Here is a 64404-nt window from a genome sequence, read left to right as displayed (position 1 = left end):
GACGTCATCAATGTATCCATCACAGCCTTCCAGGTCTGATATCACGCTGTTAAGAAGACGTTGAAATGTTGCCGGGGCATTCTTCATACCAAATGGCATAACTTTGTACTGGTACAAACCTTGCGAGGTTACAAATGCCGACACTTCTTTAGCTCTTTCTGTTAATGGCACCTGCCAATATCCTTTCAACAGGTCAAACTTGCTTACGTACTTGGCTTTGCCAACTTTGTCAATACATGAGTCAATCCTTGGAATTGGATAAGAGTCTGTTTTACTGACAGAGTTTACTTTTCTGAAGTCAGTACAGAACCGGTACGTCTTGTCTGGCTTTGGCACCAGAACACATGGAGAGCTCCATTCACTTTTGCTTGGTTCAATAATATCATTGTCCAACATGTATTGAATTTCTTTCTTTAAGTGTTCTTCTTTCAAAGGATTGACACGGTAAGGATGTTGCTTGACAGGTGGCGCATCGCCTACATCCACGTCGTGATAGATAGCATCTGTTTTGCCTGGTGTATCCGGAAACAAATGTTTAAACTCAAGTATCAAATCTTTCAGTTCATTGCGTTCCTTTTCTGATAGATGACACAGTTTCTTGTCCAAGTTCGCGAGCACATCTGAATTCCGTAACTTAACACCACAGTCTAAACCTACATCTTGTACACCACCATCTAAGTCTAATTTACAAATATCAGCTGTACTTTCACTTTGTGATGGTACAGAGGCCAAAGTAGCAATAGGTTGAGAGGTCTTGCTCTCTTCTCTATCTACATATTTCTTAAGCATATTAACATGACATAATTGAGTTTTCTTGCGCCTCCCTTGAGTTTGTACAATGTAGTTAACATCATCGACCTTTTTCTCAACAACATAAGGTCCAAAATATCTAGCTTGCAAAGGCTGACCCGGTATTGGTAATAGAGCCAAAATTTTGTCACCTGGATCAAAACTTCTTGCACGGGCATCTTTATCATACCATGTTTTCATTTTGGTTTGAGTAACGGCCAAATTTTCTTTTGCCAGTTCACATGCCCTTGTCAACCTTTGCTTAAAGTTACACACATACTCTAAGAGATTCACTTTAGAATCTTCGTCCAAAATTTTGTCTTTCAAAATTTTCAAAGGACCACGTACAGTGTGTCCAAACACAAGTTCAAAGGGACTGAAGCCAAGAGATTCTTGTACAGATTCTCTAACGCCAAACAACAACATGTGTATACCTTCGTCCCAATCTCTTTTGTTTTCAAAACAATAAGATCTCATCATATTCTTCAATGTCTGATGAAAACGTTCTAAAGCACCCTGAGACTCTGGATGATAAGCACTAGACTTATACTGCTTGATCTGGAGCTGGTACATGACTTGTTGAAAAATACCAGACATGAAATTCGAACCTTGGTCCGATTGGACAGCTTTTGGAAGACCAACCAATGTAAAGAATTTAACCAAAGCCTTGACTATGTTAGGGGCTTTAATATTCCTGAGTGGAATGGCTTCAGGAAAGCGTGTGGAAGCACACATAATAGTTAAAAGATACTCATTCCCAGACTTAGTTTTGGGTAGAGGACCTACACAGTCTATAATGACTCTACTAAATGGTTCCTCAAATGCTGGAATGGGGTGCAAAGGTGCAACAGGGATTTTCTGATTAGGTTTCCCTACCACCTGACAAGTATGACAAGACCTACAAAAATCAGCCACATCCCGTTTCAACTTGGGCCAAAAGAAGTGATCTAAGATCCTGTTATAAGTCTTGGTCACACCTAGATGCCCTGCCATAGGTACATCATGAGACAAACTCAGAATATCTTGCCTATACCTCGGTGGGACAACTATTTGATTGACAACCTTCCAGTCTTCCTCGGGAGACACATCAGGGGGGCGCCACTTGCGCATCAACACACCTGACCTACGGAAGTAACAAACCGGGACTTTCTCCGCCTCTTCCTCACTCAAAGCCCGATCACACAGTAAGGAGATTTCAGGATCTTTTTCCTGTTCTACTATAAGCTCCTCTCTAGACAAAGATGATTTGCTCATCATGTCAGACAAAGAAGTACCCTTGTTAGGAACAACTCTATCACTATCAAAGTCTACAGGATTGCTCAAAAGATCACACTTGCTCCCGACATCCTCTATATCATGAGCCAAGAAAGTGTCACCTAACCCTGGACTATAATGATCCTCAACTACTGCAACATCAGAAACCTTCTTACTCATTGAACGAGTTACAGCACAAGAAGGGAAAATACCAGGAAATTCCTGTTGAATAGACTCAGCATCATCTGTTTTATCTGGAATACTGGACACTAAGGGATCTACCCTAACTTTCTCTCCAGCCAAGTCATTGCCTAAAATGAGCGACACGCCCTCTATGGGAAGTTCCGGTCTAACACCAATGGTGACAGGCCCAGTAACCAAGTCTGACTTTAAATAAACAGAATGGAGAGGCACATTAACAAAACCTAACTCTACACCTTGAAGCAAAACACTACTACCACATGAGGTCTCCTCAGACAAAGGCACTACGCCATCTAACATCAAAGAATGAGAAGCCCCAGTATCTCGCAAAATCTTCACAGGTTTCAAGTTGGTAATATCACTAGTAAGTGAAACAAAACCTTCAGAAATGAAGGGAGAGTACTTCTCCAAGACACTATCAGACTCTGAGCTCTTAATCTCAACAGACACTTTAGAATCTTCCACAATATCACTAAGTTTTCTGACTAGGCTTTGACATAGCTAACACAGAAGGAACTGACTGTTTACGCCTTTGCTCCTTACGCTGGAGAGAATAACATTCAGACATAGTATGCCCTACTTTCTTGCAGTAATTACAAACAGGACCAGAAGGAGACCCCACACCTGCCCTATGATCTGTTTTAGAATCAGACTTAGTTTTATCACCTAATTTAGGTTTGTCGTTAGAAGGGCCACTAAAGGTTGGGTTCCTAGGCTGACCAAATTTACTAGTACCTGTGGTACTGTTTTTGTCTTGAGAACTGTTTTTAACAAATGAGCCTTTGTGGGTGAGAGCGTAATCATCAGCCATTGTAGCTGCTTCACTAAGGGTTTCAACTTTTCTCTCACCTAAATGAGTTTTTATGTTTGTGTGGACACAACGTTTAAAACTCCTCTATCAACAATAATTGCCTCAATTTACCGAAATCCTCATCAATTTCTTTAGAATCACACCACCTATTAAATAATTGTTCTTTTTCTCTGGCAAATTCTACATGAGTTTGTTCATCTCTCTTTCTCGAGTTTCGAAATTTCTGGCGGTAAGCCTCAGGAACTAACTCATAAGCTTTCAAAATAGCTTTCTTGACTACTTGGTAATTTGAAATCTCATCTACAGATAAAGAAGAATAAATGTCTCTAGCTTTACCAATCAAGACACTTTGAAGAAGCATTGTAAGCTTATCTTCAGGCCATTTCATACTATCAGCTATTTTCTCAAAATGCAGAAAATACTTGTCAACTTCTTTCTCTTGAAAAGGAGGAACTAACCTAATGTTTCTACTGACATCAAAACCTCTGTTTCCTTGTAAACCCCTAAAAGTTAGATTACTTGAACTGTCTTGAGAAGCTAGCTCTAATTCTTTCATTCTAAGTTCTGTTTCAGCTTGAATTTTCTGCTTCTCTAGCTCTAACATCTGATCTCTCTCAATCTCTTTTTCTTATAATTCTCTTTCAATTTCTTTTTCTCTTAACTCTTTTTCTATTTCCATTTGTCTTAGTCTCATTTCATGTTCAAGTTCCATTTGTCTAATTTGAATTTCTGAGCTGACTGTTTCCTCTATACTATCTAATGCACTAGAGTCAAATTTGTCATTGTCAACAAAATATCTTATAATTACATTCCTAATTTCAGCTTTCCTCAAATTAGTTTTGATAGTAAGGCCTAAATGTTTACCCAATAACAGTAAATCCTTCTTACTAACTTGCAAAAGAACTTCCAGGGATGGCGCTTTAACAAACTGTTCTACCTGCATAGTAGTCATGTTTATCTAGCTGTTGGTTTCAAATGTAAACTCCAAGTTTGTACACAAATTTTGAAAATTTCTTAATTAATTTTTCAAAGTTAGATTTCACAAATTAAAATATCGATCCCGGACGAGCCCCCAATTTCTGTTACATGAACGAATAACAGAAAGGAGAAACCAGCAGCTAAATTCAAAACACAATTTAATTATATATACAATATTATACAGAGATGGTTTACAATATCTAAAGTAATTGGTGGTGGTACAAGACTAGTACGATGATTTAAAGTGTTACTTATCTGTATGCGAATGTCCTGGTATAATCCTTGATCCTTCCAGGTTTCAAATTAACAATAATCACAAATCCACAAGGAAATTGAATGTCCACCGATGATTTGTAAAGTTCCAGGCAATATGAAAAAATCCACACAAAGTGTTGTAATAATCCACAGATAAAGTCACAATAGCTCTCCCAATAGAATCTTATATGGCGCTGTACAATTCTTGATATGTCTTATTACAGGTCTCATTACAGTTCTGATTAGCCTTGGACAGCTGGAGTATATATAGCTAAACCGTAATTCAAGAATATTGGAGAACCTTCTACTTCTAGAAATATCTAACTAAAAACAGTAAACAAGTAAACACACATAACTTTCTGGAAATAGATCATTCTAGATATCTACTTAAAACCAACATGTTTACAAACATATTTGTTTATACATGATTATATTCTAGAAAGTTCTATGACCTAAATCAATGATATGACCTTCATAGGATGTATTGATAAAAAAAGCTATAGGAGTTATCTCCCTTATCTCATAACTACATGTATTTAGTGTCATACATAACACTATTAAAACAACTATACATCAAACAAATTCAGAAATATAACGTATAAAAACATAAGGCAATACTAGTTCTTTTTTGCATGTCACGTGACATTATTATGGCTTATTGTGGGTTACACATTAGGCTATCGTTCATGCTCCAATAAACACTATACAATTTGGCGGGAAATTGATGTAGGTCTATTGTGACGCCACTATTACTGTGGACGATAACATTCGCTTAAAGAACTTGAACCAGTCAAAATTCTTAAAATAAGTAAAAGAATAAAAAGGTAAATACTCAGTAAATCACTGGTAAGCAGCTAAACCTTAAGTCTGTTTTAGTTTCTTAATCTCGAAGCCTGGTGGTAAACAATTCAACTTGTTACTAAACAAAAAAAAATGCTAAATGGTGTAGTGGTAAACCCACTCGCCTTTCACCGAGCCGGCCGTAGTTCGATCCGCGGCACGGATGTAAACAAGTCCGGGGTCACTTTCCTAATCATGGGAGCCCCAGTTGACCCTCTATGACCCTCGCGCGTTTACTTTCGGACCAGCGAAAGTTATTTGCATTTATCAAATAAAAATTGTTTGGCAAATGAATATAAATATATTGGTATTTTCATAGTGTGAGGGTAACGTTGTGATGAAGCCGAGGCAGACCCACAGGTTCGTTGTAATGACGTCATCAAAACGAGCCATCATTCTTCACACAATGTACGGCGATGTCATGATATGACGCTGAAATGAAGAGTAACATACGTTAGAACATTAGCTAAAAAAAACGGAGGGTGTACAAGTAAAGAAAAATACCGCCTGTGAATACAAAATAAGGTTATCTACTTAAAAAACATCAATGTTAACTGTTAAAAAAGACGAATGACCTAGTTTAATGTTGAAGAAAGATATGCTTGAGTGCATACTATTTTTCCGTTTGAATGGGTGTCTTATCGTAGTTGATATTTTGACAAACTCTACAATGATGCAACTATTCTGTTTATAAAATGATTCAACACCTTAAAACCATCAGTTAAATAATGAAATGACGATATGGTTTTAAGGTGTTACTGAAACATTTTATACACAGAATAGTTGTATCATTGTAGATAATTCAAATATGATTCGCAAAAAAGGTTACCATCCATTTTTTCCGACGACTGTTCTTTTATCACCGAGCATGCGCAACAGAAAGCTTCCTTCGTGACCTGGTGATTTGCAGTATGGTACTATGACATAATTTCCTTCTTCTAGATCCAAACGTCCAGTTACCTCCCTTTGGTCACGAGATGACTCGAACAATCCAACAGGCTGTAGTTTGGAAAGGGGGCGCTTTTCATCTTTGTCTGAACTCTTTGTCTGCAAAAACAGCAGCATTAAAAGCATCATATAAAAGTGAGTTTTAGCTTTAATCTTCATCCTTGACACTAAGACCCCACTAGATCAAAGCTGTTATTTTACAAAATTGAAGACTTATTTTGAATTATTAGAGAATTACCAATGCTAATTGTCATCTAATGTTTATGAATGCACTTAAAATTTCTTAACATTCCTTTTCATCATATTCTATTTAAAAAATCCTTAACTTGAAACTTTCTATCAGAATGTAAGCTTTACTGGACAGACATGAAATATATTTTTCATCTTAATGGAGCTTGAACATAAGAACACATAGTTTTGAATACTTCCCTTTTGATTTTCTGAATAATCAATGAATATATATTTACCCATCATCGATACTCCAGCGGTTTCGATCACTTACAATCTCTATACCTCTGGACTATCTCATAATAAAATTTCAGGCAGCTCAGCGGAAAACATTTGACCAATCACAGGCCAGCAAAGAACTTCAAAGTCACATAGACTTAATTACCTGTTCTTTTCTGTTGCCTCCAGTTTAACAATGAGATAGCCCCGGGGTTTAGAGATCGTAAGTGATCAGAACCCCTGGAATATTGAGGATGGTATTTACCCTATAGACACCGAACCCAATGGGCACCAGCAGACTGTTTTCTGTCGTTGGTCCGTGACGACAGTCCTGTAACAGTGAAATTAGCACGTGCGATTTCCCACGGAATGGCGGCGGTGAGATAATGTCGTCTACTCCCTCGCCGCTGTTAATGGCAAAACTGATTCTAGGGTTGTAAGAGTTGGTTTTCATTTCGTTCGTCCCGACCGTCATTTGCTCTGAAAATCATTCACATATTGAATGCTTGATACATTGTACCTACACGTGTATATAATTGTGTATTTAATAAATATCTCCATTGTTTGTTGTATTGGTAAAGGGTATAATGCATGTTAAACCATTATGAGTGCACTTTTTATTTCAATTCTGTTATCGGGGCTGCAAGTGACTGCTTTCAACATTAAACTGAAAAACAGTTTGGCAGGAAGGACGTCATTCTATACCAACCGATTCCAATATGGCAACAAGGTAACTTTTTACAACAAGAGGCCCATGGGCCTTAACGGTCACCTGAGTTCTAATGAAAGAAAGACATATAAATTCTATATGCTGGCCAATCACGGATGAGTATTTCTCCTGGCATAATTCCATATATATATTGAAACACAACACACAACCTGCCGGAATATTCCATTTTTTAAAAAATCCAAATTACGAAAAAATCCTACACAATGAATATGAAGAGAATTTAATCCTCTATTGATGCGGAATTAAACACATCCACAGAATTTCTGTATATATCCACGATAGAGGTTTTCTCCACAGAATTAAAGTGAATAGTCGGACAAAGAAAACCAGTCTAAATGCGTTCATTGGCCTTCCAAAAGTTCTCACATATTAATGCGACGGTCAAGTTCTGCTTAGTTTCCCAGTTCTGACAATTAAAGTAAAGAAAAGATGAAAGCACTGAAAGCGAGGCTGCGTTGAAATGTAACCACGGACATAGTGAGCCGGGAGGACGTTTTAGAATTCCCAAACTTTAAATCAATTTCTTCGTACGCAGACAGATTTTGACGAGAGATTTTATTTTTCCATTTTATAAGAAATTATACTGGATACATTCACACCATTTTTACCGACTTTAGCCATCCTTGCCCGACTGTTCACTTTACCTATTTAACACTTATCTACAGTATTAACTCCAATTTTCGCTTATTAAAACCTTGTTGGTTTAGTACACCACTTTTGATTTAAAATTTCCAAATCATATACACTGTAGTTTTACACTTATTTTGGTGTGGGTTCAACAATATTTCAGAATTCCACCTAAATCCCATTGGCTTGTTGAATGATATTGCACATGGTGTAAATAAATCCAAAAATGTCCCTAGAGAAGTCGAAATTTTAAATCCCCTGAGCTCAACGAAAGAGTTCTGGGGGCACCGACTGTTTTGAACTGGCGTGAAAATTACTTTTGTATGCGATAATTTTAATGAGAAACTTTCAAACAAACACCTAAATTGCGAGTCTAGTTTCATATGTCATTTCTTTACGACATCAGACATTGGAAAGAAATGTCCTTTTAGCAATAAAAGTTGCTAAAGCCACCTTAATATATCGCTTAAATTGAGAAATTAATATCCCTCCATCACTGATGGCGGAAATGGTGAAAACTAATTTACTGATAGTTGTCCAACCCAAAAGCATGCTTCATGCATTCCGTTCATGAATACTATTCATCATATATAACACAGGCAAAGGTAATTCTGTGTTGCCATTGTCTATATCGGATTTGTCATGGTTGAATGCACTTTGATAGAGTTACCTGAGCTCATAAAAGTGCACTATATTAACACAAAGACTTGCTATGTTTTAAGTTAGAGATAAGCCTCAAACTGTACAATATTTGGGAGAGAGAACAGATCTCGGCCTGACGTGCCTCGATACAGTTCTCTCTCCCACATATTGTACAGCTTTCGGCTTATCTCCATAACTGATACAACCATTATCTTCGAATGTACCACTATAAATCGATCTTCTTATAATTTTAGCACCAGATTATACGATAGTTTTTTTTTTCAAAATGGACATAATTTCAACAATGATTCACAAATATTAAAATTTCTACATTTTAAAGTAATATTTTTCCAAGAAGAATTTATTTTTACGGCCACACTGTAATAAGCAAAATATTTTGCATGAAGATACCTTAGGGTCAGCACATAATGTGTGCTAAACATCCGATTTTTTCTGGGCTCAGTCGTCAAATGATGAAAATTGATTTTTACATTAGTTATTGCCTAATTTGTGAATTTCAGTTCAGAAAACAGATGAAAAAGGTAGGTCATGGTGAATTTGCTACACATTTGCTCTATTTTACTTTAATAATTTTACAATGATTTGAATCTTCAAACTCCAAATTTGTGTATTTTCCTCCATGTGTTCTACAATGCACACAATCTAAGTCTCATATTTAGTTGTTACCGTATGTGTGTGTGTGTGTGTGTGTGGATGTATGTGCATGTGTTAAATATTGGATGATTTTAGCCATATGCGTGTATGTGTTCGAGAGTCTATTGAGTGTATTTCTATATTGTATTGAATGAAAATCCTGAATAAAAAGATAATTATAAAAAAATATTATCAATCACAATTGATTTAGAGTAAAACAAATGATTTGATAGCTTGAGATAGATATTTAGCAGTTAACATGAATCTTGGTAAATGTGGTTAATATATTTATACACTAGATTTACATGTAGGATGTTACAGTTGTGCCTAATGAATCACTGCATGTTCATAAATTTGGAAACTTAATACTGTGGTTACCTAGATCCAAATACTTAAGTTTTCAGCCATTTGAAATAATCACTTTGATGTTTAACACTGTATGTGGACATGATCTGGTTAAGATGGTTACACCTAAGGTCACATGGGCTTGGTTATTGGGATAATTTATGTCATATTCCACGAATGGTATCGTCTGTCAACTAAATATTTTCCATAAATATATTATTATATTATTCCAAAAATATTGTTTTTACATTTTTCATGCTGAATACTGAAACATATAGGTTATTTAATATTTATCCTTTATTTACTCTACGACCAGGCATGTTCTATCCAGGTGTGTATGGGGAGGAAGGAGGACTTTGTAATAGTCAGCAACAAAACCATGTGAAACACCAATTACTACACATACAGAATCTCACATGAGTGGCTATGTGATATGATATTTATCAAACGAGTTCAATTAATTGATATGTCACGAGCCTTTAGGCCGATGACATATCACATTATTTAATGAGTTTGATCAATTTCATATCACACAGTCACGAGTGTAAGATTCTATTAACAAAACTTTTATTAATAGAAATATAAGCAAAACTTTAAATTTCGTCTCTTTACAAAACAGAAGAATTCCGGCTCGCATATGACGTTTCCGTCTACTGGAACAATTATGCAACATATATATTATGACGTAAAACTACATTTGACGTCATAATAGTGTTATAACACATGTGTCTTACGATATTTATGACATAACCATATGGCATGGCTGGATGGGCCAGTTATGTGATAAAAACTGATTCCATGATGGTTTCAGACGTTCCGTTCCGTTTCACGTGGGTCACGTCTAATTATAGATATGTTATGTACGTTATGTCACAGCTTTGTATAAGGAGTTTATCTTTCATTTGTATCTTATTTTTCTTGTCTATTGGTTTTTTCCCATAAAGTAAGCATGGTAAAATGAAAAACAACATGTGTAATCGTTAAAAAAATAATTAACCCGAAATGCTTCTGTACAAAATATGTCAAAACACTGATATATAAAATACTGGTTATACTGGTTATTTCTTTAAAAAAAACCTGATTCAATACTGTACACCAACTGATTTAGCGATGACGTCATTTTCCGTTTTCAACAGTTTCGTAACGATCACATTTCTGTTTATATTCCAAATGTATTGTATTGTACTTCATATTGTAGTTGGTGGATTCGAGTTCTGATAGTCTACGAATTACGCGAAAATTTACCGCACCCAAAAATATGTTGGTTTTCAGTATTTATGTCATTTAGTTGGGTTTAAAATACGAGGAGAAAATTCAGTGAATGTAAAATAAGTTAGCTTAAATTTGAAAATAGTTTACTTACTTGTCCATTTGTCGTAATGTTCCATGATAGGTTTCCACTCATTATGAGACCGAAACGTATCCGTTTTCATGGCGAGGAAGTTACTTTGAGTTAAATGTGACACAGAACCAGAGGAATGCTTCCTGCTATACAGTAATGGGTACGAGGAGTTGCGACGTCCTTTTGATAGCGAATTCTCCCTGGATCTACCTTCCGGAATGTTCACGGAAATATCGGAAGCAGAATAGGTGCTCTCTAGTTCGGACGAACACGAATGCACAGATAAACTGCTATTTAAGGGCTGTATTCTGTCAAATTTGTGAAAGTCTGTCCTAGTGAACGTATGTGATGCACTGCGCAAATATGGATCACTTTTTCTTTGATTATATCGGTTTTCGGAACCTCGTCTTCGATTTAGAAGAATCGTCATTATATTATCCTCGTCCATTCCGTCCAAGACAGGGGGGATAATTCCGACTTTATTTCGGGAACATTGTTCTTTCTTTGTAATGTTGTCCATCTTGACCGTCTGCTTACTTTCCTTCACTAAAATCTCATTGCTAGAGTCATTATTACGACATGGTAGTTTATTATTCTCCATTCCAGTTGCATATTTCTCAACACGATTGTTTTTCAACACCTTAGAACAAGTCTTTCTAACAAGCCTTTCACTGCTCGTGTGGTTGTTATTGACGACCATTTCCGATTCTTTCGGACATGAATAACACCTTTCTAAGTTAAAACCCTCTAACCGGAAAGGCTCTTTTCCACTACATATAATTAATCCTCCAAAATTACACCGGAAGTCTTCCATAGACATCCAGTACTCGTCCGAGTCTTTGCATAAAAGGGGTCGGTACCGTTCCAAAAATCCGGAATTCAAAGACAACCATGACAAGCGATCCCTGCGGAGATAGGAAGTGAAATTTTAATGACCTGTAAACATGTATAATGTGCAATAATCCAGAATGTTGTTTCACAACCTAGCTTGACAGTAATTTGCGTCTATAGCTTTATATTTCAATGTTTCTTAAATACAGTTATGCTGCGATTCAACATCCATTTTTGTATTTAAATTAGAGTGACCATTTTCATATGTCATAGTCTTATAATTTTGTTTTTCTTTCAATTAAAATATAGTTAAATGAAATACAATATACAAAAGACGCATGTATATTTTTGTTCCCTCAATATTGCAAACTTCGTAAAGATTTCTATGAAAAACAGACCAATTCAATTCATTTAGTACCAGTTTGAATTTTGAAATTCCAAAAACATATCTAGATGTGCAGGTCTGGTTCACATTCTGTTATTTTCGCGTATTAAGAAGTATAGAAAACTATATTTAGGGTTATGGCTGTCAATTTGTACACTTAATACCTTGCTAACAGCTTACAGATTATAACCAGTGGCCTACAAACCTGTCGGAGTACTTCCCCTTCCACTGAGGCTCCGCGGTGTAAGGACACTTTAGCCGAACTACTTCCACCATCCGGGCATCCATCGAAGGGAACTGTAAGCACACAGAATAGGATTGTATGATTATCATGATTATAATCTCAATCAATACCGTAAAGGGAACTGAAGAACTGGAGAGGTAGATCATTACACATTTTGGTGACAGCGATGGGGTATGTTTTGTGTGTATTTTATGATGGGGCTAGATACCACATTTTTGTGACAGCAGCGGTGGGATATGTTATGTGTATTTTATGGTTCAATTAGATACCCACATTATGATAACAGGAGTGGCATATGTTATGTGTATTTTAAGGCGCAGTTAGATCCTCATATTTTGGTGACAGCGGTGGTATATGTTGTCTGTATTGTATGAAGGTACTGTAGTAATGCAAAACTACACAAAAGTATTCTAATCCACACGAAGGACACAATTGAGGAACTTTGCAGTCAAATGTACAGTAAATATTTTCGAAGAGCAGCAAGTTCAAAATGCTTTTTATATATTAAACAAATATAAAGAAAGACATTTCATTTTTTTATGTATGTGATTTATCGTAATGAACTGTGATTTAAAAATGCATGGTTACCTTGGTAACAGCCGTGATGATGTGGAGGTACCGCTCCTCGTCCCCAGCCTCGACCTCGTCACCACCCTGTCATTAACACATAGATTTACGATGGCATAAGGTTTCATCTGTATGTCCTTGATAATGGGCAAAAACGTACGGAACTCTCTACTTCCATTCTCAAATAATTCCATAAGCATTATGTAACCTTATTGTTCATTGGTTGATACTGAGTATTGTTAGCTTTGGGTATAAATAGACGGACGTACACAATAAATTATGTTAGCGCTTTGCGAGCCAGATATTTTACGTTAAAGCATAATTGCACTAATATCATTATAATTTCATTATAAAAGTCATTACATCAAATGCGCGAATCCATCACTGCATTAACCTGTTCCAAATTAATATTGTGCAAAAAATGATTGCGCCGAAAAAAGAACGCTAATACTATTGTATATGCAAGTTGATAAGATGAAATCAGTTTGGCGAAGTGATATTACTACTATAAAAGAAGTTTGACCAAATATTTTCATTGAATCATTTTTATATATAATATACTTACTTCCATAGATAATTGATTTAAAAAGATAGTTCATGTAATAGAACTATAGAGGTCAGTGTATATATCGGACATGTTATCTGTATATAAAAAAAAAAAAAAAATTAAAAAAATTACGAGACCGCTGTAACTAACACATACCTCGTCGCTATCATACTGGAAGCGATTGAATCCTGTCGGCGTTAGACGCTTGCTATTCCTCCAACACACCATGTACGACCGATTTTCCCAGGACTTATAGATAATATGAAAAAAGTGTTCCGGGGGGTTAATATCCGGGGTGTAAAATTCACATATAGCGCCGGTAATATCCGTCAAGGCGTCGAGAGTATTCCCGCACTCAATGGCTTCATAGGTTTGCATAATTCTTAAAAGAGATTATAAATAAACAACATTATGTATGACACTTGTAATTTTTAAATTATTTCAGTGAATGAAATGTTTAATTATCAAATGATGTAATAAAAAATATCATTAAACAATAAGTTTATATATTTACAGTTTTCACTGACATGGACTCAATAACCATGCTTTCTGGTATTATCATTACCAGTGTATAATGATTGTAGAACACGTGCGGCGACTCTAATTTTACGGGAATAGTTGCTGGCGAAACAACGTGGGGTCATGACCCAACTTTTGGTGTGAACATATGGATGACTCAATTCCGGCTGTTCAATCGAATTCGTTGACGATGACGGGAGAGCAAAAAATGGGTATTTTAGTGAAAAATTTGCAACTGTCCTGAGAATAAATAAAATAAATTTTCGTGAAAAACTATAAATATAAGGAATATATTTTGATTTTGTTCAGGTTATGAGGATATAATGATAATGGAGCCCTTGTAAATTATGTAACCCCGCCGGGTTACATAATTTATACGGACTCCATTATCATTATACCCTCATAACCTCAACAAAATCAAAATATATTTAAGGAATATATTTTGATTTTGTTGAGGTTATGAGGGTATAATGATAATAGAGCACGTGTAAATTATGTAACCCAGGCCGGGTAGCATACAATTTACACGGGATATTAAGGCTCAGAGTCAAGAAAATATGAGGTGTCAGAGTGAGCCTTGGGATAAATGGATGCATGAAAACAAAATAACAGCTGAACATCAACGCCAGCAATCAGTGCCCAGTTTCGGTGAGGAACTAAGGGTTATCGAGGATAGAGAGAGGCGATACCCACCTTCATTTGGTGGAAGCACAATTTCACCGAGTACTGGTTAAATGACTTCAATATCAGTAGAGTAAATTGGCAACTAACGACAAATCATGTTTCCAGTGTGGAGGAAAGAAACACTTCAAAAGGGAATTCAGATCAAGATCTCCAAGCCCAATATCACGTTCTTTCTTATATACGCAGCCCATCTCCCGGTCGAGAACAAGTACAGATTGTTCGTATCAACAACAAAGAAAAGAGTATTGTCGTACCGGTGTTGGTAAATTGAAGCTTGGTTGATGGAGTGATAGATACAGGTGCAGATGCCACTGTCATTTGCGAAAACTTAGCGACAACACTTGGCATTCTACCAAAGGATCCTCAACAAGTTCACTTGATGAATGCAGAAGATGATGCGGAAATGACAGCCTTTGGAGGTGTCACTGCGACACTCCAAATTGGGCAGAAATCAAAGAAATGGTCATTCTACGTGGCACCAATCAGGGACAACCTCCTTCTTGGCATTGACATTCTTCAAGAGTTGGAGGCGATTATTCACACAGAGGAAAGAAATATCGAGGTTAATGGAGATCTTATCTATGGAAGGACTCTCATTAATGCAATGGATATTGCGCGTAGTGTTGTCAGGGTAGCAAATCATCCCTGGAGAATGTGAAAATATAGTTATCGGCCGATTGGAAACGCCAGCTGCAAACTTTGCTGGCGTGCTAGACACTACTTGCCATCCGAGTGGAATAAGTGTTGGATCCTGCTTTGTATAGCTAACTCCGATAGTGTCTGTTCGAGTGCTTAATCTAAAGGATTGTGACATCACACTGAAACAGGGCACCTATCTTGGAAAGATCGAGGAAGCTGACATCGAGAATAAATGCAAGACTGCAAACAGCGAAGAGCCCATTAAGAAGACTGAAAATACTGCATTAGCAAAGACCACTTATAACTCCAATGTGCATCTACATTTACAGGCATTGTTTGAAGAAGCTTCTAAAAAACTGGGATCATTAGAAATGTTAAGAACTGCAAGATCGTCTATGAGAGTTCCAGGACATTTTTACCAAAGATGATTATGACTTGGGGAACTTTAGTGGTGTAAAGCATAGGATCTTAATTGAGGATTCCCCACCTATCAGACAACCAGCAAGACGGACTGCTATAGAGTTCCAGGGGGAGGAGGATGAGCATCTAGAATTAAAAGCTGGAATTGTCATTTCATCCAGTTCTGGATGGGCATCGCCAGTAGTTTTGGTCTGGAAGAAGGATGGCACTGTCAGATGGTGCATAGACTACAGAAAAGAAATGTTGTGAGTGTTAAGGACGCATATCCATTGCCAAAGATAGAAGAGTGTCTCGACACTTTAAGTTGGACAACGGTCTTTTCAACGATGGACCTAATGAGTGGATACCACCAGGTTGAAGTGGATGAGCGAGATAGGTCAAAGACGTCTTTTGTCACCAAGAAAGGCCTTTATGAGTACACGAGGATGTCATTTGGACTCTGTAATGCCCCGTCCACTTTCCAAAGAGCCATGGAGTAAGTTCTTCGAGGCCTGCAGTGGTCTATTCTTCTGATTTACCTGGACGATGTCATCGTTGCTTCTAAATCCTTCTCGGAACACCTTTACCATCTTCGACAGGTGTTTGCTCGTTTTCGTTCCCACGGGTTGAAGCTGAAGGCTAAGAAGTGTAGCTTGCTGAAAATTGAAGTCCTTTTCCTTGGTCATGTGATAAGTGGAGAGGCAATACTGGTATCGGATGTGATAGACTGGCCAACTCCAACGATAGTGCGCGAACTTCAATCCTTCCTGGGGCCGACAAACTACTACCGACGTTTTGTTAATGGTTATAGCACTCCCACTTTCCAAACACTGAAACGCGCTATCACCAGTGCACCTCTCCTTTCATATCCCGCAGAGGATGATGTTTTTATACTTAACACGGTTGCGTCTAATCAGAGTATTGGTGCCGTTTTGTCCCAAGTTCGAAATGGAAATGAAGTGGTGGTTTCCTACGCATGTAGGCGGCTGACACTGGCCCAGGAGAAGTACTGCGTGAAGAGAGCTCATAGCTGTGGTAGCTTTCTGTCACATTTTAAGCATTATCTGCTAGGAATGGCATTCCTTCTACGGACGGATCACAGCAGCTTGTCCTGGCTCTTCCGATTCAAGTCCCCACAGGGACAACTAGCTAAGTGGCTGGAAAAACTGAGTCAGTTTTCCTTTTGCCAGCCAACATCGGGCAGGAAAACAACACAGTAATGCTGACGCCCTTTCAAGGCGCCCTAAAGAGGAATCCTGTGACTGTTACTTTGCTGGAGCATCGGTAGCTTCTTTGGCGTGTGGAGGGTGCTTACATTGTTCTAAACTACAAGAGTCGTGGGAAAGGTTTGATAACTATGTACATGTAGATGGCATTCTTCCGATCGCAATAGGGCAATGTGAAGCTGATGAACCAAAGAACATAAAAAGCATTCGAAAACACTCGGAAGAAACGGTTGAGTGTAATTGAATGGATACGATGAGCCTTCAGGAAATGCAAAATGCTCAGAAGGAGGATGAGGACATTGCTTTACTGCTTGAAGTTATCCAGGGAAACATTACATACAGTCTCCTGTTATTTTTTTTTAGAATTAAAGGACTTAACATATATGTATGGATCCCTTTTTTTACTTCTTTCACAAAACGGACGATCTATTTTCTACAATTGATGACTCGATATGAACGAATAAGAAAAAATAAATCTGAAGGAATTATTATGGCGTCATTAGTCCTCCACCTCCTGGAGAAGAGAATGTGGCATAAAGAAATCACTAACTTGTTGTGATGATGTTTTTTTTGTTTTGTTATCTACCCTTCTGGTTTGTGACGCCATACGTTTCAGAGAAAACGACGTGAGTTTCACTCACAAAAATGACGTAACATAGGATGCCAACATGGAAGGGAGGTAACACTGTTATATGGAAATAAGATGAAACATTTATTAAATGCTGTAAAACTTACTTTGCGTACGACTTCTCTAACAGAGCTCCCCAGTACTCTGGCGGGTTCCCGAAGGAGCGACTGTAGTTGAGTTTGTTGTCATACAGAGGTAGATTATCGTCCACCACGACGTCGATCCATTCACCAAACCGCCAGATGTTGAAGTGAAAGGCACCTGTAAGTAAGTAGCAATTCATTTTCGTTTGAGATATGTTTGTTTTGATAATTGGGGATCATCGATACCAATGTGAGCAACCTGTTTTTGGCCACCTAAACCGCTTAATATATACAATTTTCTCTCATTACTTAAATTCATAAAGACAACTTTGAGATGTTGGATAATCAGACCATAATATTGCTATTTTCAGTTTTTATTATAGGTAAACGTTGACTTCCTGTCATATTAATAATTTGCGTCATTTTTGTGTCTTTTCTCTGATTTTAAGGAATGATTCTTATTTGTAAACTATTTAGTATTTTTCATTTCAAAACATTAATGGCAGATCCATCCTAAAAAGATGTTTTCTACTTCTCCAAACCCTCCGTCTAGATAAGGTTTTTTTTCTAGAAAGGAAAACCAATGTTTGAACATTTCTCTCCCAACACAACAATGTCTTGTACTCGTTAAAGCAAATGTGATGGCGGACAAATTCAATCATCTTAAAAGATGTTCTCTTTGCGTTTATAAGACATTGCTAATAATAAAAGCATTAAAACAGGAAACAACCTGTCACAAATACGGGAAAATCGAGAAGATAGGCATTTATTGGCAAATGAAAACAAATAATATACATTTGTACTCTGACACCACTCTATGCATCTGTTAGACTTTTATCTACACATAAATAACGTGAACTCGTATGTTGACATAACCTGTATATTCTCCTGTAAAGCTTTGTTCACACATGCGGTAACCAGGAATCAATCTCTCTATATAGCGGACACACAGGGAGGCAATCACAATAGCCGCTTCAAACCACTTCCGTTTCCGGAACTGTTTCCATGGAAATGATACTTCCGGTACTCCGCCAACTCCAATAAACACTGCGTTAGAAGACGTTGTCTGCAATAAAGATATAAACTGGTTATTGATTTAGTAATGCATATTAGGCTTTGTCCTGAATCTCCAACTGAACACAACAAACCCATCGCAAATACCATAAACATATTCATATACCTGTATGAATTAATTGTAATTTCACGCTGAAAATTATTACTCGAAAGGCGGAAAGACTTATGTTATGTTTCTATTGATAATTTTTGAACACCATTTTAGAGTTGCAAGAGGCCTTTTTTGATATTTTTTGCTTGACTTACCAGAGGCCTTTTGAATACCATTTTCTCGTACCGATCGTCTCCACTATACACGTAGGTAAGGGAAGACAGATCTGGCGGGAAAATCGTGTCGACAAACAGGTCTTCTTCCGTCGTGAACAGATATTCTTTCCGTTTGTCTAAAATGTCCTTTTTGATACGAGCGTAATTTTGGCAAGTCACTTCCTTATTAGGCGATTTGACTTTTACTGTTGTCATGGTAACTAATAATCATCAACACGCCGAATGGCCTATTAGTTGATCATACTATGACCAGATCTGAAATAAACAAACGAAATATTTAATCTATATAAAACAACCTCTGTCTCGCCATTGGTTTATCTACTTTGATAAATGGCGATATGCATGTATGCAGCTCTTTAGGCAATTTAATAAAGATGTCTATTTAAGTATTATTTGAATAATTTTTTTATGTTATGGAGATATAACACAAAAATCTGAGTGTCTATAAAATTATTATGCCGTCATCGCAGCCAATCAGAAGCAACGTTGCAAACGGCGACGCCATTTTTGCCTTTTTGGGCTGATAAAGGAAATTTTTAAGCCAATGAAAATGATCGTAACAAGTAAAATTGAATTATATAGATGAAACCCAAACTATTGTGATGGTACTAATCATATACTGACAGAAAATGTCGTGCTACATGCACATTTTGTATATTTCCATTAGATCTCCGAACATATATATCCATATATGAATATGTAAAACCGGCTCTTGTCTAATCCGAATCCTTGTCTATTCTGGCTTAATTTGATGGTATTTCCCTAATCCGGAAACCTGACTATACCGGCCAAATATACTGATCCAGATGACATCCATTTTAGACAGGTTGTATTGTATAAACATGTGCAAATAGTGACATGAATATACTTTCAGTATAGATACACAGTACGTAAATTGTCACACCGCAAACAATTTGAAAGTAGCTGACCAAGCGAAATAAAATCCATATTCGAAATTATCGACATTAACAGTAACGGCTTAGGTCGAGACATCGTAGAACACGCTGATCAACCTTATAGAAAGACAGCACAGGTGTATGATGATGTTCTTATGACGACACGTGACATTAGTCACCACATCAGGACAGAGATCATAGATCCACGTGAGATACGTGATTAATATCGTAGCTGTTCACCAGTGGTCGATTGTGTTATAAAGACATATTCTTCTGGTGGCAATGATAGAAACCATCGTTACACAAACAATAGTGCATTGGCTTGTGATAATGACTGCTATCCTCAGTGATACATGATCAGACGTTCTTACAGATACTGTGACGTATTGCATTCATGTGGCGGCTATTGGATATTAGTCCGCTAAAACTGACCATAATCACAGGCTCAAAATTCTGACTGATCGCCTGTTTATGGTCAGCTACTTACTGCTCTTGAAAAGCCGGGGATTGTAGTACAAATCTGTCGACAGCGATTGTAGGAATTCTGTAGGTTTAATTGGGGCAAAAGAGGTCTTGACAATTAAAGAAAACATTTGGCACTCACTTTAACACGTGTCACATCCGAACTCTTCACATTAACGATGCTATGTCCCAAGTTATATTCGAGACGTCCAAGAATCAATGTTTGGGTAGCAGTCATTGAAGACTGAAAGTTAATTTTAATTATGATGTTCCAGTACCTTATTCTTATCGGTATAGAGATCAGACATGTTTTGATTTCTCTCTAAAGCTAACGTCAAAGGTAAATCTCTGCAGATGTTCACAAATAGACAACAGATTGCATACATTGGAAACAGAGGTGGCTATTTTTCAACGACATTAGCTGCTTTAATACTAAAAGAGCTATATTAAATTATTAGTAACTATAAGATATAATTAGATGACAACGGATAAAACATATGTCCCAGTTTCTTGCTTTTGATATACGATCCATCGACTCCTCGAACCCATGCACCAGGTATGAAATTTCAGTTCAATATTAAAAATGAATTATAGTCCAAACAAGATTTATTTTTGTTAAATTGAGGTCAAAATAGGCTACGGTGATTTGGTTTTGGTACGTTACAAACAACCTTACCAAGATGAAACCATTCATCACATTATAAGTACTATTGCTTCATAGTAGTTGGGATAAAACCCAGATAGACCATGTTCGCAAGGATGAAAGATGGAGCGTACTGACAGAAGGAAAGTCAGACTGACGGAACAACACGACACAAAACTATCCCTTTGCCCCTGCACTATAAAAGCAACAACTGTAAATAGTTTTTATTCATGAATGATTCAAGATGTTAGAAGTTATTTATTTATCAATCCATTTAATAAATGGTAACCATATTGAAAAACAAGGTGTCCGAAAGCCTTTTTTTTTCATTCAATAACTCTCATAAAAATATTGACACAAAATATAATGATTCTACGTCAATTGAATTTCAAAATATTACACTTTTACTTTTCTGCTGCGGCATTTAAAAAGACGAAAGTATAGCTGATAGTTTTACAATTTACTATTAAAATTATTAACATTCACTTTTGCATTCGGTAACTTTAAAAATAAAATTTTGTTTTAATTAATTTTTAAGATTTTTGAATAGTATATACGACGACCATTTTAAAAAAACCATATGGCTGACAACAGCTTGTACCAATTTCTAACGTTAATATTTGTAAATATTTATTAAGATACCCATATTATTTTCTCTCTCGTCATTGTCAACAAATTCGATTGAACAGATGATTGCAATCGAGTCATTCATATGTTCCCACCAAAAATGGGGTCATGACCAAAAATTGCTGCGCCAGCGACTATTCCCATAACAATAGAATCGCCGCACGTGTTGTACTATCATTATACACTGATAATAGTAATACATGTACTAGAAAGCATGGTTATTGAGTCCATGTCATTACAAACTGTAAATATTAAAATATAAAGATTTCTATGTCGGCCATTTTAAAAAAACAAGATGGCCGACGGCTTTTACCAATTACTTTTGCTTATATTTGCATACAGTAATCCTGAAAATACACGTATAGAAAAACATAACGACTTTGAAGTCATCATTTAGTTTTCAAGATATTAAGATATTTTTATGGTGGCCATTTTGAAAAATAGCCGACATAGCCGTCAGCAGCAAGATCCGCTTGGAGTCCCGTTCAAAAATTTCTTGTGTTTGGTCTTGGTATTGGTATACCAAATTTCATACTTGTATCACAAAGTGCACGATTTTATGCTTAGGACTCCGGTCTTAAAAAATTGTGTTGTAATAAACAAAAGTACAAAATAGTAGTTTCTATGGTAAAATGTGCTCAACATAACATATTTACTAGTCTATATAATTAGCTCTTAGTGGTGAAATTGAATGCGTTTCGATGTTTTAGCTTCACACCTATTACTGATTTATTACATGCTGGGAGTGTATTTATAGCGAGTCACGATTATCAGAAATTATGATTAAATGCTTTTGGAGTTAAATATAGTGTTGGATAGAAACACTATCTACTCAATTTTAGTGAATAGATAGTAAATATATATACCAGCGATACTAAAAAAGGTAACAAATACAAATTCTGAACGATCGATATTCTATTTATCTGCCATCTACGCTGTAGCAATACGGGCTATTGCATACTTCACCACGATAACAGTTCAATGCATATAATTACATGTCACCTATGTTTATGTTACATTCATCAAAATATCCGACATAATTTTACAAAACAATAAGTCATCACTGCACGCATGACCTTCATCTTTGAAATACCAACTCATAATTACAGATATAGATTTTTCTGATACCATATAGAGTCTAATTGGAAAAATAGGGGGGGATACGTCTTTCCTTGTTGTTTTCATCTGTTTTTATCTGAGTATTCAAGACAATATCTTCTTTTGTAGCAAAATGTGCAGACATACCTATTACAGGTGCTTAAATTTCATTATTTACACAATTAAATGATATTTCAAAACACCCTCCTACTAAAGAAAACACAAACCAGAACATCTATACATTTACAAATAAAGGTTTCATATTGTCAAAATATGTTAGTGTGAATCCGGTTAATACTGGGTCAAACAATTCTGGATCAAGAATTTGTCTAGAAATTTATCTAGAATTGGCTTGAAAATCACCTGAATTTTACTAAGAATTCACATAAAATGTTTTCCAGATGAATTTTACCTAAACTTGACATGGTATCTTCTTCATGTGAAATTGACCTCATTTTTATGTCATTTTCGCCTGAATGTTAAGCTCGTTTCAAGTCAGATTTGTCTGAAGACATGACCCTATGTAAATACATAATAGATCGGTACTGAAAAAAACCCAATACCTATAAAACGTTAAAAGGTTAAAGGGGCGGGGGTATGCTAAGTGAAACAAGAAAAAAATATTTACATTAACTAAATGCTATTGGCAAAGGAAAAGCAAAAAATAGCACTTACACCATATAACGGTGACGCAGAAACTATACTCATCAAAATAACAAAATGCTCATGGCAAATCGAAAAGCGCTGCTTTGACTAATTCCATACATTTTGGAAAGAAATTCGTAAGTCGATACCAGTAAACGACTGCAATTTATGATACACATGATTGTACTATATATAGCTAATATTGAAATCCTTAAACAATTAAATTTACACAGCTTTAGTAGGAGTGTTTAATGGCATATATTGAGATTCTTACACAATTTAGTTAACACAGTCGTCAAGAGTGTTGTACCTAATTATAGAATATATATAGCCTTTATTGAGATATTTACACAATTTAGTAAACACAGTTTTCAAGGAGTGTTGTACCTAATTATAGACTATATAGAGCCTTTACTGAGATACTTACACAATTTAGTTACAGTAGTCAAGGAGTGTTGTACCTAATTATAGACTATATATAGCCTGTATTGAGATCCTTACACAATTTAGTTACAGTAGTCAAGGAGTGTTGTACCTAATTATAGACTATATATAGCCTGAATTGAGATCCTTACACAATTTAGTTAACACAGTTTTCAAGGAGTGTTGTACCTAATTATAGACTATATATAGCCTGTATTGAGATCCTTACACAATTTAGTTAACACAGTTTTCAAGGAGTGTTGTACCTAATTATAGACTATATATAGCCTTTACTGAGATCCTTACACAATTTAGTAAACACAGTTTTCAAGGAGTGTTGTACCTAATTATAGACTATATATAGCCTATATTGAGATCCTTACACAATTTAGTTACAGTAGTCAAGGAGTGTTGTACCTAATTATAGATTATATACGGCCTATATTGAGATCCTTACACAATTTAGTTTACACAGCAGTCGAGGAGTGTTGTACCTAATTATAGACTATATATAGCCTGAATTGAGATCCTTACACAATTTAGTTAACACAGTTTTCAAGGAGTGTTGTACCTAATTATAGACTATATATAGCCTATATTGAGATCCTTACACAATTTAGTTAACACCGTTTTCAAGGAGTGTTGTTTCTTAATATACAGCTGCTATAAACAATATAACTACTTATACAGGAATATCTTTCGAAACCTAAGGCTTACATATTATTTCCATTTTTTTCGTTTTTTAGGAATATAATCAGTCATTAACCACAACGCACATTGAGCATGATAAACTGTGATTCTGTTTAGGTTTGTGTGAGAACACATTGAGCATGATAAACTGTGATTCTGTTTAGGTTTGTGTGAGAACACATTGAGTATGATAAACTGTGATTCTGTTTAGGTTTGTGTGAGAACACATTGAGTATGATAAATTGTGATTCTGTTTAGGTTTGTGTGAGAACACATTGAGTATGATAAACTGTGATTCTGTTTAGGTTTGTGTGAGAACACATTGAGCATGATAAACTGTGATTCTGTTTAGATTTGTGTGAGAACACATTGAGCATGATAAATTGTGATTCTGTTTAGGTTTGTGTGAGAACACATTGAGTATGATAAATTGTGATTCTGTTTAGGTTTGTGTGAGGATTTATCTTTCAATTTAGTGAATTGCAATTTTCAATTCATTTTGATCGAAATTTATTGAAATTGGCAATTTTATTTCGACATTATTATTTCGTCGTGTTTTTCTCTCAAAAACGTATGATATTCCTTTTGTGCGTCATAATTACTATTAAACCTTTCATAACGACCATAACATTTGCCCTATGTATAAATACCACTTTGCTACAAAAATCATTTACATTGTCCTCTGGATGGTCTTTAAGGACAGGTTTGATAGTAACTGAAATAAATTGATGAAAATGGTTTAAAGCTTTAAAACCATTAGTAATGGGTTCACATGTTATATAGTTTATGATTCCGTGAAAACTCTACAATTCTTCTTTCTGTTAACATATACGGCGCAGTTTTGTTTTAATCTAATCAATCAATTACAGCATGGGTATCTCTTTAAATGTGTTGTTATTTCATAAAATAGTTGTTCCCTTAAAAATAATTTCAATCGAGATTTGTTTAGCAGCAGTAGTTCATAAAAGACTTTATTTACGCCTAAAAGTTCGTTTAATGACGTTATTGCGAATATTTGTGATAAACAGTGAATTTGTTAAGTCAGGTTCACGTAGGTATCATTTTTAATCACATATCGGGACTTCATTGCTCACGGCAGTGACAAACATCTGCCAAGTGTTTCGCTTTGATTTATTAGAGTCAGAATCCCGCTGATCTGATTCTTTGTATGGAAGATCGGTTCTGCTTGTTCTCAGTTTCTTCGCTGTCGTGTTATAAATATATCCATCCCATAATAATTTAAAATTGCGTTGCATTAACCTTATAACGTGTAGTTGCTTATTTTAAGTATTAAACAACAGAATATTGGCCCTGTGTGTAGGCACAATATGTTATAACGGAAATGTGTTATGGGGCAGAGTAGGACGGTAAGTTTCATTGAAGAAATAATCACCATGGTATGACTATAAGAGTTAATGATATGTTAATGATATAAACATGTTTCCCAACGTGCGACTGTTACTCATTATGGTTATCTAAAATCTCATTAGTTAATTTTCAAATGTTGAAATGACACTCGCTTTTCAAAAATTTGGAAATTAACTCAATTTTGATAAACATGATAATTAAAACAACAGTCACTTGTTGGTAAACCTTTATTTCCTCAGGGTTTAAGTCCATTGATGGACTGATAATTAGATACATGTTAATTAAATGTCATAGATATAGACATTGTGAGGTACTCTGGGTAGATGATTAGCACGCGACGCTATACAGTTAATAGACAATATTTATAGTAATGCATAGTGCCAACACAGTTTAGCGTTAGATTAATTTTCAATTATTTATTTGCCGTCATCTGTAATACTTTATATAATCAGTGGTAATTCAAACTTATTATACTTGCTAACATGAAATCCATTGGTCTTGTAAAGAAATCAGCACCACTTCCTTTATTAACAAAATCAGCTTAATAAAAGTGTAATACGAATTTTAAAAAAACCAGTTTAGAAACAATAGTGTCCCCCAAAAAACGACAAAGTTATTTATTTGTAATCCAAATAAACACGCATTCCACTTAAGTTCCTTCCTTGTGTAACGCTTTTGTGTTGTTTCAAGTAGTTAATGTGCCATTTGTACATTTATCAACCAATCAATAGTGACATCACAAGCGGAGACGTCCAATGGTTTACGATATAAGATTATAACCTTAAGTTCTAATCCAATGAAAAAACCTGTTACAAGGAAGATTGCATTATCTGTAAAAAGTTGGATTTGACAGCCAATTAATTCGAGTTTTTACGAGTGGCAAGTGCTATCAGTTGGTGAACGTTCTTAATTGATGGAATGTTTGTCTTAGACAAGAAATGTGGTCCACTTGGATGATTTTCTTTATTGACAAGATGATAAGGAAAATTATAGACGTAATTTTATTAATAACATTAGATACAGATGGATGCTATCCCTTGTATTGGCATTTTATCATCCTTGATTTAAACTGCCTACTGATTACCCTTGATCTTAATAAAATTCTTATGTTGATATTGACAAATGAATTTCAAAACACATAACTTTTCATTTCAAGTAGACGATCGTACATCATCATCTCTTGGTACTGGTGATATTAATTAATCTTATATTCTTCTCATATCTTATTTTTATATTTGATTGCCACTTTGGAAAACTATGCTTTGTAAGTTATCACGATTTCTATCAAGTTAAACTGATTTCTTGTGCGTCTGTGCGTTGTTATTACTCAATCTTAATGTATAAACAATCAAATAGTTATCTTGTTTAATTTGATCATCTAATCAGCAGACATTTATTTTTAAAATGTATTCGATATTGAAGGTAAACAGCTATTTAAGACTACAGGGCAGAAAACAATTATCACATAACTGGCCCGTCCAGCCATGGCATACGGTCAGTCATAGATATCGTAAGACACGTGTGTAATAACACTATTATGACGTCATAATATAAGTATGAGGTCGCATAACTGTTTCTGTAGACGGAAACGTCACCGCTAGCCGGATTTCTACCGTTAAATATGCAGATGAAATTTAAAGTTTTGCATATATTTCTATAAGTTTCCTAAAAGTTATGTGATAAATAGAATCTTACAATCGTGACTATGGGATAAGGTTTACAAACTCTCTAAATAATAATTTGGTATGCCGCCACTGGCCTAAAGGCTTGTGGCATATCAAATAATTGAACTCGTTTGATAAATTTCATATCACATAGCCACTCATGTACGATCCTCTATTTGTAGTTTTGCATATATTTCTATAAGTTTCCCAAACTACGACTGGTATTGCATTGTCAGAATATGCCTACCACATAATTATTATATTTAAACTGTATTCTACTAGGCACTGACGGCAAACAGCATTTAGGAACGTAGGCCACTTCGAATGATCTGGGCAAAATATTGTCTTAAATATGAACATATTTGTGAAACTGCTGACATGTATTTCCTAATCTAATTTCAACACACGTGTTTTTAACAGTACATGATAAAAAGAAAACGTGACCAATGTCTAAAACCGTAAGCGTCAACAAAAAGTTTTAAAAAAATAGCAACAAAAACATATCACACGTAAAACTGAAGCTATCTTAGATATCACGTTACTTGCTTTGTAATCTATATATGGTAATACCAGAGCATTACAGTCAATAATCATATTGCACCAAGTAACATGATGCCATCCTTCTTGGTCTGCTAAAGCTATATGCTTTAAAGACAAAATTCAGTGAGGCTAATTTCACGAAGCAAAATATGACATAAATGTATTGCTCTACATTTCTTATGAAACACATAACCTACAAATGCTATTTTTGGTAGTTTCGTGTCTATTGAAGTCAATGTATTGACGTTTAATCTCTACATATTGTATGCAGTGGTCTTTTTGGTCGCTTTACTCGACAAATGCCTTTACAGAGGCACAGAGTGTCTAACGTCCTTCAACTAAGACTAAAAAGGGCTAACAGACCGTCATAACCTAAAAACAAATCTTACAGTGTACCATGTGTGATTTATTTCCAGTAAGAATAATAACCCTAGTATCAATTAATTACACAAGACAGAAACATCTTCATGATGTACGGTAATTACTTTGAACATTACAATAAGTGATCCGATTTTATACATAACATTGTGTATTTCTATAAAGAATATCAGGGATGAATCCAAGGTCATTTTTTGCCATCAAACAAACAAATTAATTTGCATTGTGCAATCGCCAATTGAAGAAACAAAAACTTCGATTTGGACCGTTAAGTTAATAGCAATACTTCAAACAATCATTTTGAGTTGTCATATTACTATCAACCAATACATTATATGTCTCTAATTCTCATAATGTTTGAAACGTGTGGTGATGAACAATGAAAAAAGTTCGTTTTGGTTAGTTAGTTTGAAAATTACGACACATATAACATAAATTATTAGTATTATTTTTTGATAAACAGAATAATTTAACTAATGAATTATCACATATATACCGGGTATAAGATAGAAAAAATATTTTTCGTGGTTTTTTCATGACTTACATATATATGGCTTTCAGAATTCATCCTGAAACAACGCAACAGCTGCACAAGAGTATGAAGACATCATCTAGTATCAAACAATATTTATGAAAAATCCCGAACATTGGCAGGAAGGTTGATGAAACATCGAGACTTACCTCATTATGTATTCGAGAACAATATTTTTATCTTTAAGAACATTAGTATTATTTTTTGATAAACAGAATAATTTAACTAATGAATTATCACATATATACCGGGTATAAGATAGAAAAAATATTTTTCGTGGTTTTTTCATGACTTACATATATATGGCTTTCAGAATTCATCCTGAAACAACGCAACAGCTGCACAAGAGTATGAAGACATCATCTAGTATCAAACAATATTTATGAAAAATCCCGAACATTGGCAGGAAGGTTGATGAAACATCGAGACTTACCTCATTATGTATTCGAGAACAATATTTTTATCTTTAAGAACATGACATATTAGTTATTGCGGGCAATACATATTACATGAATTACCCCATGGCTATTTTAATATGGTATTGATTGGTTCCATTAACGGTATCAAATCTATTACCAATGACAACCTCGTCCAGGAACAATTGCGTCCTATTAACAACCAGGGTCATGTAATGACGTGCCATAATTGATGGTGGAGGAAAACCGGTATACCAGAAGAAAAAAAATCACCGACAAACGGTCAGTACCTGGCAACTGCCTCACATCGGTACAAGATCGTGACCAAGATGTGGAGGGCTTGTGGTAATATATCGGGATATCTCATCCACTCGGCCAACGCGGCCTCGTCCAGGAACAACACTGGAAGAGCAGGATTATAGACCGAGGCAATGCTCTAGCCACAAACACGCTAGAGAAAGCTGACCATGCTCACACATTGAATTGTTAGTTTTGCTAGTTTCACAATTTGGTTGGTTTTCTTCAAGAAATTGAAGCTACATATGGCTAATGTCTTATATTTCTTGTTGCAAACAATTTGACAATTTATGGCAGAGAATGGATTGCGGTTAACTCAATTTCGTCTTGTCATATTATCCGTCCTTGATTATGACGTCATATGTTTATAAACACAACGTCAATGTCATTTTCTGAGGAAACAACGTGAGTCACAATCGGATCCGAATCAGGAGACATTGAATAAAAGTTCTCCTGCAGAGGTCGATAGTACGTATATTGTTTTTTTTGAAAAATGTGCAGCAAACTTCCTGAACATATAAACGTGTCATTTACAGTTGTGAGAGAACCAGGAAGTCCTCTATTTGGTTTTACGTCAACAAAAGCAGAATACCAAGCGATAGCTACATATCAATGTACCCTTTTCCCTATGTTTTTGTCGCCCGCTTAAGACCATAGTATATGGATGTCCTATGTTTGTAGCACTACAACAAAAGGATGGTGGTAGCAGTTGTAGTTCCGTAGGTAATATAGCGGCCATGTTTTAGGACAACTCGATATTCCATCCTCCATACTCGTAATGTTCACACTATGTTATAGTAAAGCTGAAGACATTTCAGGATAAAACACTGACTAATGACAGGCCTACAGAGGCTTCAATTGATGAATACAGACGACCAATTAAACGTCACAGAGTCAACCGCAATATCCCATTTTATGTACAATATTTGTATTTACTTGTCACTTCTACTATATAAACTAAACAAGGCAAAGTGAAGTATATGACGGTATAACTGACACCCAAAAGGTGGCCATTTTGATGTCACTAATGTTGACGTGGTGACATCTTGCTGATCACCGTCAAAATGGCTGTTCCTAAACGGTTTTCCTGGTCTAGCTTAAACAATGTTAATGCAGAAACCCTAAAATGAGTTGATAATGTAAATATAAGCATTAAACTATCTCCCTATAGCATCTATTGTCTATATAGTGCCAGAGCTTTGCAGACAATCATCCCATAATGCGCGCTCCGCAAAGCTCTGTCGTCTATATAGACCATAGACGCCATAGGGAGATAGTTTAATGCTCAATTAATGGACCAAACTATCTGTCTTATCTGTTGAAGCACACAGGGAACCAATGTTACATTATTACATAGTCCAGTGGAGGATGTTACGACAGTGACAGTAACCCCTGAAATACCGAGGATGTTCTCATACCTGCGTGAGTTGCAAAGGCTTACATCTCGCATAACACTAATGTCAAGTGATGCTGAATTTTATGACTAAGGTTGCAATACATCATTTTTAGTCTTTTCTATATAGTGCAGAATAGGCGGAAGTCAAATTCGGACAATATGGAATTGATATTTTTATGTTAGGATTCCGTTAATTGATTTTCAGCCCCAATGATGTTCAGTGAAACAGTGAGATTTTGCAAATAACAGGATATCTAAATTCTATCATCGTAAAATATTGTAGAACCTTCCACAAACCTGCGAACCGAGTACAATATCTTTTCCTTCCATCTCATGTCGTCTGAGTAACCATACAATATAACGCCATTGTCATAATAAGAACACTGTTTACTATATATAATACACACATTGACTTCAAAACCGTGCAACCAGAGGTCGCAATTTTCATGGAAGAAGCATTTTCAGTCACATTGAAGTCAAGTGAACAGAGGAGGTTTTTTTTCACAATGCTTGGATCATTATGTATGTTTGAAACATGTAGCAATTATGTCCAGATATGAGAGAATGCCCCTCTTTCACGTACGGATATGCATGTCCTATTTTTGAAATTACAAAATATAGAAAAAAAATCCTCAGCAAACGCCGGGCTTTACGGTATCTTAAGATTATTAAAGATAATATTATATATATATATCCTTCATATCCACATATGAAAGAGTTTGATGACATCAAACAGCTAACTACGAACTATATATGAAAACGTTTAATGTGCAAACTGTAAAGCAGCGGCATTTCTTTTGTGTGTTTGTGTGAAACCATTAAGGGTCATTTAATCCTAGATGATGGGAATTCCCTCGGGATTTATCCCATTAATGCTATTCTGTATTGCATCAGTAAAATATCTACATATTTCATATTGGAGCTATGACCGATCTTTTTATTATTGTTGTAGTGTGATTTTACCCCAAGGCGTCTAATTTGTTATATGCTATTTGCGCTGTCCAAACCAGGTGAAATGATCAAATCGATCATTAATGACATTCGCGAAAGAGAAAAACAGAAGAATATGATCATGCACTGTAATACGGCTTAGCCGATAACACGTTCAGAAAAGAAAAAGAAAAAAAGTTATAAGTCCCCTTCCGTTGAAACTGGAGGAGAGTATGGTTTTGTTCTGTTTGTCCGGATTTCGATTCCAGATGATAACCTAAGAGAACGAATTGAGGGAAATCGATCTAACTTCACATAAGGGTAGCATATGTGAGAATACAGCTTGGGAATGAATTTGGGGTCAAAAGGTCAACTGTAAAGGTCACTGTTCCAAAAATAGATTTTTTTCTTCAAAATGGTTTCCGGATAATAACTTGAGAACAAATAAATAGATTTGTTCAAACTTCAAACAATGAGAGCGCAGTAAGTGACACAGCTTGGGATTAGATTTGGGATCAAAAGGTCGACAATAGTGGAGCGGCTTAGGTCGATTTTCGGCAAAATCGTTCAAAGTTTGAAGACAGCATGAAACTTTGCATATGGCTTCTTTGGTTCAGGAAGAAATGGACCCCAAAAAAATCACGGCCCTGGTGGCCGCCATATTGATTTCCAGACGATAACCTGAGAAATTGACCCGCAAACTCAATTGGCTATAGTGTAGCGTCTTTTCCTGAATAGTGAAATTACTACATCGATAGACTCATGTAGACAAAAGTTAATATTGTCCCCAAATAGTGAAGTGTCTAAACATTATATGTATACTACATCGATAGACTCATGTAGACAAAAGTTAATATTGTCCCCAAATAGTGATGTGTCTAAACATTATATGTATACAACATCGATAGACTCATGTAGACAAAAGTTAATATTGTCCCCAAATAGTGATGTGTCTAAACATTATATGTATACTACATCGATAGACTCATGTAGACAAAAGTTAATATTGTCCCCAAATAGTGATGTGTCTAAACATTATATGTATACTACATCGATAGACTCATGTAGACAAAAGTTAATATTGTCCCCAAATAGTGAAGTGTCTAAACATTATATGTATACTACATCGATAGACTCATGTAGACAAAAGTTAATATTGTCCCCAAATAGTGAAGTGTCTAAACATTATATGTATACTACATCGATAGACTCATGTAGACAAAAGTTAATATTGTCCCCAAATAGTGAAGTGTCTAAACATTATATGTATACTACATCGATAGACTCATGTAGACAAAAGTTAATATTGTCCCCAAATAGTGAAGTGTCTAAACATGAATAGTGAAATTACTACATCGATAGACTCATGTAGACAAAAGTTAATATTGTCCCCAAATAGTGAAGTGTCTAAACATTATATGTATACAACATCGATAGACTCATGTAGACAAAAGTTAATATTGTCCCCAAATAGTGAAGTGTCTAAACATTATATGTATACAACATCGATAGACTCATGTAGACAAAAGTTAATATTGTCCCCAAATAGTGAAGTGTCTAAACATTATATGTATACTACATCGATAGACTCATGTAGACAAAAGTTAATATTGTCCCCAAATAGTGAAGTGTCTAAACATTATATGTATACTACATCGATAGACTCATGTAGACAAAAGTTAATATTGTCCCCAAATAGTGAAGTGTCTAAACATTATATGTATACTACATCGATAGACTCATGTAGACAAAAGTTAATATTGTCCCCAAATAGTGAAGTGTCTAAACATTATATGTATACTACATCGATAGACTCATGTAGACAAAAGTTAATATTGTCCCCAAATAGTGAAGTGTCTAAACATTATATGTATACTACATCGATAGACTCATGTAGACAAAAGTTAATATTGTCCCCAAATAGTGAAGTGTCTAAACATTATATGTATACTACATCGATAGACTCATGTAGACAAAAGTTAATATTGTCCCCAAATAGTGAAGTGTCTAAACATTATATGTATACTACATCGATAGACTCATGTAGACAAAAGTTAATATTGTCCCCAAATAGTGAAGTGTCTAAACATTATATGTATACTACATCGATAGACTCATGTAGACAAAAGTTAATATTGTCCCCAAATAGTGAAGTGTCTAAACATTATATGTATACTACATCGATAGACTCATGTAGACAAAAGTTAATATTGTCCCCAAATAGTGAAGTGTCTAAACATTATATGTATACTACACATCGATAGACTCATGTAGACAAAAGTTAATATTGTCCCCAAATAGTGAAGTGTCTAAACATTATATGTATACTACATCGATAGACTCATGTAGACAAAAGTTAATATTGTCCCCAAATAGTGAAGTGTCTAAACATTATATGTATACTACATCGATAGACTCATGTAGACAAAAGTTAATATTGTCCCCAAATAGTGAAGTGTCTAAACATTATATGTATACTACATCGATAGACTCATGTAGACAAAAGTTAATATTGTCCCCAAATAGTGAAGTGTCTAAACATTATATGTATACTACATCGATAGACTCATGTAGACAAAAGTTAATATTGTCCCAATAGTTGTCTAAACCCAAATAAATCTCGATGTGTTATATTGTCCCCAAATAGTGAAGTGTCTAAACATTATATGTATAACATCGATAGACTCATGTAGACAAAAAGTTAATATTGTCCCCAAATAGTGAAGTGTCTAAACATTATATGTATACTACATCGATAGACTCATGTAGACAAAAGTTAATATTGTCCCCAAATAGTGAAGTGTCTAAACATTATATGTATACACATCGATAGACTCATGTAGACAAAATTTAATATTGTCCCCAAATAGTGAAGTGTCTAAACATTATATGTATACTACATCGATAGACTCATGTAGACAAAAGTTAATATTGTCCCCAAATAGTGAAGTGCCTAAACTTATATGTATACTACATCGATAGACTCATGTAGACAAAAGTTAATATTGTCCCCAAATAGTGATGTGTCTAAACATTATATGTATACACTACATCGATAGACTCATGTAGACAAAAGTTTATATTGTCCCCAAATAGTGAAGTGCTCATACTGTTATTATATGATCTAAACATTATTATGTATACACATCGATAGACTCATGTAGACAAAAGTTTAATATTGTCCCCAAATAGTGAAGTGTCTAAACATTATATGTATACTACATCGATAGACTCATGTAGACAAAAGTTAATATTGTCCCCAAATAGTGAAGTGTCCTAAACATTATCATGATAACTTGTCGATCAAAATTAATTTGTAATAGTGTCAGTAAACTTGCAGCCTTCCACCATATATGTTATAGACTCGTGTAGACAAAAGTTAATATTGTCCCCAAATAGTGAAGTGTCTAAACATTATATGTATACGACATCGATAGACTCATGTAGACAAAAGTTAATATTGTCCCCAAATAGTGATGTGTCTAAACATTATATGTATACAACATCGATAGACTCATGTAGACAAAAGTTAATATTGTCCCCAAATAGTGATGTGTCTAAACATTATATGTATACAACATCGATAGACTCATGTAGACAAAAGTTAATATTGTCCCCAAATAGTGAAGTGTCTAAACATTAGATGTATACTACATCGATAGACTCATGTAGACAAAAGTTAATATTGTCCCCAAATAGTGAAGTGTCTAAACATTATATGTATACTACATCGATAGACTCATGTAGACAAAAGTTAATATTGTCCCCAAATAGTGAAGTGTCTAAACATTATATGTATACTACATCGATAGACTCATGTAGCCATCAATAGTTCCTGTAGCCAACAGATAGTATGATCATTGTCAGTGTGTTTAAATGTGTTTTACTGAGCCTAATGACTGTATGTTTGGCCAAGACCACTGCGCTCCTTGCAACTGCAACGTTGGAAATCACAATATTGGAACGTAATTTGGTGGCAGTTTGATATCATTTTAAATACTTATATTGAATTATGCATTTACGAATAATTTGTCTTCATATCGAAACCGATTCATTTACACAAGACACATTGTGTTGTCCATTTGGGACCGTGAAACGTGGTATTATCAAGCAGGCGATTTTTAAACAGAGGTTATCACTAAAGCAGGTGAGCCTGCATTACTATATTATGGTAGTTGTGTATAAAATTTATCTAAGCTATATATATACTACACAGGAAGTTAACCGGGTAATAATATGTTTCCCAATATTTGACAACTCCTTAGTTCATGAGTTCGTCTCAAATACTAACGGTAACTGGGATGACACTTTCATATACATTCCTCTCCTATTGCTTAATCGACTTTCATTTAAAAATAAGTTTTTGATGAAATCCAATTAATTAGCCGCACCGCTCAATAAGGGTTTTATTACCTGATAGGTGTAATGTCACAGCTGATCAACTTCCATTGATATCATAATTTATGATACTACTTCTGAGCAAACAAAGGATTGTCCGTTTAAAAAGGGAAGGTACAAGTCTATTTTAGAAATATCTATTTAAAATGTGATGTAAAAATATAACGGTGGCCGCGATTTTCTGACGACGTCATAGAATTCGGACGTAATGTCATTGTTTTCCGACGTTTTGGCATAACAACGAATTTACAATCAAAGAGCAGCGCCCAGATTATATTACTCTAGTGATATATGTGAAAATATAACATGGACAAAGTCACTGGTTATCATGTGGACTTTGTGATTGATAACTTACATTTAATAAATTGTGAAAATATATTTGAAGAACTTACATGCATTTAAAGAGTAACGACTTGATTTTATTCTGTTAGTCTTTTTTTATCTTAGTTTTTTTATAAAAAAGGAAAGGAAAAGCTCCACAACGAACAGAAATGTAACCCATCTCTTGGTAAACCAATGCTAGAATGGTTGCATAATAAATTGTGATATCAAGACTTGTGTTATGATGTAATATCAAAGAATATATTAGCTATTATTGAGTTTCATCAAATTTCCTAACTGAGAAAACACCCCTAACAAAACAAGATCGATAATAGATGATAATCGATTGTACATGCTTTCTTTAATCATATAATTTAAAGCTTTGAGGTTGACTAGTATGGTTTTGAAGCTAACAGGAAGTTAAATGGTTTATAAATAGCTCCTATTTCCCACCTTTTCGATCGCTTAGCATTATGACGGTGACTGAACGTCTGTCCTTAGTAAAGACCCTAGAGGTCAATAACTAGGACACGCATGACTTGAGGGTATCAATTTATGATATTTCCATATTTGGTCATGGTCGTATTCAAAGATTTATCTATAACAAATATATAAGTACGTATTCAAAGGTTTATCTATAGCAAATATTTAGGTACGTATTCAAAAATTTATCTATAACAAGTATATAGGTACGTATTCAAAGATTTATCTATAACAAATATATAAGTACGTTTTCAAAGATTTATCTATAACAAATATATACGTACGTATTGAAAGATTTATCTATAACAAATATATACGTACGTATTGAAAGATTTATCTATAACAAATATATAAGTACGTATTCAAAGATTTATCTATAACAAATATATAAGTACGTATTCAAAGATTTATCTATAACAAATATATATACGTACGTATTGAAAGATTTATCTATAACAAAAGTATAAGTAAGTATTCAAAGACTTATCTATAACAAATATATAAGTACGTTTTCAAAGATTTATCTATAACAAATATATACGTACGTATTGAAAGATTTATCTATAACAAATATATAAGTACGTATTCAAAGATTTATCTATAACAAATATATAAGTACGTATTCAAAGATTTATCTATAACAAATATATAAGTACGTATTCAAAGATTTATCTATAACAAATATATAAGTACGTATTCAAAGATTTATCTATAACAAATATATAAGTACGTATTCAACAATTTATCTGTAAAAACCACAAACGTTATGAAGTAATCAACTAAACAATAATGGGATAAAATGTCGCTGTATCACAGCAGTAGGTTGACGTTTGGGCACGGACTGAGAACATTTAAAACCGAAGTATTAGTGACATCAATAAAAATAAATTATAGATACATACTTCTGGTTAAGGTATGGCATCGGCCACTAAGATACATTGGTACCGGTAAGGATTAGGTTCACTCTAATTGTCGTATCAATCCTAACACTGAGAGGAAAATTGAGACTTTTGCTGGAATTATTCACAAAGGATATTTATATATGTTATATATCTATTGTAATCGTTGACATTTAAAACAAACATAATATTTATGTTCCACAGGCAGATATCAATATACACGTGTTAGAACCATACGCTTACCTGTGTGATTGAGATAGGAGATTTCCGCTCTGTCTCGTGCCGAGTTGATGGTGGGATTGCTATGGTGATACAGGTATTCCAAGTCAGAAGCCACTGTAGTCAGATTTTAGTATATGTTCATAATCACCTCATTGTTTTATAAAAGTTAGGACAGACACAACAACCATACAAAGCCGTTAAACATTACAGATGTTGCTTGTCGGAGAAATCTGCTTCGCTCTCCCTGCACAGGAAGCAACAGATGAGACCAGCACCTGCCATTATAGATCTGTTACCATGGAAACGGTTTGTCCTCACACAGTATCAATGTACCGCTGCTAGTCTATATACCAAACCGGCGCAGTCACACGGAGTAACGTTCCCTATCTGTGTGTTACAGCTTGTGAAACTGCCACTACTGACTGTACATCTAGGACAACGTGAACACTAACATTTACTATATTAGTATGTATTGCCCATAAAATTGTTACCAATATTAGATACATGTATCTTTGAACATGTACATTTTGTATTTCTGATTGCATATGCTTTATACATGCCTCATATAAAAACAAAAGATGCTTTTGATCACATATCTAAAATAACCTATCCTCAAAGTATCTAAACGTCAAAATGTGCGGCAAAAATCACGTGGAGACCGCCATTTTGTCTCGCCGTCATAAAATCCTGACATCGTATTGTTTTCTGGTGTCAATCTATCGTTTCTGTTATGGCGTCACAATATTCTGCCTGACACAACCAATGGAATCGCGTTCCAGTTTATATAACACTTGTGGCATATGCCAAAATATTACATGGGCGAAGTCAGTGAATATCAGTTGGATTGTGTTATAACGAGATTCTATAAGCAGATTCAACGACGGCTGAGACTACCCCCTGGGTATCTAGCCTTAAGTTTTATTTTAAAGTCTAAATCAATTTGTGCACAGCGAAAGGGTGCGCGTTAAATCCACCGTTTGACAGATGGGTGGTCATAAATCGTGTAAACAAACGGAAAATTCACACTTCATGCTGTGTAACAATAGCAGAATGTACTCTTACACTAATCCGATTTAAACAGATTCAGCTATACATGTATGACCATTACATGCATCCTCGATACTTCAGGGGTTACTCTTGTTGACGTTATATCTACCACTGGACCATCCTTGATGCTCACGTGGTTACTATTACTGACGTTATATTCACTCCTGGACCATCCTTGATGCTCACGTAGTTACTATTACTGACCATTATATGCTCACGTGGTTACTATTACTGACGTTATATTCACTCCTGGACCATCCTTGATGCTCACGTGGTTACTATTACTGACGTTATATTCACTCCTGGACCATCCTTGATGCTCACGTGGTTACTATTACTGACGTTATATTCACTCCTGGACCATCCTTGATGCTCACGTGGTTACTATTACTGACGTTATATTCACTCCTGGACCATCCTTGATGCTCACGTGGTTACTATTACTGACTTATATTCACTCCTGACCATCTTGATGCTCACTTATACTGACTTATATTCACTCCTGGACCATCCTTGATGCTCACGTGGTTTACTATTACTGACGTTATATTCACTCCTGGACCATCCTTGATGCTCACGTGTTACATACTGACTTACTCTGACCACCTTGATGCTCACGTGACGTTACTATTATGACATTATATTCACTTCCTGGACCATCCTTGATGCTCACGTGGTTACTATACTGATTATATTCTGGACGTTCACGTGGTTATATTACTGTTTATATTCCTCCTGGACCATCCTTGATGCTCACGTGGTCTATTACTGACGTTATATTCACTCCTGGACCATCCTTGATGCTCACGTGGTTACTATTACTGACGTTATATTCACTCCTGGACCATCCTTGATGCTCACGTGGTTACTATTACTGACGTTATATTCACTCCTGGACCATCCTTGATGCTCACGTGGTTACTATTACTGACGTTATATTCACTCCTGGACCATCCTTGATGCTCACGTGGTTACTATTACTGACGTGATCCTATATTACACTCCTGGACCATCCTTGATGCTCACGTGGTTACTATTACTGACGTTATATTCACTCCTGGACCATCCTTGATGCTCACGTGTTACTATACTGACGTTATATTCCTCCGGACATCTTGATGCTCACGGGTTACTATTACTGACGTTATATTCACTCCTGGACCATCCTTGATGCTCACGTGGTTACTATTACTGACGTTATATTCACTCCTGGACCATCCTTGATGCTCACGTGGTTACTATTACTGACGTTATATTCACTCCTGGACCATCCTTGATGCTCACGTGGTTACTATTACTGACGTTATATTCACTCCTGGACCATCCTTGATGCTCACGTGGTTACTATTACTGACGTTATATTCACTCCTGGACCATCCTTGATGCTCACGTGGTTACTATTACTGACGTTATATTCACTCCTGGAGTCCTGGACCATCCTTGATGCTCACTTTACCGTCGTGCGTTACTATTACTGGTTATATTCACTCCTGGACCATCCTTGATGCTCACGTGGTTACTTACTGACGTATATTCACTCCTGGACCATCCTTGATGCTCACGTGGTTACTATTACTGACGTTATATTCACTCCTGGACCATCCTTGATGCTCACATGGTTACTATTACTGACGTTATATTCACTCCTGGACCATCCTTGATGCTCACGTGGTTACTATTACTGACATTATATTCACTCCTGGACCATCCTTGATGCTCACTGGTTACTATTACTGACGTTATATTCACTCCTGGACCATCCTTGATGCTCACGTGTTACTATTACTGACGTTATATTCACTCCTGGACCATCCTTGATGCTCACGTGGTTACTATTACTGACGTATTATATCACTCCTGATGCCCGTGGTACTATTACTGACGTTATATTCCTCGGCATCTTGATGCTCACGTGGTACTATTATGACGTTATATTCACTCCTGGACCATCCTTGATGCTCATGTTACTTTACTGACGTTATATTCCATCCTGGACCATCCTTGATGCTCACGTGGTTACTATTACTGACGTTATATTTCACTCCTGGACCATCCTTGATGCTCACGTGGTTACTATTACTGACGTTATATTCACTCCTGGACCATCCTTGATGCTCACGTGGTTACTATTACTGACGTTATATTCACTCCTGGACCATCCTTGATGCTCACGTATACTGTTACTATTACTGACGTATATTCACTCCTGGACCATCTCTTTTATGCTTTATCACTCTGACCATCTTGATTACATTACTGACGTTATATTCACTCCTGGACCATCCTTGATGCTCACGTGGTTACTATTACTGACGTTATATTCACTCCTGGACCATCCTTGATGCTCACATGGTTACTATTACTGACGTTATATTTCACTCCTGGACCATCTTGATGCTCACGTGGTTACTATTACTGACGTTATATTCACTCCTGGACCATCCTTGATGCTCACATGTTACTATTACTGATTATATCACTGGACCATCCTGATGCTCACTATTTACTGACGTTTATTCCTGGACCATCCTTGATGCTCACGTGGTTACTATTACTGACGTTATATTCACTCCTGGACCATCCTTGATGCTCACGTGGTTACTATTACTGACGTTATATTTCACTCCTGGACCATCCTTGATGCTCACGTGGTTACTATTACTGACGTTATATTCACTCCTGGACCATCCTTGATGCTCACGTGGTTACTATTACTGACGTTATATTCACTCCTGGACCATCCTTGATGCTCACGTGGTTACTATTACTGACGTTATATTCACTCCTGGACCATCCTTGATGCTCACGTGGTTACTATTACTGACGTTATATTCACTCCTGGACCATCCTTGATGCTCACGTAGTTACTATTACTGACGTTATATTCACTCCTGGACCATCCTTGATGCTCACGTGGTTACTGTTACTGACGTTATATTCACTCCTGGACCATCCTTGATGCTCACGTGGTCACTATATCCACTCATGGTCTGTCTCATAGTAAAATTTTGTTTAATCTACATCAGAGTAAAACTGGAGGCAACAGTTTAGAACGGGTAATTTAGTCCTTTGATGTACAACAAAGGCATCATATTACGTACATTGTGGTTGACGGTGTGGCTTTGAAGTTGGGCAGCGCTCTCTCTGTAGTCTTCAAAAGAAACCGTTGCAGGTCTGTGATTGAACAGATTTTTCCCCTTAAAGTGTCTTCAGTTTTACTATGAGATAGTCAAGGGGTGGATATAACGACAGTGATAGTAACATGGAACACGAACGCATCCTTTCCTGAGTTTATTTTGATTTTATATAAAACAGAAAGTCTATGTCAATATAATGGAAGAGACACGTGGATATATTGTTTTTGTATTATACATTTGTGCGATATAAATATGATAATGAATAGAGTGCATTTCCACTCGATCAGTACATCACACCTCTGATGATCCTGATGATGTCGAGCAAAATAAGGAAGTCAGTTCACACATCGACGCCGAAAGAATTATTTAGCTGCGATGACGTAGCTCTGAATGACGTACGGGGGATTTCTGACCGTTGGTCGTCGTCAGAGTTACCATTCCGCCCCATTGACCGTAGTGTTGCAAAACATCCAGCGGTGAAAATGTTACATTTCGCTTGTGTCATGTAAATTTGTAATGAAATTCAACAATATCAAACTTTTTTTGTGACATGAAATGATTATTTATTTACCCACCTCGATCGATAAGTTATGTTTGTAAACACATTTGAATGGTTCGCATCTTCGACACGGCTCACTTGACCGCAATGATGCTTGTGGTTAGAAAGTCTCGCGCTCCAAATATGGCAACTAGTACCATACATGTATATGAAATGACCTACAGATTCTTACTACGGAAGAAAAATAATGTCACAGAGTTTTGAACATTTAAGTATTAACTTGAATAGATTTTTTTTTTATGTTATGGAGATATAACACAAAAATCCGAGTGTACTCTAAATAAGCCGCGAAGCGGTTTATGCATTATATAAAAAAATATATTCAAATTAATCCTAATAACTCCATTTACTTAACATAATCTCTTCAATATTCAAAATTCATTTTTGGACTCTTTTGTATAAGAATTCATAACGCAGTCATCTCAGCCAATCAGAACTTACGTGACAAACGGCGACGCCATTTTTTCCTTTATGGGCTGATAAAGTAATTTGTAAGCCACTGAAATGCTCGTAACAAGCAAAATTGAATTATTAGTTTCAAAAAACTATTATTCGCTAAATTCAAAATAATACGTACATTTGTTCAGTTTCACAAGGTTTATTCTTAGTTCGTTGGCTTTTTTAAAAACTAACTTCGTCCTTGCAACATTTTACCTGTTGATCAAGTGTTTCATTTCGTCACGGTTTCCGGTAAATCAAATATGGCGGCGTATTTAAAATATCTTTATCAGCCTTTGGATCACATTGTGGCTTGCAACATTATCGGCAATAGGTTGGAATTCATACCATGCAGGGAACGGAGTGAAGGCCGGGTATGATTATTCGTTCTAACATTCATTAGCTAACTACGATTACCCGGTAATAAATCTTACAGAACATTCTAGGGTAGAAGTTGAAATATTCCATAAGTATTTTGATATCCGTAGCATCGACATATCTTTTGAAGTTTTTTTTATATCAGAAAGGTTAAGCACATTTCCGAAAAAAATGAAAATAAAAGTTAAAGATGTTCTACCGCTGACAAATGCTATTTTTCTCAATCAAGATATCTCTTTAGAGCTACAATGTTGCAGCTAGACCCTTGCCAGATTTAACATACATGTATTTACTGTTTTGACCGTGATTACACAGTGATAGATAAGTAACTCAGGCACTGAACACTTATCTTATGAAAAATAATATACAAAGGTACATACATGTACCGTAACAGGAACGACTTTCATTTTTAACGATATTGATGATTTTGTAGGGTTGCAAAAGTTATCATTTTACCGTTAATGCTACTTATTGCTTTTTATGGTGTTGTAATTTTACCCATGGTCATCGATATATGTATATAGATACGAAAATATCGTTTAAAAAGACTTTCCTGGACCTGATTATTGGTCAGTTTGTATTGCTGGTCAGACACCTTCGTGTACCGTAAACAAAGGGTCGTATACCTGTCGGTCAGGTGTTAATTACAATAACACGTTGATTATCAGAAGTGTTTATCGATAGGTAAGTCATATAGGCGTGAGACCGATTCCTGCTAAAATAGAAAATAGATATATCGTTGTATATTAGGAGTCTTATGTTGAACAATGCAAATTACGCTTTTTTGTTGCCTTATGTAACGCAAAGTCTCAATGTACTTTAAAGCAGTTATTTTAATACGTTTATATCATATGTATTTCAGTATTTATAAGTCCAAAAGAGGTTATATACGCGATATATGGTATTTATTTCATTGATACGATCTATAGTGATACTTGTATGATTGCTTACAATCTACCCATACCAAGTAAATTAATGTGGAAGCATATTGTAAAACATGTTTTGTTTGAAAAAGAAAGTGAACAATTTGAACAGCGTCTGAGTCTAAATAGTGACATGTGCAGATTTAAGTTAATTCACAGACAAATATCAGTTTCTATTCTTTGGTGCCTGTCACAAGCATTTCCAAATTTAGCTGAAAATTGTAAACGAGTGTCTGAGCTATGGATTATTCCACCTGATTGCGAACTACAGTTGTACATAGTGCTAGTTGCAGCGTATTTGCCTCAGATGCTGTCGCCCACTGTCTTTTAGACTGCAAAAGTCCTGAAGTAACCTCACTTAGAGATAGTTTCTATACAAAATAGAGTAAACGTTTACCCAGTTCATGTATATGTAACATTAGACCAAGCTAAAAGAGAAGATCAAATTACCACCACACTAGGTCGTCCTTCAGACGACATTGCTCTCGTTCTTGGTAATGACAATATAATTCCGTCTTTCATACATGACTGTCTGTTTTATGCTGATAAGGCCTCAGCTTTAACATTTCAATAAGAAGTTTTTGTTTTATTTTGATATAATATGTAGCTATCTGTCTTTGATATTATTTTATAGCATTCTAGCGTAGCAGTCTCTTTCCAAACCTTCCCTCAATTTTCTGAAAGGTTTACATAATATTTTATCACTTTGAGTTGAGTTTTTGTCCATAGTTAATTTTTATGGTTACGCTTACAGGGTTATATCCATTAATCTTTTTGTGAATGTGAACTAATGCTTATACATGTTTATACATTTTTTGTCTTTTTTTTGTTCATTTTTCTTGTATATTTACCTTTTGCATTTACTTTTTTTTAGTTATTCTTTATCATTTATCCTGTTCATTATTATTTATGAAACTCTTCAATTTTGAAGAATAATGAAATGAATGGATTAATGAACCTGTCGGCTAGGTGTGAATTATCATAACACGTTGATTATAAAAAATGTTTATCGACAGGTAAATCAAATATGCGTGAGACTGATTCCGGCTATAAATAGAACTTGGGTATATCGTTATATATTTGGAGTCGGCTGGCATGCTTGTATGTAATGCTATCAGGAGTCTTTGTCACTTACCGAACCAGATGTAATTATTTCTTAACCATTCACGCACTGATGAATTGAGTTAATTTCCCAGTCGGTGTACTTGCAAAGAATGAGTATTTCCCCTGTTCTTTGAGATTTCGAAAAGACAGCGAAGTATGTTGAAATAATTTCTAACTTGTGAAAAAAGTCCAGAAATGGTTAATATTAGTCGATGACCATAATGCAGTACGCAAGCGTGTTTTTTATATTCTTCGTAATGTCCTTCCGTTCCAACATGTGTGAGTTATGAACGATCATATCCAAAATCAATAACCATTTAATGACGCCACATTTCTTCCTTTGTTTATTCCGGAGTTGCATATTGCAGAGTTATCTGCCCTTGTGGGTAGGTATTGATTGTGACGTCACGTACTTACGAGCGTAACGTCATACTTTTCTGAGAAAACGACGTTAATTGCACACACAAAATAATGACGTCATGATGGATACCTACCCGCAAGGGAGCTAACTCTATAATATGCAAAAACGGAATAGTAAAATGGCGTCGTAAAAATAACATGTCTACAAATCAAGATCGATTCCTCGATAACTATATCACGGAATTTATTTGGAATGCAAAAATAGATCTTAGTCAGTTCATAAATCTTGTTACGATTGAATGTAAAATGACTTTAAGAAAAACAATTAAAAATATGTAAAATTACTAATAATATGTGGCAAACTTTTCACTTGCGTACTGTATTATGGCCACTGACTGTAGGGATTTTTTCGTAATTTGTTTGAAGTGTGACTGTAGTGGTAACTGATGTTATATTTTTCTGATAAATAATAATTGATAAAAATGACATTTCAAATAAAATGTGGAAAAAAATAAAATTGCGACGTTATTGCTGATTTTTCTGAAAGTAACACCGGACTGTTTCAGCTTATAAACCAGAAGTGACGTAGAAACAGTGACCAGCCAGAAAAAAAAAAGAAAAAAAAACATTGGAAGCCAAACTATTCATCGGCATGGCGGATGTAAATACGAATATGTCGACGTGTCGCAGAACAGCCTTTATCATATTCCTACTCTTCAAATATATTCCGATTAAACTGATTAAACTAAAATAATATCAATTACAAACTACATTTTTATTCAATACATCATACTTGAAATAAAATGTTGGATTCGGAAACAAGTACAAAGCATTTATATTAATTCTTTTCCATATATATCTTTAACACATAACTGATTGTATTTACTAAGCTATCTGTGATAAGGTGTTTGGGAAGGAAAACGGAAGGTCTGCAAGGAATGAGTAATGGAAAATAGTGTTTAATTTTCATTCAAATCTAGGGGTTTTTGAGAAAATGCAGAGTTGATGACAGAAAGTAAAGGTAAATGGTAACCAAAAATTTCGTTCTATTAAGCAGGAAACCTAACTAATTTTCTTGCCCTTCATTTATCATGCATGAAGCAAATTATGTTAGATCTTAATATAGCATAGAAATGATAATAATTTTATGAGTTCTAGACCTTGGGCCGCAAACACCCCTATTCCTCCCCAAGATTCAGGTTTCTGGGTATGATTCTCTTAAATTACTGGCAGTTGATGCGTTTTCACGTAACGCATACAGTCTTTTCACCAGCTAATTTTACCTTACAAATTATTGGAACGTAATGTCTTACAACATATTAGAGATACTGAAATGTCTTCAAATCAAACGATGATAATGCCTATTTGATTTGTAAATGTTTATGCAAATCATCCTTCTATGGAATATATATTCAATATGTTTCATAAGGCATGCGTTTTGTGAACATTTATAGGCTACGTACGGCTCTACCAGACACACTGTGAAGAGTATGACAATATCAGACAATCATTTTTAGTCAGACATATTACGATAGCTTTAGCATATCATTTCCCATTGGGGTGGAATTCTCTGTCAATATTATCTATCGCGAGTGGAAATCCTGATAACCGGATAGACTAAGATTAGTTCTCACGTGGAAGGATGACAGTGCATTTAGTAATTTTTGACAGATCTTATCAAAAATATCCGTCGATGCCACAAAGCCGTCACGTAATGAAATGGTTTGTATCCATTCCCTTCTGGGACGTTTATATTCCTAGTTTCCGCCAGGGGGCGCCACATCCGTGGTTACTAACATTAGTATCAGATTGTCAGGATTGATGTACGTTATTACTGTAAATAGATAGTTTTACCTGACGTTAATGTTATATATTTGTTTAAATAAAACAGTTTGTAATATTTTCCTATGATGTTAAGGGAACTCAACTGAAGTAGCGCTAGTATTGATTCAATTTTCTTGTGACAAACGTTTTCATTGGCTAAACAATGTAATTTATCAGCCTATAAAGGAATAAATGATGTCACATTTTGTAACGTCGGTTCTAACTGGCTGAAATAACAGCGCAATGCTTTCATAGAAATAGAGTCCTAAACCAATATGGAGTTTTGAAGAGATTATCTAATAGAAGATTGAAATATAAGGATTAACTTGAATAAACTTTTCATGTTATGGAGATATAAAACAAAACAACAAGTGTACTTATCATAAACCGCTCAGAACACATACACATTTTTGTGTTATATATATATATAATATAAAACGTGTGTTTTGAAAAAAGATGTTAATCCTTAAATATGCCAGAATATTCTTCACCGAAACACAAGGTATCGTAAATGAATGAATGAATAAATGAATGAATGAATGAATGAATGAATGAATGAATGAATAGATTACTGACACTTTGCTGGATCCATGTAATATATAAATATCAGATATCATTAAAATTATGAGAGATTGTTGCCACCAAAATACAGATAATAAACGATGGGAAAGCAAGACCATTTCGTCGTATTTTAAGCTTTTGATTGGGTTTTGTGGGTGGCTTTGGTTGACAAGTCATTTAGGAATATTTAGATTACAGTATAATGGTAGAAATACGGTAAGTAGGATTGAAATCAAGATTAATTTCAAAATGAGTATGTAGAAGCATTTTCAACTCATTTAAAAATGGCTACCTCAGAAGAGGTTTGAGCTAATGACAAGAACACCACTGGTTTTGCTTATCTAGGGTAAAAGTTACATCATTTATAATAACTATATTAAACTTTGTTCTAATAAATTTTGTAGTACATTCAAAATCTACATCGGAGTGGTCTTATCATTCAATTTTGCTTGTAACGAAGATTTTCATTGGCTTAAAATTTATTTCATCAGCTCATTTAGGAAAGCATTGTGTCACCGTTTGTAACGTCGCTTCGGATTGGCTAATATAACCGCGTAAAGATTTCATAGACAAAAGAGTCCTAAAACGAATGTTGAATATTGAAGAGATTTTCTTTAGTAAATTGAATTATAAGGATTTCATTAAAATCTGCTTCGCTGTTTATTTAGAGTACACTCGGATTTTTGTGTTATATCTGCATAACATATAAATCTATTGAAATTAATCCTTAATTAAAAGATCCGTTTGTTAGTCAGTGTGACGATATAAACGATAGGTCAATGTCCAAAAGTAAAATAGAAACAGAACATTGAAGTGATGGTGGTATCATATAACTGTAACCACGTGATTAAAATTATTTCTGGCTACTGATAATCTGGTAAGATATATGCTATTTCATAGTGCATTGGACTGACAATAACATCACGTTAAGCCATATGATAGGGCGTGTTAGATAGAACTAACTATCGGTTTTACTACTAGTGTATCATATGACATAATGTACTACACGTATAGCTATTGTCCCCATATTTTATCTGTATGTTCTATATGTGGTCATCGTTTGTGTTTTTGTGAAATTTCGTGACCGCGTCCTTAACATGTAATTTTATTTGTTCTCTTTGTGTCTTGACAAAGGGGCAGATCGCCTCGAAAATTCGACAATATTTTGTCCACACTGATACTTCCTTGTCCCGTGTTTACTATTTATGTAATTGGTATCCTACAGACGTATGTCTATAAGTATCGAGCGTTATCATGACGTCACGATAGAGACGTAAACGTTGCATATTGATTTAGAGAGAAAAAAATATTGGAAAATCAATGGATCGTAAAGTATTTTCATCAAAGTATCATCCAGTTGTACTCCGATATCCAGTTTATATTGATAGAATATGGGAGCAAGTTGTAACGATTTCTACATTTTCGTATACGATCTGTGTACATGTAAACAACGCTCTTACCAATATGGTGGTGGTTTTTCTGTTGTTAACAGATTACAGAATGTACACATGAACACTGCCTCTGCTAAGGATCGAATTTGGGACCTCTGAAGCGCTAGTCTGACGCTCAACCGATCGAAGCTATTTATGGAAGTTCTCTCTACCGGAGACATACAATGAGGCTTACATTGGCCAATATATAATAATAAATATTTACATGCACACCTTTTTATTTATTCACAAATAACAAAATCGCAATGCAATCTCAAGGATAACCAAGGATACTACATTCAAAATTTGCGATACAAAGAATACGAATAACCATTAATATCACATGACAATGACGGACATCCTTTGTTACCGTTGTCTTGAAACCATTGTTAGCTATTCCCTAAATAATTAGTTCCAGTTGTCAATTACCCTTCTGACTCCTGTGTATATCTGGTCCTGCTCAGTTTCTTTTACAACTTATTGATATTACCTCTAGTCTATCTGATTGTGGAGAGTGTGAATAAATGATCTTTGTCCGCTAAATCTATGTCATTAAATAGTTTAAATACTTCTATCATATCGTTCTCATACGTCTATATTCTTAAGGTTCTTAAAGTTTTTTTATCTTTCTGGATATGTTAGATGTTCTATATACATATATGATCAATATAAAGGTTTTTTTTTTATCTTTCTGGATATGTTAGATGTTCTATATACATATATGATCAATATAAAGGTGGTTTTTTTTATCTTTCTGGATATGTTAGATGTTCTTTATACATATATGATCAATATAATAATGTAAGTCATGTAACCTTAATCAAAAGGTTTCGAGTTTCATTATTATGTATTTGCATATTAGAGAATTACCTGTTCATATGGGGGTAGGAACTGATATTTACGTCATGTTATTATGAGTTTACATCAGAGAAAAGTTTTGCTTACAAAATAATGGCGTCAATCGATATGTAGACTATTAGGAATATTTCATCGAATAAAGTATTATGATATATATATATATGTATATTTCGGCACAACGTGTTAAGCACTTCTAAAGTAACACATACGTAAAAATATATGAAAATCCCTATCTTCAACATTCAGGTTTACACATTGACAAGCAATGCTTTCGGCGGCCTTATTGCATTGATATGACAATGATGCGTAAAAGTAATCACCATGAATATGGTGCTTTGCAGTAAGCTCATTATATTGCCAAGCGCTTTAAACGCTCCTGTGATTCGAATCTTTATCCAGCAGAAGTTAAAGATGCTCCACCGCCGACATAGCATAAATGATATTCATCATTTGAACAATAATTGGTGTTTACTCGTGTATATATATGTCTAATTAACACAAAAAATAATATAAAATAATTTATTTTGCCTTTGGTACATGCGCAATCAGTACTTTATTCCATATAGGATATAGTGACACGGAATTTTTTCGGGATGCAATTAATTATTATTCATATTTTTAACTTGAAGTAAAATTAGAAGCTGACACTTTTCAATGGTGGTAATGGTGTAAAGTAAGTAACTTTTGTACCTGAAGAAAAATACTAAATCTTCTGCAAAATGTTTTTGATAGTGAAAAAATACCATTTGTCAGTAGAGGAGCATCTTTAAATGATATTTGTCTAATTTTCAAACGTTCAAGTGACTTAGAAAAGCATAATTATTTGATTTTTCTTACTTGTTTGGGATGAAAGATAAAATGTAAGAAAATAAATATAAAATAAAAAAAATCGGCTTCGTTATTTCCATAAAAAATACCTTCATGCATATTAATGATTTTTTTTTATTAGGTCAATCCCTTATCGTGTTAATTAATGATTATCACATGACACATTTTTTCGGTAGGTGTATACGTAATGCACCGAAAATGTAACGTTATCAATAATAAAGCTATGACGTATGTGATTTTAGCGGACATCAGAACCAGCTGTTACACTGTCCTATTTAGAAAATTAATCAAATATCGACCGAACTTAGATGTAACACCGTGAGTAATAGAGGCCCGATAGAGGGAACTCCAAGAAGTCTAAATAATCACTGAGTTTTATCGGGTTTGATGTTATTATTATATAAAATAAACACTTAAAACGTAATCTTGACTTTTAATTTATTGTTATAGTGTTGTTTTTTTTTTATTTTAGTGGGTAACTCAAAAGTATATTGACAACCATGACCTTGACCTGTCATGGTATGAAAAATTCTGTTTAATCCTTCTTATTAAACATTATGGAATATAATCTATTTTCGAGACTTTTTCCCGAGTTATCATATACGTTATTTTTTATGAATCTTACTCTGTATCAAAGGTTTGCAGCCAATTTATCAGTATTCCTACACGAACACGCCGTTCTCTGGTGGATAATATAAGACTCTTTCATATGTGGATATGAAGGATAGTGATATTATACCCGAGGGTCACAAAATATAGTAAAATCCGAGGCTTGCCGAGGGTTTTGCAACATTTTCACTTATGAAAGAGTATTTTCCTTTCATACCTCGACGTTTTATTGCAATTATACAAGTATAATATCCCGCCATTTTGAAATAAATTCGAAGAAATCCACGGATGAAAGTAATTTTTTCACACATTAAAAATAACGTGATAATTTCAACAAAAATTCCTTTGTTTACATCATTTATAGTAAAACCAGTCAAGTTTGAGAAAAAAATGTTAAAATTTTACTGAGGAAATAGAAATTTTGTTGACGCCGTGACGTCACGAAGCTTTATTGCATGGGTAGCCATGCAATACAGCCTCAGGCGGCATGAGTGTATTACCCTAGACCAGCCAGTATTACACCCGTAGGTATGAAAGAATATCGAATATGTGTACCATCTGTGTTAAGCATGGATGTACGTACAATGGACAGAACAATAATAATATACATATGTGATTTACAGAGCTCTGTATCAAACATCCGAGTAGAGGGGATCTCTGTGTACGTCCCGGTACAGGTAAGAACAATATAGATGTTGGCCTTCTTCTCAATTTCTAACTTCACTTTGTTCTTTGATTTCATCCCTTTTTCATACTTTGTTCTACAAAGAGTTTTGACCTGTAAATGATATATGTTCTAGGAATTTTTGGTGACATAAGACAAGTTTTCTTGGTAACACACACCTACATTTTCCATTATTGTATTGTTGGTGTATTTCATTTGCTTCCATATATTGTCGTGGTTTTGCGATCCGTTGCTGACGAGTAACTTTGTCTTTGATTTCATATTTTTTATGCTTTTTTTCTTCAAAGAACTTGTGACGTGCTTTGATTTGTTTGTAGAGTAAACACGTTGCCGGAAAAATACAAGTGCTGAGTTGATTGTGCATTTCATCCGACTTGATTCGACAGAGTTGTCCTTATGGGAGCTGTCGTGGGTGGATGACTTGCTAAGACAAGTTGTCAGGGTAACAACAGTATGATGTAACACGAACTAATTGAGTAGGCTAGTCTATTCTGTTATAGGTAAGGCCATATAGTGATATCTAAAGTGGGCCAGCTTGCGATCGTCAGTCAGGCCTAATGCCTGGTCACTGCAAGGTGAATGAAATAGGCCATGGGCTAGGAGGGTCCCACATGCACCCCCCCCCCCCAAAACCTCCGAACCAATATTTTTCTGAACCCTTATGACCCACTGATCACAAATCAAAATGTTAACATTGCATAAGTTGGGATGAACTTCCGGTTTTGACGTCATCAAGATGGCCGCCATCTCGAATTTCACTAAAAATTGAAAAATAGTCATAACATTGACATTTTTCAACCGAAGTAGACAAATGAGGTATCAAAATGACCACAATAGAACAATAAATACATATAAGGACCAAAAACTCCAATATATGTAGTGATTTCTACGCAGGGAATAAAAAAAATCTGATTTTAAGCTCAAAAATGGTGATTTTTCAGCAAATTTTTCATATTTGGCTTGACGCAGCAAAAATGTTTGCCAACAGCAAACTACTATTTCAAATACGTTTTTTGACCACATATCAATCAGTTTAAGCAACAAAAACAACCAAAACCAATGTTAACATTGTATAAGTTCTGGTTATGACGTCATCATAATGGCCGCCATCTCGAATTTCACTGAAAAATGAAGAATAGTCATAACACTGATATTTTTCAAATAAAGTAGACAAATGAGGTATCAAAATGACCACAATAGAACAACAAATACATATCAGGACCAAATGATCCAATATATGTAGTGGTTTGTACGCAAGAAATGAAAAAATAAGATTTTAAGCTCAAAAATGGTGATTTTTCAGCAAAATTTGCATACTTGGCTTGACGCAGCAAAAATGTTTCTCAACAACAAATTATTACTCGTAATCAGTTATTTAAACTCCTATCAATCAGTTAAAGAAACAACAACAACAACAACAAAAATATATAGAAATACAAAAAAGAATTATTGTTACACCCTCAATTTTGTAGATTAGCAGCCTCTCAAAAATAATTATTACAGCACAACACCTACTGATAGCGTAACAAATGTAACCTAAGCTAAGCCTGTGTTTCCGTTAATATCATTAACAGTTTCCAAAACGTTTGTGTCTTTGAAAATGAGCAGATTCATTGTTTATTTTTCTATGCATATCATAAGCAAAATGTCATATGGTTACTTCAATGTCACATACTCGTATGTTTTTCACTGGTTCTCAATGATAACCATTATCATTGTGCGTGCTTTCTCGCCTTAATGCACTATCCACTGAAGAGATGCGGCATATCTGGTACATTGTAGCTGGTACATGCAGTCCGAATCAGAGTAATTGATATCAGTATCCAATTCGTCGAAAGTCAAAGCGTCGTCTTTGATGTCAATGAGCTGATGTGACACTACATTACCAGTGTTATTCTAGCCTGTCATCTTTTATGACCCATCCATGGCCAGAGTTCATATCAGGAAACAACGGGTTCAAGGATGTGGGATCTCTTTCAGATTTTAACATATCGTACGTATATGCTGTTTCAGACTTCTCAGGCATAATGGAAATTTCACCAGATCCATATTCTTCAAATGGTGGAATTGGTTCTCCTTAGCTCATAGCTCCACTATTTATCAATCTTGTGGACCCTCGTGCAACTATAAATGGCACAGGTGATATCATCGAGATCATTAATGAGGCCATAAATGATAAATGCTTTCCATTGGTCTGACTTTTCCCACTCACTTGAAGGTGCTGGTCGTGTCACATTACAAGAGACCATTGAAGACTCTCCAGTAAAAAGTTCTCTTCTGTGCTTTCCAGACTTGGCAAAGAGTGAAACTTCACTGCAGACCTATGGTCACTGAGGTTCACAAGAATGAGGAATTGTGCTTCATACGAATTAATGAGAACCAACTCAACACTCCACAGAATGTGGATCTGGTGTCTTTTCCATCATGCCGTGGAAGTCTGGAACATCATATACGATATGTGTATCTAGGAGAAACTAGGTTGGAAACAGGAAGAGCTCCCACATCCCTGAATCCGATGTTTCTTATGTGAACTCTGCCCATGGACGGTTGACTAGTTAGAACCACGATGGTAACCCGGTAATGTAATGTCACATCAGGTCATCGAGGTCGAAGACGACACTCTGGCGAGAAAGCACGCACAACGAAAATGATTATTATTGAAGTAGTGAAAGAAATATGTGACACTTTAGTAACCATCTTATATTTCCTTACGTTATACACAGGAAATAAACAATGGATGTGCTCATTCTAAAAGACACAACACGTTTCGAAAAGTGTCATGGTATTTACGGAATTTTGATTTGATACCCTATAGCTATTAATTGGCGTTTTGCTGTAATAATTCAGTTTGAAAGGTTACTAGTCTACAATATTTCGAACATGAAAATGGATTATTTTGAAGTCTCACTTAGATATTCAGCCAACTTCAAATTCAAATTTGTTAAGATATAAATCGTCAATAGCTAATGTTATATTCAGGAAATTCAAAGACACCAGGAAACTGTAATGTCAGCGGTTTGGAAAAAATAACAATTATATGCCACATCCGGTGATGTTTTGTAAACCAAATCATGGTATAACTACAATTCTCATTTTTATTTCTATGTATTTTAATGTTGTTGATGTTGTTGTTTTAACCGATTGATAAGAGGTCAAATAGCTGATTACGAATAATAATTTGTTGTTGGGAAATAATTTTGCTGCGTCAAGCCAAATATGAAAAAAATGCTGAAAAATTACCATTTTTGAGCTTAAAATCGTATTTTTTCATTTCCTGCGTTCAAATCACTACATTATTGGATTATTTGGTCCTAAAATGTATTTGTTGTTCTATTGTGGTCATTTAGATACCTCATGTGTCTAATTCATGTGAAAAATGTCAATGTTATGACCATTTTTCATTTTTCAGTGAAATTCGAGATGGTGGCCATCTTGATGACGTCATAACCGGAAGTTCATCCCATCTTATGCAATGTTAACATTTTGATTTGTGATCAGTGGGTCATAAGGGTTCAGAAAAATATTGGTTCGGAGGTTTGGGGGGGGTGCATGTGGGACCCTCCTAGCCCATGGCCTAAAAGACAAACGAGATTCATCCTAAAATATACCCTTGAACTCGGCCCTGAGTTATCAGGAACTAGAAATAAAATATAGTTTACCCAAATAGCATACACCTCGACGAACTTGAGCAGTTTTAATAAACTACCTTACCAGAGATGCGGATTTGTGATAGAATGTTGGACGACGTTTCGGCGATACTTGCATTAATTGTTGCCAGTGACATCTTGGAGAGAACCTGTATAGGCTTAACCTGTAGTTTGATCCCTTTTCATATTTTTTATGAAATGAAATTCGTTGAAATGGAAATTGTTGACAGTGAATCTATACTGTTTAATGGACACCAGGTATTCGTTATAATGTCAATAACATTTTGATGTCACTGATAAAATCTATGTAAAATTTTCTTAAAATAAAATTTGTTGAAATTGAAATTGTTGCCAGTGAATCTGTATTGTTTAATGGATACCAGGTATTCTTTATACTGTCATTAATATTTTGCAAACTGGCATTGATAAAATATGTGTAATATTTTGTATGTGGGTCCTTCGCTATTGAATATAATCAATATCGAGTGTAGTGTATATGTAGTATTGGGCGTGTAGGAGGTATGTGTGTTATAAACAAGTTTCCGGATAAAAGTGCCGATTTGCAATAGAAGAGTGGGTTTAGTGTCTATTTCTGTTATATCGCGACTAATTGAAGATGCTCCATCGCCGACGAATAGTATTTTTTCTATTAAAAACATGAGCATACGAATTACGAATATTTTTCTTCTGGTAGACCATTGTTAGGGTATTCCATCTCTTTGTCTGTCTTGATTAGTGGTTCAGTCTGGACAGGCCTATGGTACGGTAGTTAGTTCCACAGTGGAATCTATCACTTGTGTCACAAGAACTTAAGGGGCTCCGTATGAGCCTTTGGTGTCGGTTTCCATTAAGAATTTTACTTTTGACTTTCTGCTTGCTCTTGTCTCAGGCCACAGAAGGAGTGATATCCATCTATTCACTTTTCGTGCCTTCGTTGGGCAATATTCAGCTCTGTTACCCTACTCACTGATCCTTCCTTTTTAGTAAAGATTCACAATCTCTATTGAGTCGAAGGAGAATGATCGGCTGCTTTGTCCCTGTCGTGCGCTTAGGTTTTGCCTTGATAAAACAAGGGGCGAGGTACTATTCTTGTCCATTAAACAGGGTCAGCAGGATTTCACGTCCCAGTCCATCTCCAGATGGATATGGTAGGTGATCAGGCTTGCTTATGAACAGTCTAATGATCAATCTGGGGCGAAATACAAGGAGATGGCCCATGAGGTTAGAGCCCTTGTGGCTTCTTTGGCTCTCCATAATGGGTCCTGGTTCCAGGACATCAGATCTGCTGCCTTTTGGCGTGGTCAGACTACTTTCACTGACTTTTACCTCCGGTCCCTGTCCTCTCATTCTGATGGACTGTTTTCCTAGGGTCCGGTTGGGGCGGCCAGTCTGTGACTCTTCCTCCTCAGCAGATATTATATGTATTTTAAGTTTTTAAATGTATGCGAGCAGGCATCACATTGGTACACCTTTTTCATTGGGAGGTATATCCAAAATTGAAGGAGAATAATTCGAACCAAATTGTAAAAATATAAATTACTACGATTATAGAGAACTGCCTGAATTATGGATAAAACATGTTAACTAGCCTTTGGATGTTTACTGGATCCGGGCCGGGAATGTGTAAAAAAAATTGTAATCATGGGAGGGGGGACGGTGGGGGGACGTCTCGCTTCTTCTGTTTCGTCAAAAGTCAGTTCAATTCAGTTAATTTTTCTTTTACATTTCCTTTTTGGTGGAGGGGGGAGGGGGTTCCTCTCTTTTTCCCACCTCACTCATGCGAATTATCTTTTCATAGTACACATTTGTTTACACAAGGGTTAGTGCAATTCGAAATGGCTGTAACAAGGTGTTTTGTTCATCAATATTTTACTTGTGATGAAAATTATGACATTTATCGATTTTTTTGGTGAAAAAAGACTGAAAATTTTATTGTTTTCCCGTCATTTCACAGAAATGTAACGTCATTATTATAATTTTACCGTATTCAGCATGTTTCAATTATATTAAAAATGTGTTTATTTGCCTCTGGCTGTTGTCAGGTTCTCTATCTATGCGCTTAATAAGAATGGGTAATTATGACCATTTTTGATAACTGAAATCCAAGATGGCCGCCATATGACCGTCACGGGACATTAGTTGTCAATGGCAACAAGCATAAAATGAAAATAATTCATGTTAACCATCCACTATAGCCCAGAAAGTATGAAGAAGGGAGAGAAATTACATTTTACATAAATATCTGATTAACTACGCCATTGCATAAGTTTTTACAAAATTTGGTTAATTCTGTTTCTGTTTGTGCTGGTTTCGAGTTTATTAATTTACACAGAAAACAAATCGTAGGGATTAAAATCTTTGAAAGTTTCGTTCGAGGATGAATAACGACTGTGGTAAATGTTTTGTGACCTTAAAAGCATATATTTTTACGTTTCATACTTGTAATGTTTGCAGAACAACATCATTTTTTCACACGATAGATGAGACTGAGGACAGACTGTGTAACATTACTATCACGGTCGTCGGAAACAAAGGAGTTGGGAACACATCCTTTGTCAGGCAAATAAAAACAGAATATCCCAACAGGTAGACCTGGCTCGACAAATAGCGCGGATTTCTATGTGAACTTTATGGCATATGACCCGGACACAGGTGTACGAACAAATCTAAATGAAGAGGGTGAAATGGACACTGGTCGTCATCGATTGAAGTGACTTTTTGATCGTTACGGAGTGAATTCTGACACAGGCACAGGACAAGAAACTTTGACCAGATCTATACCATGACCCTCGTCCTCATGTACACCAAGCACAGGGTACAAATATATATCGTTTAAAAAGAACTTAAAGCCACTTTGTAGTAAAAATGTTCCTTTACGTGATATTATCAGATGTTCGCGATATTGCCATTTAGTGGCGTCCGTCATCGGTCCTTCAAATATTCACATATTCTTGAAAACCATTGGTCGGAATTTGACCAAATATGGCTGGTAGTATACTTATGGGTTGGGAAATCAAAATTGTATAAATAGTTGGACTACCTCCCTGGCAAAGTTTCTTTAAACATTTTCTCTGAAAATTATGAATGCATATCGCCCATATTCAGTATGAAGTATCCTTATGGGTTAGAGATTCAAAGATGTACAAATAATTGGGGCTGACACCAAAAAAGCCTGGGTGTCGGGTGTGGTTGGCGTCACTTTGGCTATATTGCTATAAACAACTTCGCATCTGAAAGTCATGAATGGATTTCTCTCATATTTTTATGTAGCGTTATTATACGTTGCAATCCAAAATTGTACAAATGGTTGGGCTGACACCCGGGGGCCTGAGATTAGGGACTGAATTATTGCTATACTCATAGTTTGGGTGTATCACACTTTGTTTGTGATTAAAAATTGCACAAATTGTTGGGATAACCTTCGGGTCGGTTATTTTTAAATTAAACTAGGTGATAAGACTCTTTGAGCCTCTTGTGTCAACTGTCACAGTGAATCTCGCTCCTCCATCAAGATATCTATATATATATTCAATTTAATGTCACATTTTAGACATATCGCTTCATAGGCATTTAATTATTAAACTATCTTCCTATGAAATCTATGATCTACATACAAAAAGATGCCAGACAGCTTTGCAGACAATTTTTCTTAATTCTCGCTAGCGCATTATATGAAATGGTTGTCTGCAAAGCTCTGTCATCTATATAGACCATAGATTTCATTCGAAAATAGTTTAATTAACATTATATCTCATTTTGGGGATTAGAATCTTATTCTAGCTAGCGCATTACATGAAATGGTTGTCTGCAAGCTCTGTCATCTATATAGACCATAGATTTCATTCGAAAATAGTTTAATATAACATTATAATCTCATTTTGGGGATCTGAATAAGATGGGACAGCTATTTTGACGATAATGCTAACATTAGTGACGTCATAATGGTCACGTTTTGGTGTCAATTACTTTGGCTTGATTAGTTTATATCGTATAAATGAAAAGTGCATGTAAATATGTTGTACATATCTTCCTTTTTAGTACACACTTATTAGACAAAGCTTCTCGATGATATAACACCATCGTCATTGTTTCTTATCATATTTTGTACAATCCTAAACAAAGATTTTTTTTGTAATGACAGGCACGTGACACTTCATCTTTACAGATTATTGCTTGTGGTTAGCAGAAATCCAATGACCAGATAAAATATTTATATGTGATTCGTTGTACATCTGTTAAAAAGACTTTGGTTTCAGCCAAAACATTATACTATTATCTTGTTGAGCGATCGGTTTCAAAATGCAATATGCACAACTAGGACCCTAGAAGGACCTAAGAAAATGAAATTTTAGACAGATTCCTTCAGAACTTTTTGAGAAATAGCTATAACAAGAATGGTTAATGGACGGACCATGTACCGCGGACGAAACGCGATTAAAAAATCAATATTGATGTAAACAAGTTCTGATTGGGACCTCTAAATCAACAAACCGAAGTCGACATTCCGGAAGAATATCAGATAGAAACAAAACACTGCATAGGAGATTATATATAAATCTATATATTATAATATCAGATTTTTCTTCTTCAGATGACCAACAAAAAAGACAACTTTCCAGTTTTGAGAGCAAAGAAGACATGACGTAATCTTTGGATCAAAAGGGTTTCATAAATGAGATATTATTTACCAATATAGAGGAGAAAGACCAATTCCTGAAAGGCTTCATCTCGATTTATGACTTTGGCGGCGAGAAAGTTTTCGACTATACCACCCACAGCTTCATATCCAGCAATGTGATCTTTGTCCTGGTATTCGATGATGCGATGTGTCGTGATCAAAAACAATCAAAGGAAGGATACGGTAATTTGATACATCACTTTAAAATTGTAGTGATCAGTAATTAACCATCAAAATGTCGAAATGATTTTGAGCTATATAATAAAACGACCTTTTCATGGAAACCTCGATGACATTTTACTTCAGCATAATATTCATTTATTTACAGAGAGTATCGAAAAGTGGATAAGATCTATTGCGACATATGCCATCAACCACCAGGCAGGAAGCAGTGAAGAGACTCCTCCAGTAATACTGATAGTGTCCTACAACGAATATACGTACCTTTCGGCCGGGTACGAATTGGTCCCTATTATAGTGTATTTTTCCCAAACCGCCGAGACTACAGTTTCCTGGTGTCTTAGAATTTCCTGAATATAATAGTGGCTATTGAAAATTTAAATCTTAACAAAGAATTTTAGGTTGGCTGAATATCTAAGTTGGACTTCAAAATAATTCACTTTCATGTTCGAAATGTTGTACACTAGTAGCGTCTCAAACTGAATTATAACTGCAAATGCCAACTAATAGCTATATGGTATCAAATTAAAACTGAGGTAATTCTGTCATACCGTAAATACCATGACACTTTCCGAAACGTTTTGTGCCTTTTAGAATGAGCACATCCAGTATTATTTCCTGTGTATAACGTCAGGAAATGTCAGATGGTTACTTAACAGTGTCACATATTTCTTTCACTAGTTCTTTGTCTTCGATAGCGATGAGCTGATGAGCTGATGTGACATTACATTACCGGGTTGCCATCGTGGTTGTAGCTTGTCAACCGTCCATGGCCAGAGTTAACATAAGAAACATCAGTGTCAGGGATGTAGGAGCTCTTCCTGTTTCCAACCTAGTGATTCAAATATCGTATATGATGTTCCAGACTATCAGATCCCCATTCTGCGAAGGTTTGAGCTGGTTCTCCTTATTTCGTATGAAGCACAATTCCTCATTCTTGTGAACCTTCAGTGACCATAGATGGCACAGGTGGATTCTTTGAGGTCATAAATGAGGTCTGCAGTGAAGTTCCACTATTTGCCAAGTCTGAAAAGCACTGTAGAAAATTTTATTTCTGGAGAGTCTTCAATGGTCTCTTTTACGCATACACCAGATGTGACACAACCAGCACCTTCAAGGGAGTGGGAAAAGTCAGACCAATGAAAAACATTTAACATTAATGGCCTCATTAATGACCTCGATGATATCACCTGTGCCATTTATGGGCGCACGAGGGTCCACTAGATTAATGAATGGTACTTCAAATTATGGAGCTATGTGCTAAGGAGAACCAATTCCACCATTCGAATAATGTGGATCTGGTGCAGTTTCCATTATGCCGAAGAAGTCTGGAACAGTATATACGATATGTTAGAATCTGAGGGAGATCCCACATCTCTGAACCTATTGTTCCTGATATGAACTCTGGCCAAGGATGGGTTATGAAAGATGACAGGCTAGAACAACACTGGTAATGTACTGTCACATCAGCTCATCGACATTGAAGACAACGCTATGGCTTTCGACGAATTTGATACTGATATCTCGATTATTCTGATAATTTGGACTATCAGCTACCAGACATGCCGAGTCTCTTCAGTGGATGGAGCAGTGAGTCGAGAAAGCACGTACAATGATAATGGTTATCATAAAGAACCAATGAAAGAAATATGTGACACTGTAGTAACCATCTAACATTTTGCCTATGCTATGCATAGGAAATAAACAATGAATGTTCTCATTTTCAAAGACACAAACGTTCTGAAAAATGATATAAAGAGAAACACAGGCTTAGGTTACATTTGTTACTCTATCAGTAGGTGTTGTGCTGTAATAATTATTTCTGAGACGCTGGTCAGCGTCAGCGGTTTCGAGTTCGAAAAATAGCATATGCCCATTATACGCACCTGGTGATGTTTTGTAAACCTAATGAGGGTATAACAATAATTATCTTTTGCATTTCTATATATTTTAATTTTTGTTGGTGTTTTCATTGATTTATTGATTTATAAGAGATCAAATAACTGATTACGAATAATGATTTGTTGTTGGGAAACATTTTTGCTGCATGAAGACAAATATGAAAAATTTGCTGAAAAAATTACCATTTTTGAGTTTAAAATCTTATTTTTTTTCATTTCCTACGTATAAATTGCTACATATATTGGATGTTTTGGTCCTGATATGTACTTGTTGTTCTATTGTGGTCATTTTGATACCTCATTTGTCTATTTAAGTTGAAAAATGTCAATGTTATGAATATTTTTCATTTTTAGTGAAATTCGTGATGGCGGCCATCTTGATGACGTCATAACCGGAACTTATTCAATGTTAACATTGTTTTTTTCTTGTTTTTGTTTAAACTGATTTATAAGTGGACAAAAAACTAATTAGAAATAATAGTTTGCGGTTGGAAAACGTTTTTACTGCGTCAAGCAAAATATGAAAATTTTTCTAAAAAATTACCATTTTTGAGCTTAAAATCCTATTTTTTCACTTCCTGCGTATAAATCACTACATATATTTGGTTATTTGGCCCTGACATGTTTTTAGTGTTCTATTATGGTCATTTTGATACCTCATTTGACTACTTCGGTTGAAAAATGTCAATGTTATGACTATTTTTCATTTTTTAGTGAAATTTGAGATGGCGGCCATCTTGATGACGTCATAACCGGAAGTTCATCCCAACTTATGCAATGTTAACATTTTGATTTGTGATCAGTGGGTCATAAGGGTTAAGAAAAATATTGGTTCGGAGGTTTGGGGGGGGGGGGGGGCATGTGGGACCCTCCTAGCCCATGGCCTATATGTGTCGTAGTGGAGCACTGCCTCCAAAAATCACTCGGGCACAGTTTTCTATACTTTCTTGTACGTTTCAAATTATCTTATGGG

General features: G+C 35.3%; 1 protein-coding gene across 2 annotated transcripts; it reads right to left on the bottom strand.

Annotated features, from left to right (window-relative positions):
• Positions 1 to 4174: 4174 nt before the first annotated feature.
• Positions 4175 to 38544, bottom strand: LOC138308867 (uncharacterized). 2 transcript variants are annotated; one of them, XM_069249897.1, is made up of 11 exons: positions 38306 to 38544; positions 18936 to 19211; positions 18492 to 18681; positions 17640 to 17793; positions 13594 to 13819; positions 12912 to 12977; positions 12285 to 12376; positions 10885 to 11768; positions 6789 to 7003; positions 5958 to 6175; positions 4175 to 5560 (listed from the first exon to the last, which is right to left on the bottom strand). In XM_069249897.1, exons 2-11 carry the CDS (start codon positions 19149 to 19151, stop codon positions 5548 to 5550), a joined length of 2274 nt encoding a protein of 757 aa, XP_069105998.1. In that variant the 5' UTR covers positions 19152 to 19211; positions 38306 to 38544; the 3' UTR covers positions 4175 to 5547. The 2 variants fall into 2 exon arrangements, with proteins under 2 accessions (XP_069105998.1, XP_069105999.1); XM_069249898.1 differs by lacking the exon at positions 38306 to 38544 and having other exon boundaries at positions 18936 to 19388.
• Positions 38545 to 64404: the final 25860 nt, after the last annotated feature.

Source organism: Argopecten irradians, chromosome 15 (genome assembly GCF_041381155.1).
Source record: "Argopecten irradians isolate NY chromosome 15, Ai_NY, whole genome shotgun sequence".
NCBI classification, from domain to species: domain Eukaryota; kingdom Metazoa; phylum Mollusca; class Bivalvia; order Pectinida; family Pectinidae; genus Argopecten; species Argopecten irradians.
Note: the sequence above shows the minus strand (reverse complement) of the source record. Positions and strands in the feature narration are given on the sequence as shown.

Bases quoted from the DNA above. Each gene is read 5' to 3' on its own strand.
- LOC138308867 (XM_069249897.1), bottom strand. From the start codon at position 19,151: ATGACAACAGTAAAAGTCAAATCGCCTAATAAGGAAGTGACTTGCCAA. The intron at 18,682-18,935 runs GTAAGTCAAGCA...TCTTTATTGCAG, and splicing joins TGGTATTCAAAAGGCCTCTG to ACAACGTCTTCTAACGCAGT. The intron at 12,377-12,911 runs GTAACCATGCAT...GTGTGCTTACAG, and splicing joins TCATCACGGCTGTTACCAAG to TTCCCTTCGATGGATGCCCG.